At 45.0% G+C, this 72,089-nt stretch overlaps 1 protein-coding gene across 3 annotated transcripts; it reads right to left on the bottom strand.

The window, feature by feature from the left end:
* Positions 1 to 22,938: 22,938 nt before the first annotated feature.
* On the bottom strand, positions 22,939 to 55,483 carry LOC106577454 (uncharacterized). 3 transcript variants are annotated; one of them, XM_082965055.1, is made up of 9 exons: positions 55,362 to 55,483; positions 52,788 to 52,897; positions 49,173 to 49,257; positions 44,566 to 44,761; positions 44,206 to 44,274; positions 43,069 to 44,099; positions 42,032 to 42,855; positions 39,669 to 39,845; positions 22,939 to 23,880 (listed from the first exon to the last, which is right to left on the bottom strand). In XM_082965055.1, the coding sequence occupies exons 1-9, from the start codon at positions 55,463 to 55,465 to the stop codon at positions 23,630 to 23,632; spliced, it is 2,847 nt and encodes a 948-aa protein (XP_082821181.1). In that variant the 5' UTR covers positions 55,466 to 55,483; the 3' UTR covers positions 22,939 to 23,629. The 3 variants fall into 3 exon arrangements, with proteins under 3 accessions (XP_082821181.1, XP_082821182.1, XP_014010920.3); XM_082965056.1 differs by lacking the exon at positions 44,206 to 44,274; XM_014155445.3 differs by lacking the exon at positions 52,788 to 52,897.
* Between the last annotated feature and the right edge of the window lie 16,606 nt (positions 55,484 to 72,089).

The following is a 72,089-nucleotide window of genomic DNA, read 5'->3' as shown; positions in this document are numbered from 1 at the left end:
CGAATGGGGTTGGAGTCGAGGGAAAATGTTAATGCAAAAAAAAAAAATGAACTCACAAAAGCTCTGACGAAGGCTTTGAGGCCGATACGTAAAGCTTATTAAAGAGCAGAGATACTAGAAAAATCAGTGTGCAGGTTTCTTCTTTTTTCTCAGCTTTTCATTAGAATTAATTGAATTAAAAACATAATTCCACTTTGACATACTTTGACATCTTGTGCATCTGCAAAAAAAAGATAGCTCAGATGTGCGAGTGCCTTGAATACCCCTTTGAGCATGGTGAAGTTATTAATTACACTTTGGATTGTGTATCATTACACCCAGTCACTACAAAGCTACAGGCGTCTTTCCAAACTCAGTTGCTGGAGAGGAAGGAAATCGCTCAGGGATTTCACCATCAGCCCAATGGTGACTTTAAAACAGAGTTTAATGGCTGTGATAGGAGAAAATCAAGGATGGATCAACAACGTTGTAGTTACTCCATAATACTAACCTAATTGAGAGTGAAAAGAAGGAAGCCTGTACAGAATAAAATATTCCTGTTTGCAACAAGGCACTAAAGTAATACTGCAAAAAAATTGGAAAAGCAATTCACCTTTTGTCCTGAATACAAAGTGTTATGTTTTGATGTGTTGGGTTCTTAGAATATCAAATATACTTATTCATGTCACCGAGGGAGAGAGGGTAATGTATAACATTTACATTATGTTAGGATATGTTATTGTTAGCCATCAGGGATCCTATGGGAGGGATCCACTGGGAGGAGAAGAGACACAGTCTGGTACGAGTCACCATGACAGCCGTGAGTTGGGGAGGAGTGAGCACTTTGGTGCAAAGGTCAGGTCAGATGAAGTGAGGAAGAACAGATATCACTAAGGTTCTGTCTAGCAACAGAGATGCATTGGCTGTTCCGATGTGTAGGAGGAGACTCGGACCAGGAGAAAGGGTTAAATATCAGTGCTTGTGTGAACAATGTATGTGTCTAATGCAGCTGTATTGATCCTCTGGGAAGAATAAACTTGGTTTAAGCTTTCCTAGTGTCCGTCAAGTTTTTACTCTGAGAATTAGATCCTAACAGGGATAAATCCAATACATAGTGGTGGCTGCATCATGTTATTGGTATGCTTGTAATTGTTAAAGACTTGTGGGTTTTTCAGGATAAAAAAATAACTTACTGGGGCTAAGCAAAAGCTAAATCCATTTAGAAAACCTGGTTCAGTCTGCTTTCCATCAGACATTGGGAAATGAATGAACCTTTCAGCAGGACAATAACCTAAAACACAAGGCCAAATATACACTGGAGTTGCTTACCAAGACAACATAGAATGTTCTTGAGTGGCCTAGTTACAGTTTTGACTTAAATTAGCTTGAAAATCTATGGCAAGACCTGAAAAGGGCTGTCTACCAATGATCAAAAACCAACTTGACAGAGCTTGGAAGAATTAAATAAATAATGTGAAAATATTGTACAATCCAGGTATGTCAGAGACTTACCCAGAAAGACTCACAGCTGTAATCACTGCCAAATGTGATTCTAACATGTACTGTGTGAATACCTATGTACATTTCCAATACATTTGCAAAAATTTCAAAAAACATGTTTTCACTTTGCCATTATGGGGTATTGTGACTAGATAGGTGAGATTTAAAATGTAATAAATTTTGAATTCAGGCTGTGTAACAACAAAATGTGGAATAAGTCAAGGGGTATGAATACTTTCTGAAGGCACTGTAAATAAAAATGAGTCTTGCAAATGTTCATGTGCACAATAAACATTGTACCTACTCAGAGGGTAAAAAATGGTAAATCAAAATGTATCGTATTTTAAATTTAACAAGGCAAGTCAGTTAAAAACAAATTCTTACTTACAATGCCAGTCTACCGGGGATTGACTGTCTTGTTCAGGGGCAGAACGACAGATTTTTACCTTGTCAGCTCGGGGATTCGATCAAGCAACCTTTCGGTTACTGGCCCAACGCTCTAACCACTAGGCTACCTGCTGCCCCATATCAGACATGAAACAGAGATGTCTGTGTTGAAAAAAATGGTACGGGATGGAACACTAGCAATTATTATTTTTGTACTTTTTACCCCTTTTTTCGTTATATCCAATTGGTAGTTAGAGTCTTGTCCATCGGGGTATTCCTCAACTGCAGTGTACGATATACAATTTTCTAGCTCTAAGTCTCTACTTTTATCCAAAGTAAAAAATATAATTAAACATTTTGCTACATAAGACTGAATCGAGGTGGTTGTTCACATTTGAGAGAATTAAGCTTTTTGTGCATATGGAACACTTCTGGGATCTTTTCTTTCAGCTCATGAAACGAGCACTTAACATGTTGCATTTTATATTTTTGTTCAGTATATTTGTTTATGAATTAAAGTCAGTCAGTCCATGATATAGCCTAGCTGATATAGTCTGTTTACTAATTTGCCCTGATGCTTAATTAGCCTACTTGGTTGAATTCTGACTCATTTCCCGATACCATCATGTATTCTTGTAGGCTGACTGTATTAGCCTAGTTTACATTTGGTTTGCTATGTATTGCTAATTGTTCTTGTGGTAGTGTGATATGATAGTGTGATACATTCATCCTGTTGGTTTCAGACGTCCAAAAAGCCCCATAAGGGAGTGGATGTTCCACTTGCTGGCATTTTCCACCACAGGGGTTTGGCTTGTCAATGCAGGCAACTGGCCAGCTCCGAGGCAGAAGAGGTGGTATGAGCTCTTTCAGAAGGTATGTATTATGACGAGATAATGGAAAAACATGCATAGGCCTATGACATGTGAAGGTTGTGTTCATCTAGAAACCAAGCCTGTATTACTAGAAATACCTGTCATTAAATGTAGGCCTTTACTGCTAATGAACAGCAACTTTATTATAATATTTAGTCATCAAATTGTCATTGCATATTGTAACAAAGGGAGCATACAAAGTGACATCTGTGCTGCATTAGAAGTTTAAAACGGTGATAGAAAGTGCAGTGCATAATATATGTTCATTTGGATGGGGGGGATTTAAAGCTTATCAGTCTAATCGGGAGTAGGTCCTATAGCCTACAATAGAACATCACACATTCAAGTGTTTGAACCTGTAACATGGCTGCAGGAACTTCTAACGTGGCTGCATGGGATTCGTCGGATATGAAGTTGGGTGATTTCGTGGCATCCAATGGCAGTATAGGCGGTAAGGTAACACAAGGAGCCGCTTGTAGATTTTGAGCACCTCTGACACGCAAAAACTATCTCTATTGATGGTGTCAACCAACACTAATCTGATTGAATCGAGCCCTAGAATGTTCATAATTATATCAGGTAATATGCAGTACACAAGAAACTGCAACAGATGACTGATCATTTAAGATACTAATTGCATAAAACAAGGTAACGGGAGTATAATACAGTAATAAACCAATCTCATTAGAACAACACTTCTATATGTTATGATTATACTACCATAATCATTCCATTAACTCAGGTGATCTTAAATTAACCAATGTGAAATGACACTTTTGGAGACTATAGTGGTTGTTTAGAAATGTTATTTCTGGCTGAGGCAGGATTCGAACTGGGGACGTGTTCCCCTTCATCAAACACAGGAAAAAACAATTATTATATTTATTTTTTTTAAACATTTTATTCATTTAGCAGACGCTCTTATCCAGAGTGACTTACAGTAGTGAATGCATACATTTCATACATTTTTTTTTTCTCCGTACTGGTCCCCCGTGCGAATCGAACCCACAACCCTGGCGTTGCAAACACCATGCTCTACCAACTGAGCCACACAGCTAATCATAATAAATAACGAAGAACCATAAATGTTTCCTGTTTCCTTATTCTTTCTATATTTTTCCCTCCCTTTTCTTCTCCCCCCATTCTATCCTTATTAACATCCTATTGTTCCCCAGCTTTGGCATCTCCTAAGCCATGGATTGTGGGTTTGAGTCTCATCTGTGGTGGCTGAAATCAGAGTGGCGCAGTGGAAGTGTGCTGGGCCCATAACCCAGAGGTCGATGGATCGAAATCCACCTCTTCTATCCAGTTGTCTTTTATATGCGAGGTGAAAACAGGGACGAAAAAATACACTTTTCATGGGCAGGTCTCAGCCCCTTCAATGCTGAATTTCCCACAAGTTTCCCTGCTTCTGTCAGTTCATATAGTCTGACCCTATTTCGCAGAGGCCTAATGGCCTCCTAAGCCATGGATTGTCGGTTTGAGTCATAGACATTAAAACCAGTAGATAGTGGTAGCACTGACGTCATCCACATATTCCTATGGAAAACTTCTGATGGTGACAGAAGTATTTGAATTTGAAGCACGCCATATTGTAGAAAGGCAAAACATTTTATTTTTTATAAATCGGTAAGGACCATGGTGAAAGTGGCAGTAAATACAAAAGGATCATGGTCAATGTAGTCATTTTCATCCTGCCTGAGAGTCAACGATGGAGCCTCCTCTTAGCCTGCTGGCCCGTGATTGGTCTGTGTCAGCACGTGGTCCTGTGTGACGACAAATGTAGCAGTCAGAATGGATCACTATTTAATTAAATATCTTGATTTGTAGCGTAATTTTAAATAATTCACAATGGGGATCAAACTTTTGAGAGACAACATTTGAGACACCAAAATGTCTGTCAAAAACATTTGGGTTTGGCCATTCTGGCTATCGTAAATTACATAGGCTTTCTATGGCAGACCAGGGCTTCAAGCACCGCTAGGTTGCTACGCAGTAGCCGACCAGCAGAGCTCCTGACTTCATGCTCCAGACCGGACACTGTGGGTCTGGGTTGAGTCCCATCTGGGGTGGTTGAAAGCAGATTGTCCCAGCGGAAGTGTACTGGGCCCATAACCCAGCGGTTGATGGATCAAAACCATCTTATGCTGAGAAAGTTTTGCTTCAGCTAGTCCATATAAACATCCATTGAAGAATTTTGACATTATGTGACAACCTTCACTGCTATATGCCTCCTTCCTCAGGAGAAAACAACAGAAGCAGAGAGGTGGAAGTGGAAGCATGCTGGGCCCATTACCCAGAGGTTGATAGATCGAAGCTATCCAGTTGTCCTTTAGCTATGAAGTAACAAACAGGGATGAAAAAAATACACATTTTTGGGGCAGGTCTCAGCCCCTTCAATGCTGAATTTTCCACAATTTTCCCAGCTTCTGTCAGTTCATATAGTCTGACCCTACTTCAAGGAGCCCCAGTGGCCTAATGATTAATGCACTGGCCTCTTAAGCCATGGATTGTGGGTTTGAGTCCCATCTGGAGTGGCTGAAAGCAGTGGCGGAAGAGTGCTGGGTCCATAACCCAGAGGTCGCATTTCGACATTACGCACCCACCATCCCTGCCTCCTTCCTGGAAGGAAGACATGAGACGTGAACCATAGTGGATGTGCTCATAACCCAGAGGTTGATGGATCGAAATCATCCTCTGCTATCTAGTTGGTTTTTAGCTATGAAGTGCAAACAGGAATGAAAAAAAAGTATAGTTTCATGGGCAGGTCTCTGCCCATGAAGTATCCCTTGTTCTGTCAGTTCATATATGTCCCTATTTCACACAGCCCCAGTGGCTTAATGGATTGTGGGTTTGAGTCCCAGCGTGCTAGCCCATAACCCATAGGTTGATAGTTGAAATCCTTCCTCTGCTAAGAAAGTTTTGCTTCAGCTAGTCCAAATAAACATCAATTGAAGCAATTCCACATTACGCACCAAACTTCATTGTATATTTATGTAATCGCCACAGGAGTAGCCTAGGTATCACACCCACTTGGGAGAGGCTTGTGTCGTGGAGGCTGTGTAAGAGAGGAGGCTTTCAACCAGATAGGTGTGTGGTTGAGAAGCTTTCAGCAATGACACCAGAGCGATTGATATCCGTTTGCTTTCTCCGGTATCGCCAAGTAACTTGTTGACTATATCAAAACATTACCAGAGTATTTGGAATGATAAGGAAAAAAACTTGCAAACCAAACAAATAGAAGCGCACGAGACACACGGTGGAAAGTCATGCAGGTTCACCAACATATACAGTTAAAGTCGGAAGTTTACATACACCTTAGCCAAATACATTTAAACTCAGTTTTCACAATTCCTGACATTTAATCTTAGTAAAACTTCCCTGTCTTAGGTCAGTTAGGACCACCACTTTATTTTAAGATTGTGAAATGTCAGAATAATAGTAGAGAGAATTATTTATTTCAGCTTTTATTTCTTTCATCATATTCCCAGTGGGTCAGACGTTTACATACACTCAATTAGTATTTGGTAGCATTGCCTTTAAATTGTTTCGGGTAGCCTTCCACAATCTTCCCACAATAAGTTGGGTGAATTTTGGTCCATTCCTCCTGACAGAGAGCTGGTAAAACTGAGTCAAGTTTGCTCGCACACGCCTTTTCAGTTCTGCCCACACATTTTCTATAGGATTGAGGTCAGGGCTTTGTGATGGCCACTCCAATACCTTGACTTTGTTGTCCTTAAGCCATTTTGCCACAACTTTGGAAGTACGCTTGGGGTCATTGTCCATTTGACAGCACCCCCACAACATGATGCTGCCACCCCCATGCTTCACGATTGGGATGGTGTTTTTCGGCTTGCAAGCCTCCTCCTTTTTCCTCCAAACATAACGATGGTCATTATGGCCAAACAGTTCTATTTTGTTTCATCAGACCAGAGGACATTTCTCCAAAAAGTACAATCTTTGTCACCATGTGCAGTTGCAAACCGTAGTCTGGCTTTTTCATGGCGGTTTTGGAGCAGTGGCTTCTTCCTTGCTGAGCTGCCTTTCAGGTAATGTCGATATAGGACTCGTTTTACTGTGGATATAGATACTTTTGTACCTATTTCCACCAGCATCTTCACAAGGTCCTTTGCTGTTGTTCTGGGATTGATTTGCACTTTTCGCACCAAAATACGTTCATCTCTAGGGGACAGAACGCATCTCCTTCCTGAGCGGTATGACGGCTGCGTGGTCCCATGGTGTTTATACTTGCGTACGATTGTTTGTACAGATAAACGTGGTACCTTCAGGCACTTGGAAATTGCACCCAAGGATGAACCAGACTTGTGGAGGTCTACAATTCTTTTTTTGAGGTCTTGGCTGATTTCTTTTGATTTTCCCATGATGTCAAGCAAAGAGGCACTGAGTTTGAAGGTAGGCCTTGAAATACATCCACAGGTACACCACCAATTGACTCAAATGATGTCAATTAGCCTATCAGAAGCTTCTAAAGCCATGACATCATTTCTGCAATTTTCCAAGCTGTTTAAAGGCACAGTCAACTTATATATTGTACTTCTATATGTAAACCTCTGACCCACTGGAATAGTGTTACAGTGAGTTAGTTATAAGTGAAATAATCTGTCTGTAAACAATAGTTGGAAAGATGAATTGTGTCATGCACAAAGTAGATGTCTTAACCGACTTGCCAAAACTACAGTTTGTTAAAAACTTTGTGGAGTGGTTGAAAAACGAGTTTTAATGACTCCAACTAACTGTATGTAAACTTCCGACTTCAACTGTACAGTGGGATCAGAAATGATTATTGATACCCTTGATATAGATCAGCAAAAAGGACACTAAAAAAATAATTCAAATGCTGAAAAAAAATTGGAGACTATTTTATACTAATACAATTGCTAAGAGAAAGGGATTTTCTTAAACAAGTAATAATTTAAAAAAAATCTCAAAAAGGTAGGGGTCACAATTATTGTCACCCGTTTTCAATACCTCACCTTGCGAGGATAACAGCACTGTGCCTTTTTTGAGATATTTTATGAGTTGGGGTACGCATTGGGCAGGATCTTAGACCATTCCTCCACAGAATCCTTCCAGATCCTTGATATTCTTTGCGCTTATGGACTGCCCTGATCCAATTCAAACCACAGGTTTTCAATGAGGTGTTGAAGGTACCGAACTGTCTGCCACTAGCACAGTCAGTGTAGTCAGCTCAGCTATCCCCATTCAGACCGTGTCTGTGCCTCGATATTAGCGATCTCACTGGACTAAAGACCTCCTCCATTCCCGTCATTATTGAAAGAGATTGTGATATCTCATATCTCCAAGGCAGTCCAAGGCAGTCATAGTCAATGAACCAATCACTGATCATAAACTCGATGTGATTGGACTGACTGAAACATGGATCATGAATCAAGCCTGATGAATTTACTGTGTTAAATGAGGGCTCTACTCCTTGATACACTAGTGACCATATCCCCCGCACATCCTGCAAATGTTGCTAACCTCTATGAAAGTATTTTTTTTACATTTTATAAAAACTTTGTCTTTTAAGCTTCTATGCAGCCTACTCAATCACTTTTTATAGCTACTGTTTACAGGCCTCCTGGGCCGTGTACAGCGTTTCTCACTGAGTTCCCTGAATTCCCATCGAACCTTGTAGTCATGGCAGATAATATTTTGGTGACTTCAGTATTCACACGGAGAAGTCTATAGAATATCCCATTCCTCTCAAAATGTTTAGAAAAATCTGTTGCTGACTTCCTGAAGACAAATAATATATATGAAACGCTTCAGTATGGTTTTAGACCCCATCATAGCACTGAGACTGCACCTGTGGCATCAGACCAAGGCTCTGCATCTGTCCTTGTGCTGCATTTGGCACCATCGATCACCACATTCTTTTGGAGAGATTGAAACCCAAATTGGTTTACATGGAAAATATCTTGCCTTGTTTAGATCTTATCTGTCAGGAAGATATCAGTTCGTCTCTGTGGATAGTTTGTCCTCTGACAAATCAATTGTAAGTTCCAGTGTTCCTCAAGGTTCCGTTATAGGACCACTATTGTTTTCACTATATATTCTACCTCTCGGTGATGTCATTCGGAAACACAATGTCAACTTTCTCTGCTATGCGGACGACACACAGCTGCATATTTCGATGAAACACGGTGAAGTCCCAAAATTGCCTACCCTAGAAGTCTGTGTTTCAGACATAAGGAGGTGGATGGTGGCAAATGATTTACTTTTAAACTCTGACAAAACAGAGATGGTAGTTCTAGGTCTCAAGAACCAAAGTGATCTGCTGTTGGATCAGACAATTAATCTTGATGGTTGTACAGTCGACTGACATATAAAAATGTGAAGGACCTCGGCGTTACTCTTGACCCAGATCTCTTTTGACAAAAATATAAAGAAAATTTCAAGGACTGCTTTTTTACATCTGGCTTCCATACACTGGCTTCCTGTTAAGGCTAGGGCTGATTTCAAGGTTTTACTGCTAACCTACAAAGCATTACATGGCCTTGCTCCTACCTACCTCTCCGATTTGGTCCTGCCATACATACCTACACATACGGTACGGTCACAAGATGCAGGCCTCATTTTCCAGCAAACAGCTGGAGGCAAGGCTTTCTCCTATAGAGCTCCATTTTTATGGAATGGTCTGCCTATTCATGTGAGAGACGCAGACTCGGTCTCGACCTTTAAGCCTGTACTGAAGACTCATCTCTTCAGTAGGTCCTATGATTGAGTGTAGTCTGGCCCAGGGGTGCGAAGGTGAACGGCAAGGCACTGGAGCACCGAACCGCCCTTGTTGTCTCTGCCTGGCCAGCTCCCCTCTCCACTGGGATTCTCTACCTGTGAGTTAATAATTCTAGATTACCGGGAATGAGTCACTAGCTTACTAGTGCTCTTCAATGCCCTCCCTAGGAGGGGTATGTCACTTGAGTGGGTTGAGTCACAGACGTGATCTTCCTGTCCGGTTCTGCGCCCACCTCGGGCTCATGCGATGGAGATCTTGGTGGGCTACACTCAGCCTTGTCTTAGGGTAGTAAGTTGGTGGTCTGTGGATATCCCTCTAGTGGTGTGGGCACTGTGCTTTGGCAAAGTGGGTGGGGTTATATCCTGCCTGGTTGGTCCTGTCCGGGGGTATCCTCGGATGGATCCAAATGTTATTATGGATCCTGTATGCTATTAAGCCCCTAAATAAGATCTGGTGCAACCAATTACCTTCAGAAGTCACATAATTAGTTAAGTCTGCCTGTGTGCAATCTTAGTGTCACATGATCTCAGTATATATACACCAGTTATGAAAGGCCCAAGAGTCTGCAACACCACTAAGCAAAGAGCACCAAGCAAGCATAACCATGAAGACCAAGAAGCTCTCCAAACAGGTCAGGGACAAAGTTGTGGAGAAGTACATATCAGGGTTGGGTTATAAAAAAAATATCAGAAACTTTGAACATCCCACAGTGCACCATTAAATCCATTATTAAAAAATGGAAAGAATATGGCACCACAACAAACCTGCCAAGAGAGGGCCTCCCATCAAACTCACAGACAAGGCAAGGAGGGCATTAATCGGAGGCAACAAAGAAACCAAAGATAACCCTGAAGGAGCTGTAAACCTCCACAGCGGAGATTGGAGTGTCTGTCCATGGACCACTTTAAGCCATACACTCCACAGAGCTGGGTTTTACGGAAGAGTGGCCAGAAAAAAGCCATTGCTTCAAGAAAAAATAAGCAAACACATTTGGTGTTCGCCAAAAGGCATGTGGGAGACTCTCCAAACATATGGAAGAAGGTACTCTGGTCAGATGAGACTAAAATTGAGCTTTTTGGCCATCAAGGAAAACGCTATGTCTGGCGTAATAAACATAACACCTCTCATCACCCCGAGAATATCATCCCCACAGTGAAGCATGGTGGTGGCAGCATCATGCTGTGGGGATGTTTTTCATCGGCAAAGACTGGGAAACACGTTCAGAATTGAAGGAATGATGGATGGTGCTAAATACAGGGAAATTCTTGAGGGAAACCTGTTTCAGTCTTCTAGAGATTTGAGACTGGGACAGAGGTTCACATTCCAGCAGGACAATAACTCTAAGCATATTGCTAAAGCAACACTCAAGTGGTTTAAGGGAAAACATTTAAATGTCATGGAATGGCCTAGTCAAAGCCCAGACCTCAATCCAATTGAGAATCTGTGGTATGACTTAAAGATTGCTGTATACCAGTAGAACCCATCCAACTTGAAGGAGCTGGAGCAGTTTAGCCTTGAAGAATGGGAAAAAATCCCAGTGGCTAGATGTGCCAAGCTTATAGAGACATACCCCAAGAGACTTGCAGCTGTAATTGCTGCCAAAGGTGGCTTTACAAAGTAATAGTTATGCACGCTCAAGTAGTTTTGTCTTATTTCTTGTTTGTTTCACAATAAAACACATTTTGCATCTTCAAAGCGGTTGGTGTGTTGTGTAAATCAAATGATACAAACCCCCTTAAAAAAAAAAAAATGTTTTATTCTAGGTTGTAAGGCAACAAAATAAAATGCCAAGGGGGTGAATACTTTTTCAAACCACTAATCTCCAACCCTCAGAGCCTGGTTCCTCTCGAGGTTTCTTCCTAGGTTCCTGCCTTTCTAGGTAGTTTTTCCTAGTTACAGTGCTTCTACATCTGCATTGCTTGCTTCTGCGGTTTTAGGCTGGGTTTCTGTATAGCACTTTGTGACATCTGATGTAAAAAGGGCATTATTAATACATTTGATTGATTGTTCAAGCCTTTGGCACACAGTTCGGACACTCATCGGCATAACACAAGACATGCAACCAGAGGTCTTTTCACAGTCCCCAGAAGAGGCTGGGATACACACAGCATTAAATAGAGAATTGAACTCTGCCACCCCAAGACACTCAAGCTAGCAATAAAACCAGATTAGGAGAGACATTTTTATGCATTTTGTATTATATTATGTGATACATGGCTGGGATATGACTGTAATATGTGATTGTCTCACCTAGCTATCTTAAGATGAATGCACTAGCTTTGAGTCACTCCTAATGGGAGCGTCTTCTGAAAGGCTAAATTGTAATGTAAATGTAGTGCTATGTATGTACAGTTATGCATTTTATTTGTTGTGATGTTTCCTGTTTGGACCGCAGGACGAGTAGCTGTTGCCTCGGCAGCAGCTAATTGGGGATCCTAATACATACTAAATGGATTAGTATTTAGCCCGATAACAAAGATCTACCACCATATTTTACAGTAGTGTTAGGTTCTAAATTAACCTAATGTTCACGGACGATTAGTAAAGCTTAAACCAAGTTTATTCACCCATTAGGTCAATACAGCTGCATAAGACAAAAGACATTCACACAGGCACCTGATATTTAACCCTTTCACCTATGCTGAGTCTCCTCCTACACATCTGAACAGCCAATGCATCTCTGTTGCTAAACATAACCTTAGGGATATCGGTTCTTCCTCACTTCATCTGACCTGACCTTTGCACCAAAGTGCTCACTCCTTCCCAGACTGTCTCTTTTCCTCCCATAGGATCCCCGATGGGTAACAATAATATATCCAAACAGAATGTAAGCGTTATACAGTCCCCCCTCTCTCCCTCGGTGACATGAATAAGTATATTTCATACTTTCAGAACACAACAGTAGGTATGGGGTTATTTTCATACTGTATTACCTGTTCAACCCAGGTAAGACCTTGCTCATTTACTAAAGGCAGAAACCCAACCTAAGATGTTTAATACATTCTTAATATGATAAACACCTTGTGTGACTATGTATTCAAATAATGTATTTGTGACTTAAAGTATTAGAGCTAAGTTTTGTTTTCTTGAAACAGTTTGGAATGTTGTTCTAACACTTATTCTTATTCATTAGACTATTCTGAAATGATTATATTTTGCATTACTGTAGCTAATATAGTGCATTCGGAAAGTATTCAGACCCCTTGACTTTTTCCACATTATTACGTTACAGCCTTAAATAAAAAAAATCTTCAATCTACACACAATACCCCATAATCAAAGCGAAAACAGGTTAAGAAATGTTTGCAAATGTCTAAAAAAATATACCTTTTACAGACCCTTTGCAATGAGACTCGAAATTGAGTTGAGGAGCATCCTGTTTCCAATGATCATCCTTGAAATGTTTCTACAACTTGATTGGAGTCCACCTGTGGTAAAGAGCAGGCCGCCTGGCAAAACTGAGCAATCGGGGGAGAAGGGCCTTGGTCAGGGAGGTGACCGAGAACCTGATGGTCACTGACAGAGCTCCAGAGTTCCTCTGTGGAGATGGGAGAACCTTCCAGAATGACAACCATCTCTGCAGCACTCCACCAATCAGGGCTTTATGGTAGAGTGGCCAGATGGAAGCCACTCCTCAGTAAAAGGCACATGACAGCCCGCTTGGAGTCTGCCAAAAGGCACCTAAAGGACTCAGACCATGAGAAACAAGATTCTCTGGTCTGATGAAACCAAGATTGAACTCTTCAGCCTGAATGCCAAGTGTCACGTCTGGAACAAACCTGGCACCATCCCTACGGTGAAGCATGGTGATGGCAGCATCATGCTGTGGGGATGTTTTTCAGCGGCAGGAACTGGGAGACTAGTCAGGATTGAGGGAAAGATTAACAGAGCAATCCTTGATGAAAACGTGCTCCAGAGCGCTCAGGACCTCAGATTGGGGCGAAGGTTCACCTTCCAACAGGACAACAACCCTAAGCACACAACCAAGAAAACGCAGGAGTGGCTTCGGTACAAGTCTCTGAATGTCCTTGAGTGGCACAGCCAGAGGCCGGACTTGAAACCGATTGAACATCTCTGGAGAGTCCTGAAAATAGCTGTGAAGCGACGGCCCCCATTAAAATGACAAAGCTTGAGATTATCTGCAGAGAAGAATGGGAGAAACTCCCCAAATACAGGTGTGCCAAGCTTGTAGAGTCATACCCAAGAAGACTCGGCACTGTTATTGCTGCCAAAGATGCTTCAACAAAGTACTGTGTAAAGGGTCTTATGAAAACTTATGTAAATGTGATAAGTATATATATTTTTTAATAAATGTGCAAAACTTCTAAAAACCTGTTTTGCTTTGTCATTATGGGGTATTGTGTGTAGATTGATGCAGAGAATAAACAATTTAATCAATTGTAGAATAAGGCTGAAACTTAAAGTGGAAAAAGTCAAGGGGTCTGAATCCTTTACGAATGCACTGTATGTTTTGTGTTGCATCTGTTACCGTAGCGCAAAATCTCACTTTGCAATTGTGGTTAAGAAAACACTTCAAAATGTGATACACTTTAATAAGTAGTATTTACATTATGTACACCAAAGCACAATAAGACCTTAATAACCCCTACTATGTTAGTACGCATTTACATTTGTTACTAATAAGACCATATGATAGTTGAATAAAATCTAAATCAAATGAAAAACATGATAAACAATTTGAACAATGAGTGCCATGTTTCATACTAGTTTGACTAAGACCGGGGTACAAAGGTTCATGTGAACAAGTTCACTGGTGCATCACGGTCCAATACTTTGTTCAATACAGTTGACCATGAAAGCAATGGTTGGGGTACACGCCAGTCAGTTATCGATACCAAACATAAAAACTTTACAGTTCATAGGTGTCCCAGTCCATATGACATGTAGGCTAATTCTAGGGTGGTTCTTATGGGTTAAAACCATAATGTTTCTTCTTCCATCTTTGTAAAGACAACCTAACATTCACGTTTCGTCTTCAGCTTTCAGTGGAGGTGGATGTTAGACTTCCAAACATTCTCCAATCCTGAACTCACTCACTTTCTCAGTTCTTTCTCCGTCATGTCCCATCACATTGAAATTGGGTCTTTAAAACTCGGATACTCTTCCGCACTTCTAGGACCAATGATTCCCAATCCAGGGCCCGTATCCATAAAGCGTCAGAGTAGAAAATTGGCCTTAAGTGTCGAAAATAGAGACATTTTACTCCTACTCTTATGGGGTCGTTCCATATAATCTCAATCACTTTCTGACTGCATCCCTTTTGATTGGAATGAAACCCTCCATACAAGCTTGCCCATTGTAGAAGTGGTCAGAAAGTGATTTTTGGGACCTGAATGACAAAACATTCTGGAGATAGAGGTGTTCAAAGTTGACCCATTTTGCATACCCGACCATGAAAACATCCATGTCATCACTGAAAATGATAAATGGTTGAATTTGAAAGCTTATAAAAAGGGTTGTCAAACAAATTATTTGTATCAACATATTTTTCGAGAAATTATGTATGTTTTTACCTTTAGGTTAAAGGTAAACAAATACCTTTGTATTAAGGTATTTTTCCAGAAATTATTAGTTTGACACTTTCTGACCACTAATACCATGGGCAAGCATGTATGGAAGGCTGTATACATCTTTCAGGTAGTAACTTGATAAATGCAATTTCAATTTCAATTGTGTATCAGCTAAATGGCAGTGAACTATTCTATGAATCCTGGTTATGATTGAAATTACACCCACCCTGTATTCATAAGAATGATGTGTCTCAAACAATTTAGCGCACAACAAACACTCAGACTATGTAACATAGGAGGGTCTAAGCAACAACATGTGAAAATGAAAAAAATGAGTTTACACATTTTTAGATAATTGACATTAAAGGATAAGTTTACCCAAAATACAGAAACTCCCAAGTGATTCCATACATTCAAACTAGTTCAGTAGAGTTTGCTCTCTCCCCAGCTCTCTCGGCGGAGAAGTGAAGACAGCGTTACATATTAGTTATACAAAGTAAACAGCAATCTACAAATATGTATGACGACGAAATAATCGCTAGTGATGAAGAAAACAACGGGGGGGGGGGGGGGGTCAATGGTGTCGTCTAACAGTATTTATTTGAGCCCGAGTATTCGGACAAAGAATTAAGGCAAATTGAACTTCAGATGGCCACCTCCGCTCTAGCCACTGAAGCCGTAGCAGTAGCTGGACCACAACCCCAACCCATCCAGAGAATCAAAACAGACTGGTGGTGCAGTTGTGGCAATTGCGCGCCAATGCCGTGAATGAGAAATGTTTGTGCTGCCGAGAATGAGAATATGTGTCTACAATTCGTACAGTAATGGAGTAACGTAATGAGGAACAGTTAGATTGCTTTTGCGACCTGATGGGTTCTGACTTCTAAACTTGAAAATACTAAATATTCTTATTCATATCACAGAGGGAGAGAGGGGAATGTAGAACATTTACATTCTGTCAGAATATGTAATTGTTGGACATCAGGGATCCTATGGGGAGGAGTGAGGAATTTGGGGCCGAGGTCAGGTCATATATATATTTTTTTTTTCACCTTTATTTAACCAGGTAGGCTAGTTGAGAAGTTCTCAATTGCAACTGCGACCTGGCCAAGATAAAGCATAGCAATTCGACACATTCAACAACACAGAGTTACACATGGAATAAACAAAACATACAGTCAATAATACAGTACAACAAAAGAAAACAAAAAGTCTATATACAGTGAGCGCAAATGAGGTAGGATAATGGAGTTAAGGCAATAAATAGGCCATGGTGGTGAAGTAATTACAAAACAGAAATTAAACACTGGAATGGCAGATGTGCAGAAGATGAATGTGCAAGTAGGGATACTGGGGTGCAAAGGAGCAAGATAAATAAATAAATACAGTATGGGGATGAGGTAGGTAGATAGATGGGCTGTTTACAGATGGGCTATGTACAGGTGCAGTGATCTGTGAGCTGCTCTGACAGCTGGTGCTTAAAGCTATTGAGGGAGATATGAGTCTCCAGCTTCAGAGATTTTTGCAGTTCGTTCCAGTCATTGGCAGCAGAGAACTGGAAGGAAAGGCGACCAAAGGAAGAATTGGCTTTGGGGGTGACCAGTGAGATATACCTGCTGGAGCGCGTGCTACGAGTGGGTGCTGCTATGGTGACCAGTGAGTTGAGATAAGGCGGGGCTTTACCTAGCAGAGACTTGTAGATAACCTGTAGCCAGTGGGTTTGGCGACGAGTATGAAGCGAGGGCCAACCAACGAGAGCGTACCGGTCGCAATGGATGGCACTGTGATAGACTGCATCCAATTTGTTGAGTAGAGTGTTTGAGGCTATTTTATAGATGACATAACCAAAGTCGAGGATCGGTAGGATGGTCAGTTTTACGAGGGTGTGTTTGGCAGCATGAGTGAAGGATGCTTTTGTTGCGATATAGGAAGCCGATTCTAGATTTAATTTTGGATTGGAGATGCTTAATGTGAGTCTGGAAGGAGAGTTTACAGTCTAACCAGACACCTAGGTATTTGTAGTTGTCCACGTATTCCAAGTCAGAGCCGTCCAGAGTAGTGATGCTGGACGGGCGAGCAGGTGCGGGCAGTGATCGATTGAACAGCATGCATTTAGTTTTACTTGCGTTTAAGAGCAGTTGGAGGCCACGGAAGGAGAGTTGTATGGCATTGAAGCTCGTCTGGAGGTTAGTTAACACAGTGTCCAAAGAGGGGCCAGAAGTATACAGAATGGTGTCGTCTGCGTAGAGGTGGATCAGAGAATCACCAGCAGCAAGAGCAACATCATTGATGTATACAGAGAAGAGAGTCGGCCCGAGAATTGAACCCTGTGGCACCCCCATAGAGACTGCCAGAAGTCCGGACAACAGGCCCTCCGATTTGACACACTGAACTCTATCACAGAAGTAGTTGGTAAACCAGGCAGGGCAATCATTTGAGAAACCAAGGCTGTCGAGTTTGCCAATAAGAATGTGGTGATTGACAGAGTCGAAAGCCTTCGCCAGGTCGATGAATGCGGCTGCACAGTAATGTCTCTTATCGATGGCGGTTATGATGTCGTTTAGGACCTTGAGCGTGGCTGAGGTGCACCCATGACCAGCCCTGAAACCAGATTGCATAGCGGAGAAGGTACGGTGGGATTCGAAATGGTCGGTAATCTGTTTGTTAACTTGGCTTTCGAAGACCTTAGAAAGACAGGGTAGAATAGATATAGGTCTGTAGCAGTTTGGGTCTAGTGTCACGTTCGGAACAGAGAGTAAAAGGAGCAGGTTTCTAGGCACGATAGCATCGATTCAAGGCATAGTGTACAGACAAAGGTAAGGTAGGATGTGAGTACATTGGAGGTAAACCTATGCATTGAGTAATGATGAGAGAGATATAGTCTCTAGAGACGTTTAAACCAGGTGATGTCATTGCATATGTAGGAGGTGGAACAACATGGTTGGTTAAGGCATATTGAGCAGGGCTAGAGGCTCTACAGAGAAATAAGACAGTAATCACTAACCAGGACAGTAATGGACGAGGCATATTGATATTAGAGAGAGGCATGCGTAGCCAAGTGAACATATGGGCCCAGTGAGTGATTGGGCTGACTGGGGACACGGCGATTCAGACAGTTAGCAGGCCGATGCGAACAAGCTAACAGTTAGCAGACCGGGGCTGGCGAGCTAGCAGACCGGGGCTGGCGAGCTAGCAGACCGGGGCTGGCGAGCTAGCAGACCGGGGCTGGCGAGCTAGCAGACCGGGGCTGGCGAGCTAGCAGTTAGCAGACCGTGGCAAACGAGCTAGCAGTTAGCAGACCGTGGCAAACGAGCTAGCAGTTAGCAGACCGTGGCAAACGAGCTAGCAGTTAGCAGACCGTGGCAAACGAGCTAGCAGTTAGCAGACCGGGGCAAACGAGCTAGCAGTTAGCAGACCGGGGCAAACGAGCTAGCAGTTAGCAGACCGGGGCTAGCAAGTTAGCCTTTGGGGAACGTCGCGATGGGGGTAAGTCTGTTTTTTTTGCCTCTTCGTGCGGTGACATTGATAGACCAGTCTTGGAATTAGTAGGGTTCCAAGTAGCTCTAGGTAGCTAGCAGGCCACGGTTAGTAGAATGGGCCTTCAGCGGACGTCGCGCCTAAGGGGCCTGTTGGAATCCTCGGGCAGATTATGTCGGTATTCCAGTCATAGAGGATCGGCAGGGTTCCGTGCCCCATACCGGCAGTAGAAGGGGTCCGGAAATTGTAGCCCAGGTGTGGGCTTCGGTGGTAGCACAGGAGCCCTGGCCCGGGCTAGCTTCAGGCTAATTGGTGCTTGCTCCGGGATGGAAACGCTAGCCAGGAGTAGTCACCCGGGATTGCGGTTAGCTAGTTGCGAAGATCCAAATTAGTTCAGAGTTTGTGGTAGAAATCCGGGGATATGGGAGAAAAAAAAAAAGATTTTTTTTTATATATATATATATATATATATATATATATATATATATATATATATATATATATATCCGTTATGCTCTGGTTTGAGTCACGTTGTTCGAACTGGCGAGAGCTTTCCGAGCTAAAGGTTAGCTGATCACCGCTAGCAATGGTTTGCTGACTGATGGCTGGTAGGTAGTTAGCTGGTTAGCTTCAGTTGAGGGATTCCAGATTCGAAGTAAATAGAAATACTTTAGAAAAAAAAACATCCATGCCACATTGGGTGAGGCGGGTTGCAGGAGAGTATTTCGAACTTGAGGTTTAGGAAAATATTTTTAAAAGATACGCGAATAAAAAGATGTAAAAATATATATACAAGGGACACGACAGGACAAAGATGTCTGACTGCTACGCCATCTTGGAAGAAAGATGAAGTGAGGAAGAACAGATATCACCAAGGTTCTGTCTAGCAACAGAGATGTATTGGCTGTTCAGATGTGTAGGAGGATACTCAACATAGCAGAAAGAGTTAAATAACAGTACTTGTGTGAATAGGTTGTTTTATGCAGCTGTTTGACCAAGTGGGTGAATAAACTTGGTTTGAGCTTTACTAAGCATCCGCGAGTTTTACTCGGTTCATTTAGAACCTAACAGACCACAGGGCTTTTGCTGCCCACATACACTCTGGTGTCCTGGAAAGTTTCTCAATTTTGGGTAAGCTTCTCCTTTAACGATAAAAATACGAACATAAAAATATACAGTGCCTTCGAAAAGTATTCAGACCCCTTGACTTTTTCCACATTTTGTTACGTTACAGCCTTAATAAAAAATGTATTAAATAAAATAAATTCCTCAATGTGTACACAATACCCCATAATGACAACCAGAAGGAAGCCACTTGTCAGTAAAATGCACATGACAGCATGCTTAGAGTTTGCCAAAAGGCACCTAAAGACTCTCAGACCATGAGAAACAAGATTCTCTGTTCTGATGAAACCAAGACCAAACTCTTTGGCCTGAATGCCAAGCGTCATGTCTGGAGGAAACCTGGCACCATTCCTACGGTGAAGCATGGTGGTGGCAGCATCATGCTGATGGGATGTTTTTCAGCGCCAGGGACTTGGAGACTAGTCAGGATAGAGGGAAAGATGAGCAGAGCAAAGTACAGAGAGATCGCTCTGGAGCAGGTTTTCATCAACGCTCAAAACCACCTTCCAACAGGACAACGACCCTAAGCACACAGCCAAGACAACGCAGTAGTGGCTTCGGGACAAGTCTCTGAATGTCCTTGAGTGGCCCCGACACTCCCCATTCAACATGACAGGCTTGTAGAGTCATACCCAAGAAGACACAACGCTGTAATCGCTGCCAAAGGTGCTTCAACAAAGTACTGCGTAAAGGGTCTGAAAACGTATGTAAATGTGATAAGTATATATATTTATTTTTATATAAACGTGCAAAGTTTCTAAAAACCTGTTTTGCTTTGTCATTATGGGGTATTGTGCGTAGATTGATGAGGGGGAAAAAACTATTTAATCCTTTTTAGAATAAGGCTGTAACTTAACAAAATGTGTAAAAAGTTGAGGGGTCTGAATACTTTCCCGAATGCACTGTATATATACAGTACCAGTCAAAAGTTGGGACACACATACTCATTGAGAGAATACCAAGAGTGTGCAAAGCTGTCATCAAGGCAACTTTGAAGAATATCAAATATACTGCTCAAAAAAATAAAGGGAACACTTAAACAACACATCCTAGATCTGAATGAAAGAAATAATCTTATTAAATACTTTTTTCTTTACATAGTTGAATGTGTTGACAACAAAATCACACAAAAATAATCAATGGAAATCCAATTTATCAACCCATGGAGGTCTGGATTTGGAGTCACACTCAAAATTAAAGTGGAAAACCACACTACAGGCTGATCCAACTTTGATGTAATGTCCTTAAAGCAAGTCAAAATGAGGCTCAGTAGTGTGTGTGGCCTCCACGTGCCTGTATGACCTCCCTACAACGCCTGGGCATGCTCCTGATGAGGTGGCGGATGGTCTCCTGAGGGATCTCCTCCGAGACCTGGACTAAAGCATCCGCCAACTCCTGGACAGTCTGTGGTGCAACGTGGCGTTGGTGGATGGAGCGAGACATGATGTCCCAGATGTGCTCAATTGGATTCAGGTCTGGGGAACGGGCAGGCCAGTCCGTAGCATCAATACCTTCCTCTTGCAGGAACTGCTGACACACTCCAGCCACATGAGGTCTAGCATTGTCTTGCATTAGGAGGAACCCAGGGCCAACCGCACCAGCATATGGTCTCACAAGGGGTCTGAGGATCTCATCTCGGTACCTAATGGCAGTCAGGCTACCTCTGGCGAGCACATGGAGGGCTGTGCGGCCCCCCAAAGAAATGCCACCCCACACCATGACTGACCCACCACCAAACTGGTCATGCTGGAGGATGTTGCAGGCAGCAGAACGTTCTCCACGGCGTCTCCAGACTCTGTCACGTCTGTCACGTGCTCAGTGTGAAGCTGCTTTCATCTGTGAAGAGCACAGGGCACCAGTGGCGAATTTGCCAATCTTGGTGTTCTCTGGCAAATGCCAAACGTCCTGCACGGTGTTGGGCTGTAAGCACAACCCCCACCTGTGGACGTCGGGCCCTCATACCACCCTCATGGAGTCTGTTTCTGACCATTTGAGCAGACACATGCACATTTGTGGCCTGCTGGAGGTCATTTTGCAGGGCTCTGGCAGTGCTTCTCCTGCTCCTCCTTGCACAAAGGCGGAGGTAGCGGTCCTGCTGCTGGGTTGTTGCCCTCTTACGGCCTCCTCCACGTCTCCTGATGTACTGGCCTGTCTCCTGGTAGCGCCTCCATGCTCTGGACACTACGCTGACAGACACAGCAAACCTTCTTGCCACAGCTCGCATTGATGTGCCATCCTGGATGAGCTGCACTACCTGAGCCACTTATGTGGGTTGTAGACTCCGTCTCATGCTACCACTAGAGTGAAAGCACTGCCAGCATTCAAAAGTGACCAAAACATCAGCCAGGAAGCATAGGAACTGAGAAGTGGTCTGTGGTCCCCACCTGCAGAACCACTCCTTTATTGGGGGTGTCTTGCTAATTGCCTATAATTTCCACCTGTTGTCTATTCCATTTGCACAACAGCATGTGAAATGTATTGTCAGTCAGTGTTGCTTCCTAAGTGAACAGTTTGATTTCACAGAAGTGTGATTGACTTGGAGTTACATTGTGTTGTTTAAGTGTTCCCTTTATTTTTTTGAGCAGTGTATATTTTGATTTGATTAACACTTTCTTGGTTACTACATGATTCCAAATATGTTATTTCATAGTTTTGATGTCTTCACCTTTATTCTACAATGTAGAAAATAGTAAAAATAAATAAAAACCCTTGAATGAGCAGGTGTCCAAACCTTTGACTGGTACTGTGTGTGTGTACATATATATATGTATATTGGAAAAAATTATCAAATAGTTTGGCAACCCTGTTTGAAAGCTTTCAAATTATATCAAACTCAACAGTTAGATTTTTCAGTCATAAAGACATGGATGTCTTACGGTAGGGGGGGAAATGCAAAATGGGTCAACTTTGCGCAACTCTATCTCCTGAATGTTTTGGCATTCAGGTTCAAAAAATCACTTTCAGACAACTTCTACCATTGACAAACATGTTTGGAAGGTTTCGTTCAAATCTAAAGGGGTGCAGAAAGTGAATTCATATGGAACGACCGTACGGGTAAAAATAAAAGCTTTGCATGAAGCCTCTTTAGTAATGAGTCGCACCTAAAATCGACATGGGGGGGTCATAATACTCTACAGACGTTTGTGAGAAGACCGACTTTCGGAATGTCTCATGGCCTGACATACACCGCTTTAGCTCTGCCACCTTTCACTGCAAATGTAGAAGGGCGACATCGTAGGATGCGGTGGATTGAGACACAGCCTATGCCAAAAACTGCTCCTTACCATAAAAAAAACAATAGACGGAATTTGATGGGTATTTTTTTATTATGCTAATTGGATTTGAAGAACCACCAGAATTGGTAAAAAAATATATATATTTCGCATGCCAACATATTAGGCAAGAATTAAGAGAAGGCTGATCGTGTCAGGCAAAAATTATGTCAAACACTACACTATTGCAACATACAGTCACGTCTGAAGCGTGCTATAGAGTTCACAGCTGGCAACGCCTCATAACAATTAATCATTTGCAACAATGTCAAAAAGCGCCATCACTATCTTTCCTTTGCAGTACCTCAAACTGTCGTGATAACAAGATAAGACATTGAGTTTGTCGGAGCAGTGACTTAACATCCTAAAACCTACTCTGAGCTAGGAGTTTTCTTACAACAGGTTTTAACAGGATTTCTCGGGCCTTTTCTGAGATGCTTTGTGGATATGGCCCCGGGTTACAGGAGACATTTCAACTAATCTCAATTAATTATCGTTTTGACTCTTGATGAAGTCAACACTGCATTACAGATAAGGACTAATATTTTACTCCTAGTCCCAGGTACGAGTCTTTAAAATGAATTCAGAGGTCAGGTTAATTCAGTAGAAAACCAGTAGACTGCACTTACTTCGCCAGGACCAGAATCAGGTCACTCCAGATCGTAGCAGTTGGTTCTCGACCTCTCCCATCTCTCACTTCCTTTCTCTCTCTCTCCCCATCCCTATCTAACAGAGTGCCCCTTGTCCTGCACTCTCCTTCCGGCCTTGTTTCTTCAGTAGCTGGATGCGGTTGTGGCAGTAAAACTTGATGGCCCTCCAGTCGCGCTGGTTGCTGACCAGAAGAGGACAGAGGTGCAAGCAGCGCTCGCAGTCTGCCTTGGCTGGCACACGCAGCTCCATGATGTTCCTCTTCAGGTGCGTCTCCACGGCGACTCGCTCCGCCTCCGACCAGGGCCGCTTCAGCACCCCACGCTTCCCTGGGAACACAGGACAGACTCATATGTATCAATTACCCAATTCCAAATCCATCCCCACAGAGCACCAAACCCCTAATCTATACAGTGCCTTCAGCAAGTATACACACCCCTTTACTTTTTCCACATTTTGTTGTGTTACAGCCTGAATGTAAAATTGATTAGTTAGATTTTTTGTCACTGGCCTAAACACAACACCACATATGTCAAAGCAGATTTAATTATTATTAAAAAAATAATAATAATACGTTTACAAATTAATTACAAATGAAAAGCTTAAATGACTTGCGTTAATAAGTATTCAACCACTTTGTTATGGCAAGCCTAAATAAGTTCAGGAGTACAAATGTGTCTAACAAGTCACATAATAAGTTGCATGGACTCACTCTGTGTGCAGTAAAGAAATCTAATCTTATCGGTCGCATACACATTTAGCAGATGTTCCCTGTGGCTCAGTTCGTAGAGCATGGTGTTTGCAACGTCAGGGTTGTGGGTTCGATTCCCACGGGGGCCAGTACAAAAAATAAATTTAAAAAAGAAAAAAATGCATGAAATGAAATGTATGAAATGTATGCATTCACTACTGTAAGTCGCTCTGGATAAGAGCGTCTGCTAAATGACTAAAATGTAAAATGTAAAAATCGAAATGTTATTGCAGGTGTAGCGATATGATTGTGTTCCTATCTCCAACAGTGCAGGAATATCTAACAATATACACAAAAAAAATTATAAAATCTATTCTAATAATACATTCTATATACAGTTGAAGTCTGAAGATACATACACCTTAGCGAAATAATTTTAAACTCAGTTCACAATTCCTGACATTAATCCTTGTAAAACGGTCATTAAGACACTAACAGCTTACAGACGACAGGCAATTAAGGTCACAGTTATGAAAACTTAGGACATTAAAGAGGCCTTTCTACTGACTCTGAACGTTCCTTAGGCATGCTGCAAGGAGGCATGAGGACTGCAGATGTGGCCAGGGCAATAAATTGCAATGTTCGTACTGTGAGACGCCTAAGACAGAGCTACAGGGAGACAGGACGGACAGCTGATCGTCCTCGCAGTGGCAGACCACGTGTAACAACACCTGCACAGGATCGGTATATCCGAACATCACACCTGCGGGACAAGTACAGAAAGGCAACAACAACTGCCCGCAATAGGCTGAGAGAGGCTGGACTGAGGGCTTGTGGGCCTGTTGTAAGGCAAGTCCTCACCAAACATCACCGGCAATGGGCACAAACCCACCAAACGCTGGACCAGACAGGACTGGCAAAAAGTGCTCTTCACTGACGAGTCAAGGTTTTGTCTCACCAGGGGTGATGGTCGGATTCGCGTTTATCTTCGAAGGAATGAAGGTTACACCAAGGCCTGTACTCTGGAGAGGGATCGATTTGGAGGTGGAGGGTCCATCATGGTCTGGGGCGGTGTGTCACAGCATCATCGGACTGAGCTTGTTGTCATTGCAGGCAATCAACACTGTGTGTTACAGGGAAGACATCCTCCTCCCTCATGTGGTACCCTTCCTGCAGGCTCATCCTGACATGACCCTCCAGCATGACAATGCCACCAGCCTTACTGCCACCAGCCACACTGCTAGTTCTGTGCGTGATTTCCTGCAAGACAGGAATGTCAGTGTTCTGCCATGGCCAGAAAAGAGCCCGGATCTCAATCCCATTGAGCACGTCTGGGACCTGTTGAGCACGTCTGGGACCTGTTGGATCGGAGGATGAGGGCTAGGGCCATTCCCCCCAGAAATGTCAGGGAGCTTGCAGGTGCCTTGGTGGAAGAGTGGGGTAACATATCACAGCAAGAACTGGAAAATCTGAAGCAGTCCATGAGGAGGAGATGCACTGCAGTACTTAATGCAGCTGGTGGCCACACCAGATACTGACTGTTATTTTAGATTTTGACCCCCCCCCCCTTTGCTCAGGGACACATTATTCAATTTCTGTTAGTCACGTGTCTGTGGATCTTGTTCAGTTTGTCTCAGTTGTTAAATCTGATCTTCATACAAATATTTACACATGTTAAGTTTGCTGAAAATAAACAGTTGACAATGAGAGGTTACGTTTTTTTGCTGATATATAATATACACACACATTCTGTTTTTGGGAAAGTATTCAGACCCCTCCACTTTTTTCACATTATGAAGCGTTAGACTTATTCTAAAATGTAATTGTTCGTTTTTGTCCCCTCAATCTAGTCACAATACACCATAATGACAATGCAAAAATGTTTTGTTAATATATTTATTATAAAAAAATGAAATATTACATAAGTATTCAGACCCTTTACTCAGTACTTTGTTGAAGCACCTTTGGCAGCGATTATAGCATCGAGTCTTCTTGGGTATGACGCTACAGCTTGGCACATCTGTATTTGGGGAGTTTCTCCCATCCTTCACTGCAGATCCTCTTAAGCTCTGTCATGTTGGATGGGGAGCGTTGCTGCACAGCTATTTTCAGGTCTCTGCCGAGATGTTAGATCAGGTTCAAGTCTATGCTCTGTCTGGGCCAGTCAAGGCCATTCAGAGACTTGTCCCGAAGCCAGGGGTCGTAGTCCTGTTGGAAGGTGAAGCTGCACCCCAGTTTGGTGGTCCTGAGCGCTCTGGAGCAGGTTTAAAATCAAGGATCGCTCTGTACTTTCCTCCGTTCATCTTTGCCTCGATCCTGACAGGTCTCCCAGTCCCTGCCACTGAAAAACATCCCCACAGCATGATGCTGCGATGATACCACCATTCTTCATTGTAGGGATAGTGCCAGGTTTCCTCCAGACTTGACGCTTGGCATTCAGGCCTAAGAGTTCAATTTTGGTTTGATCAGACCAGAGAATCTTGTTTCTCATGGTCTGAGAGTCTTTAGGTGCCTTTTATGCTGCAATAGTTTGTGTCGGGGGCTAGGGTCAGTCTGTTATATCTGGAGTATTTTTTCTGTCTTATCCGGTGTCCTGTGTGAATTTAAGTATGCTCTCTCTTTCTCTCGGAGGACCTGAGCCCTAGGACCATGCCTCAGGACTACCTGGCATGATGACTCCTTGCTGTCCCCAGTCCACCTGGCCATGCTGCTGCTCCAGTTTCAACTGTTCTGCCTGCGGCTATGGAACTCTGACCTGTTCACCGTACATGCTACCTGTCCCAGACCTGCTGTTTTCAACTCTCTAGAGACAGCAGGAGCGGTAGAGATACTCTCAATGATCGGCTATGAAAAGCCAACTGACATTTACTCGAGGTGCTGACTTGTTGCACCCTCGACAACTACTGTGATTATTATTTGACCATGCTGGTCATTTATGAACATTTGAGCATCTTGGCCATGTTCTCTTATAATAATCTCCACCCAGCACAGCCAGAAGAGGACTGGCCACCCCTCATAGCCTGGTTCCTCTCTAGGTTTCTTCCTAGGTTTTGGCCTTTCTAGGGAGTTTTTCCTAGCCCCCGTGCTTCTACACCTGCATTGCTTGTTGTTTGGGGTTTTAGGCTGGGTTTCTATACAGCACTGAGATATCAGCTGATGTAAGGGCTACATAAATACATTTGATTTTTGGCAAACTACAAGCGGGCTGTCATGTGCCTTTTACTGAGGAGTGGCTTCCATCCAGTGGAGTGCTGCAGAGATGGTTGTCCTTCTGGAAGGTTCTCCCATCTCCACAGAGGAACTCTAGAGCTCTGTCAGAGTGACCATCAGGTTCTTGGTCACCTACCTGACCAAAGCCCTTCTCCGCCAATTGCTCAGTTTGGCTGGGCGGCCAGCTTTAGGAAGTCTTTGTGATTCCAAACTTTTTCCATTTAAGAATGATGGAGGCCATTGTGTTCTTGGGGACCTTAAATACTGCAGAAATTATTTGGTACCCTTCCCCAGATACGTGCTTCGACACAATCCTGTCTCAGAGCTCTACGGACAATTCCTTCGACCTCATGGCTTGGTTTTTGCGCTAAACATACACTGTCAACTGTGGGACCTTATATAGACAGGTGTGTGGCTTTCCAAATCATGTCCAATCAATTGAATTTACCACAGGTGGACTCCAAAGAAGTTGTAAAAACATCAAGGATGATCAATGTAAACAGGATGCACCTGAGCTCAATATTGAGTCTCATAGTCAAGGGTCTGAATATTTATGTAAATACATTTCTAAAAACCTGTTTTCGCTTTGCCATTATGAGGTAGTGTGTGTAGATTGCTGAAGAATGTTTTATTTAATACATTTCAGAATAAGGCTGTAACGTAACAAAATTAGGGAAAAGTCAAGGGGTCTGAATACAATATGGACAGTATATGGATATAATATGTAGTATATCTGAAGAATAGTGTATGTACAGCAATAGTTAAATAGGGTAGGCTTTGACTAGAATACAGTATATACACATATGGAACGGGTAAAACAGTATGCAAACATTAAAATGACCAGTGTTCCATGACTATGTACATAGGGCAGCTGCCTCTAAAGTGCATGGTAGAGTAACCGGGTGGTAGCCCGCTAGTGACCGTGACTAAACTTCAGGGCAGGGTACTGGGCGGAGGCTGGCTAGTGGTGACTATTTAACAGTCTGATGGCCTTGATGTAGAAGCTAGTTTTTCAGTCTTTCGGTCCCAGTTTTGATGCACCTATACTGACCTCGCCTTCTAGATGGTAGCGGGGTGAACAGGCCGTGGCTCAGGTGGTTGTCCTTGATGATCTTCTTTGCCTTCCTATGACACCGGGTGCTGTAGATGTCCTGGAGGGCAGTGCATCCCTGGTGATGCATTGGGAAGACCGCACCACCCACTGGAGAGCCCAGCGGTTGCGGACAGTGCAGTTGCCATACCACGCGGTGATAAAGCCCGACAGAAAGCTCTCAACGGTGCATCTGTAAAAGTTTGTGAGGGTCTTAGGGGCCAAGCTGAATTTCTTCAGCCTGCTGAGGTTGAAGAGGCGCTGTTGCGCCGCCATCACCACAGTATCTGTGTGGGTGGAGCATTTGTCAGTGATGTGTACGCCGAGGAGCTTGAAGCTTTTCACCTTCTCCACTGTGGCCCGTCGATGTGGATGGGGGCGTGCTCCATCTGTTGAAGTCCACGATCAACTCCTTCATTTTGTTGGCATTGAGAGACGTTATTTTCCTGTCACCACTTCGCCAGGGCCCTCACCTCCTCCCTGTAGGATTTCTCGTAGTCGTTTGTAATCAGGACTACCACTGCTGTGTTGTCTGCAAACTTGATGATCGAGTTGGAGACAACCGTGGCCATGTAGTTATGGGTGAACGGAGTAGACGGGGCTGAGCATGTGGGGCCCCAGTGTTGAGGATCAGCGAAGTGGAGATGTTGTTTCCTACCTTCACAACCTGGGGGCAGCCCGTCAGGAACTCCAGGACTCAGTTGCACAGAGAGTTGTTCAGAACCATAACCTTAATAATGAGCTTGGAGGGTACTATGGTGTTGAAGGCTGAGCTGTAGTCAAAGAACAGCATTCTTATAGGTATTCCTCTTGTCCAGATGGGATAGGGCAGTGTGCAGTGCGATGGTGACATCGGTGGATCTATTGGGGTGGTATGCAAATTGCAGTGGGTCTAGGGCCGGGTAAGGTGGAGGTGATATGATCTGAGCTTCTCAAAGCACATAATGATGACAGAGGTGAGTGCTACAGGGCGATAGTAATTTTGTTCAGTTACCTTCACTTTCTTGGAACAGGAACAATGGTGGACATCTTGAAGCAAGTGTGGATAACAGAGAGGCAGTGGTAGAAAACGTACTCAATTGTCCTAATTGAGTAAAAGTAAAGATACCTTAATAGAAATTGACTCAAGTAAAAGTCAACCAGTAAAATACTACTTGACTAAAAGTATTTGGTTTTAAATACACTTAAGTATCAACAGTACCGTAATTTCCGGACTATTAAGCGCATCCATATAAGCCGCACCCACTGAATTAAAAAATAAATATTATTTTGAACATAAATAAGCCGCACGTCTATAAGCCGCAGGTGCCTATCGGTACATTGAAACAAATGAACTTTAACGAAACACGGCTTGTAACAAAAATAAATAGGCTTTAACGAAACACGGCTTGTAACAAAAAATAAAAAATTAGCAGTAAGCTTTAGTTGTCTTTTTGCAGAGTCAATTCCTCACGCTGCTATTTCCAACGTCTTATCATCGACTCATTAAGACCAAGCTCCCGTGCAGCAGCTCTATTTCCTTTTCCAACAGCCAGATCAATCGCCTTCAACTTGAAAGCTGCATCATATGCATTTCTCCGTGTCTTTGCCATGACAAAATAACTTTGCCGTGACAAAATAACTACCGTAATGATGGGAAGTTTGAGAGCGCTCGATTTAATCTAAACAGTAAACAAAAAAGTTGTTTGACCTTAACCCGTTCGGCAATTTCATTGGTCTAATGAAAGCTTCATGCCGCCAAAAAACTGAGCATGTCACAGAATGTGTTTTTTTTGGAGAAAAAAAATTGAAAGCGGGAAAAATCCATATATTAGCCGCGTCATTGTTTAAGCCGCGAGGTTCAAAGCCTGGGAAAAAAGTTGCGGCTTATAGTCCGGAATTTACGGTAAATGGAATTGCTAAAATGTACTTAAGTATCAAAAGTATAAAACATTACACATTCCTTATATTAAGCAAATCAGATGGCAGAATTTTCTTGTTTTTCTATTGACGGATAGCCAGGGGCACACTCCAAAACAGACATTTACAAACTAAGCATTTGTGTTTAGTGAGTCAGCCAGATCAGAGGCAGTAGGGATGACCAGGGATGTTCTCTTGATAAGTGTGTGAATTAGACAATTTTCCTGTCAAAATGTAACGAGTACTTTTGGGTGTCAGGGAAAATGTATGGAGTGAAATGTACATTATTTTCTTTAGGAATGTAGTTAAGTAAAAGTTGGCAAAAATATAAATAGTAAAGTAAAGTACAGATACCCCAAAAAACAACTTAAGTAGTACTTTACTCCACTGCAGACAGGGATAGGGAGAGATTGAATATGTCCGTAAACACTCCTGCCAACTGGTCTGCGCATGCACTGAGGACGCGGCTAGGGAATCTGTCTGGTCTGGCAGCCTTGCGAGGGTTAACACGCTTAAATGTCCTACTCACGTCGGCCACGGAGAACGAGAGCTAATAGCCCACGTCAGCAGCACTTTGTTTTCCTCGAAGCGGGCGAATAAGGTGTTTAGCTTGTCCGGGAGCAAGACATCTGTGTCCGCAACGTGACGGATTTTTCCTTTATAATCTGTAATTGTCTGAAGTCCCTGCCACATACTCACGACTAAGCCGTTGAATTGCGACTCCACTTTGTCTCTGTACTGATGTTATACCAGTTTCATTGCCTATCGAAGGGCATAACTGGACTGTTGGTACTCAACCATATTCCCAGTCACCTTGCCGTAGTTAAATGCAGTGGTTTGAGCTTTCAGTTGTGTGCAAATGCTGCCATCTATCCACGGTTTTTGGTTTGGATAGGTTTTCATAGTCACAGTGGGCACAACATCCCCTATACACTTCCTGATGAACTCAGTCACGGTGTCAGTGTATACGTCAATGTTATTCTCAGAGGCATCCCAGTCCACGTGATCAAAACAATCTTGAAGCATGGATTCCAATTTGTCAGACCACCGTTGAACAGTCCTTACTACGGGTACTTCCTGTTTGAGGTTCTGCCTAATAGTGTTTAACATGATTTTTGAATGACTACCTCATCTCTGTACCCCACACATACAGATAATTGTAAGGTACCTCAGTCAAACATTGAATTCAACCACAAAGACCTGGGAGGTTTTCCAATGCCTTGCAAAGAAGGGCACCTATTGGTAGATGGGTCAAAATAAAAAAAGCAGACATTGAATACCCCTTTGAGCTTGGTGAAGTTAACTACACTTTGGATGGAGTATCAATACACACAGTCACTACAAAGATACAGGCGTCCTTCATAACTCAGTTGCCAGAGAGGAAGGAAAATGCTCAGGGATTTCACCATGAGGCCAAGGGTGACTTTAAAACAGTTAGTGTTTAATGGCTGTGATGGGAGAAAAACTGAGGACGGATCAACAACAGTGTAGTTACTCTACAATACTAACATAATTGACAGAATGAAAAGGAAGCCTGTACAGAATAAAAATATTCCAAAACATGCATCCTGTTTACAACAAGGCACTAAAGTAATATTGCAAAGAATGTGTCAAAACAATTTACTTTTTGTACTGAATACAAAGGGGTATGTTTGGGGCAAATCCAACACACCACATTACTGAGTACCACTCTCCATATTTTCAAATATAGTGTTGGCTGCATCATGTTATGGGTATGCTTGTACTCATTAAGGACTTGAGAGTTCTTAAAAAAAAATAAAAAAAAATACATGGAATTGAGCTAAGCACAGGCAAAATCCTAGAGGAAAAGCTGGTTCAGTCTGCTTTCCACCAGAAAGTAGGAGATTAAAATAATCTAAAACAAGGCAAAATCAACAATGAAATGTCAATAAATATAACAAAATGTCTAAAAACATGTTTTCACTCATGGGGTATTGTGTATTACCGACGAGCAGCATTGTTGAAACTAAATACACTACAAGGAACGTCTTGATTAGTGTTATGTTAGCTAGCTAGCTACAAAGTTGCTTTGTATCATGACAAGGTGTAGTACTGAAACTACCGAGGTTACCTAGCCAGCTACACGTTCAAAGTCAACAACGCAGCCACTGCTAGCTAGCCTACTCCACCAGCCAGCAGTACTGTATCATCTTAGTCAATAACATTTTTGCAACGTAAGCTTAACTTCCTGAACATTCGAGACGTGTAGTCCACTTGTCACTCCAATCTCATTTGCATTAGCGTAGCCTCTTCTGTAGCTTGTCTACTATGTGTCTGCCTATCCCTGTTCTCTCTCCTCTGCACAGGCCATACAAACGCTCCACACCGCGTGGCCGCTGCCACTCTAACCTGGTGGTCCCAGCGCGCACGACCCACGTGGAGTTCCAGGTCTCCGGCAGCCTCTGGAACTGCCGGTCTGCGGCCAACAAGGCTGAGTTCATCTCAGCCTATGCTACCCTCCAGTCCCTAGACTTCCTGGCGCTGACGGAAACATGGATCACCACAGATAACACTGCTACTCCTACTGCTCTCTCCTCGTCTGACTACGTGTTCTCGCATACCCCTAGAGCATCGAGCCAGCGGGGTGGTGGCACTGGAATCCTCATCTCTCCCAGGTGGACATTCTCTCTTTCTCCCCTGACCCATCTGTCTGTCTCCTCATTTGGGTTCCATGCTGTCGCAGTTGCCGGCCCTTTCAAGCTTGACATCCTTATCATTTATCGCCCTCCAGGTTCCCTTGGAGAGTTCATCAATGGGCTTGACGCCTTGATGGGTTCCTTTCCTGAGGATGGCTCACCTCTCGCAGTTCTGGGTGGCTTTGACCTCCCCACGTCTACCTTCGACTCATTCCTCTCTGCCTCCTTCTTTCCACTCCTCTCCTCTTTCGACCTCACCCTCTCGCCTTCCCCCCCTGCTCACAAGGCGGGCAATACGCTTGACCTCATCTTTACTAGATGCTGTTCTTCCACTGGTCTCGTTGCAGCTCCCCTCCAGGTCTCCGACCACTACCTTGTATCCTTTTCCCTCTCGCTCTCATCCAACACTTCTCACTCTCCCCCTACTCGGATGGTATTGCGCCGTCCCAGCCTTCGCTCTCTCTCTCCTGCTACTCTCTCCTCTTCCATCCTATCATCTCTTCCCTCTGCTCAAACCTTCTCCAACCTATCTCCTGGTTCTGCCTCCTCAACCCTCCTCTCCTCCCTCTCTGCATCCTTTGATCTCCTCTGTCCCCTGTCCTCCGGGCCGGCTCGGTCCTCCCCTCCTGCTCCGTGGCTCGGCGACTCACTGCGAGCTCACGGAGCAGGGCTCCGGGCAGCCGAGCGGAAATGGAGGAGAACTCGCCTCCCTGCGGACCTGGCATCCTTTCACTCCCTCCTCTCTACATTTTCCTCTTCTGTCTCCGCTGCTGGGGCCACTTTCTACCACTCTAAACTCCAAGCATCTGCCTCTGGCCCTAGGAGGCTCTTTGCTGCCTTCTCCTCCCTCCTGAGTCCTCCTCCCCCTCCCCCCCCCCCCTCCTCCCTCTCTGCGGATGACTTCGTCAACCATTTTGAAAGGAAGGTTGACGACATCCGATCCTCGTTTGCTAGGTCGGACGACACTGCTGGTCCTGCTCACACTGCCCTGCCCTGTGCTTTGGCCTCTTTCTCCCCTCTCTCTCCGGATGGAATCTCGCGTCTTGTGACGGCCGGCCGCCCGGCAGCCTGCCCACTTGACCCTATCCCCTCCTCTCTTCTCCAGACCATTTCCGGAGACCTTCTCCCCTACCTCACCTCGCTCATCAACGCATCCTTGACCGCTGGCTGCGTCCCTTCCGTCTTCAGGAGAGCGAGAGTTGCACCCCTTCTGAAAAAACCTACACTCGACCCCTCCGATGTCAACAACTGCAGGCCAGTGTCCCTTCTTTCCTTTCTCTCCAGAACTCTTGAACGCGCCGTGCTTGGCCAGCTCTCTTGCTATCTCTCTCAGAATGGCCTTCTTGATCCTAATCAGTCGGGTTTCAAGACTGGGCATTCAACTGGGACTGCTCTTCTCTGTGTCACGGAGGCTCTCCGCACTGCTAAAGCTAGCTCTCTCTCCTCTGCTCTCATCCTTCTGGACCTATCTGCTGCCTTTGATGCCGTGAACCATCAGATCCTCCTCTCCACCCTCTCCGAGCTGGGCATCTCTGGCACCGCGCACGCTTGGATTGCGTCCTACCTGACAGGTCGCTCCTACCAGGTGGCGTGGCGAGAATCTGTCTCCGCACCACGTGCTCTCACCACTGGTGTCCCCCAGGGCTCTGTTCTTGGCCCACTCCTGTTCTCGCTATACACCGGGTCGCTTGGCTCTGTCATGTCCTCACATGGTCTCTCATATCATTGCTATGCAGATGACACACGGTTGGTCTTCTCCTTTCCCCCTTCTGACGGCCAGGTGGCGAATCGCATCTCTGCATGTCTGGCGGACATGTCAGTGTGGATGACGGATCACCACCTCAAGCTGAACCTCGGCAAGACGGAGCTGCTCTTCCTCCCGGGGAAGGACTGCCCGTTCCATGATCTCGCCATCACGGTTGACAACTCCATTGTGTCCTCCTCCCAGAGTGCTAAGAGCCTTGGCGTGATCCTGGACAACACCCTGTCGTTCTCCACCAACATCAAGGCGGTGGCCCGATCCTGTGGGTTCATGCTCTGCAACATTCGCGGAGTACGACCCTGCCTCACACAGGAAGCGGCGCAGGTCCTAATCCAGGCACTTGTCATCTCCCGTCTGGATTACTGCAACTCGCTGTTGGCTGGGCTCCCTGCCTGTGCCATTAAACCCCTACAACTCATCCAGAGCGCCGCAGCCCGTCTGGTGTTCAACCTTCCCAAGTTCTCTCGCGTCGCCCCGCTCCTCCGCTCTCTCCACTGGCTTCCAGTCGAGGCTCGCATCCGCTACAGGACCATGGTGCTTGCCTGCGGAGCTGTTAGGGGAACGGCTCCTCCGTACCTTCAGGCTCTGATCAGGCCCTACACCCAAACAAGGGCACTCCGTTCATCCACCTCTGGCCTGCTCGCCTCCCTACCTCTGAGGAAGCACAGTTCCCGCTCAGCCCAGTCAAAACTGTTCGCTGCTCTGGCACCCCAATGGTGGAACAAGCTCCCTCACGACGCCAGGACAGCGGAGTCAATCACCACCTTCCGGAGACACCTGAAACCCCACCTCTTCAAGGAATACCTGGGTTAGGATAAGGTAATCCTTCTAACCCCCCCCCTTAAAAGATTTAGATGCACTATTGTAAAGTGGTTGTTCCACTGGATATTATAGGTGAATGCACCAATTTGTAAGTCGCTCTGGATAAGAGCGTCTGCTAAATGACTAAAATGTAAAATGTAAATGTGTATCGATGGGGGAGATTTTGAATTCAGGCTGTAACAACAAAAATGTGGAATACGTCAAGGGGTATGAATAGTGTATATATATATATTTTTTTTTTGGGGGGGGGGGGAGAAGGCCCATATCCACAAAGCATATCTGAAAAGGTCCTGGGAATCCTGTTAAAAAAGGGTTTGAAGACAACAAAAAACTCCCAGCTTAGAGTAGGTTTTAGGATGATAAGACATTTCCCAGACAAACCCTGGAGTGCCAGGAGCAAATGAAAAGGTGCAGCTCAGCTGGTAATCACAACAGTTCGAGGCACCTCAAAGGAAAGAAAGTTATGACGCTCATTGACATTGTAGCAAATGATGGGGAATAACCAATCGCAATGAGGCATTGCCAGTTGTGAACTCTGTAGCACACTACAGACAATTCTAGTGAATGTGACTGTACATCTTAATGTTGTAATGGTAAAATATTTCATATACAGTAATATCGCCTGACGAACAATTTTCTTAAATCACATAATACAGTGCCTTCGGAAAGTATTCAGACCCCTTGACTTTTACCACAATTTGTTACGTTACAGCCTTATTCTAAAACAGATTAAAAAAAATTAAAAAATCCTCAATCCACACACAATGACAAAGAAAAAAGTTTGGGTAAATATTGCTAATTTATATATATTTTTTAAATGACACCTTATTTACATAAGTATTCAGACCCTTTGCTATGAGACTCAATATTGAGCTCAGGTGCATCCTGTTGATGGTGACTATTGATCATCCTTGAGACATTTCTACAACTTGATTGGAGTCCACCTGTGGTAAATTCAATTGATTGGACATGATTTGGAAGGGCACACACCTCTCTATATAAGCTCCCACAGTTGACAGTGCATGTCAGAGCAAAAACCAAGCCATGATGTCGAAGGAATTGTCCGTAGAGCTCCGAGACAGGATTGTGTCGAGGCACAGATCTGGGAAAGGGTACCAAAACATTTCTGCAGCATTGAAGGTCCCCAAGAACACAGTGGCCTCCATCATTCCAAAATGGAAGTTTGGAAACACCATGACTCCTCCAAGAGCTGGTCTCACCAGCCAAACTGAGCAATCGGGGGAGAAGGACTTTGGCCAGGGAGGTCACCAAGAATCTGCTGGTCACTCTGACAAAGCTCCAGAGTTCCTCTTTGGAGATGGGAGAACCTTCCAGAAGGACAACCATCTCTGCAGCACTCCACCAATGAGGCCTTTATGGTAGAGTGGCCAGACGGAAGCCACTCCTCAGTAAAAGGCACATGACAGCCAGCTTGGAGTCTGCCAAAAGGTACCTAAAGGACTCTCAGACCATGAGAAACAAGATTCCCTGGTCTGATGAAACCAAGATTGGACTCTTTGGCCGGAATGCCAAGTGTCACATCTGAAGGAAACCTGGCACCATCCCTACGGTGAAGCATGGTGGTGGCAGCATCATGTGGTGGGGATGTTTTTCAGCGGCAGGGACTGGGAGACTAGTCAGGATAGAGGGAAAGGTGAACAGAGCAAAGTACAGAGAGATCCTTGATGAAAACCTGCTCCAGAGCGCTCAGGACCTCAGACTGGGGCGAAGGCTCACCTTCCAACAGGACAAATGACCCTAAGCACACAGCCAAGACAAAGCAGGAGTGGCTTCAGGACAATTCTATGAATGTCCCAGCCAGAGCCCGGACTTGATCGAAACATCTCTGAAGAGACCTGAAAATAGCTGTGCAATGACGCTCCCCATCCAACCTGACAGAGCTTGAGAGGATCTGCAGAGAGGAATGAGAGAAACTCCCCAAATACAGGTGTGCCAAGCTTGTAAAGTCACACCCAAGAAGACTCAATGCTGTAATCGCTGCCAAAGGTGCTTCAACAAAGTATTGAGTAAAGGGTCTGAATAGTTACGTAAATGTGTTTTCAGTTTTTTTTAATAAATTAGCCAAATTTGCTAAAAAATACATTTCTTTGTCATTATGGGGTATTGTGTTTAGATTGATGAGGGGGGGAACTATTTAATACATTTTAGAATAAAGGCTGTAAAGTAACAAAATGTGGAAAAAGTCAAGGGGTCTGAATACTTTCCGAATGCACTGTATGTTGGCATGCATGAAACAATTTATGGTCGTTAAAAGCTGAATTCTGACAATATTACTGTTATATCAACCCACTAGTGACTCCCATTTAACAACTAAATCGCTTTGGCACAGTCGGCCTCAAGTCACTTGACGATAATGTTGCAAACAACGCTGCATACAATGTTTGAAAGGTCTCTCATTTTCATCAAACACAAACAAAGTTAACATAAGTTCTTGATGCCTTCAAATGCCCAACTTACAGACATGCCCGATCTCTGCATTTTTTTAACAATGTGATATTGCTCTCCAATAATACAATGTAGGTAATTCAATAAACCAATAGAAAAACATCTTTATTTGTTAGCTCATTTGTTATAAGTATTTAGGCATATCATGTGAATTAAGCCTTGTGAAATTATTGTGAAAGGCACAAGAGACACTGCTGCATGTTATATGATATGAATTATATGATCAATCCATAAATTATCGAAACATTTTTTTAACAACTCCATAGAAATCGCTTGTGGCGCAGGAACCACTGATTCCCTGCATTTTTCTATTATCAAGACAGCTGCTGGTAACTCTTAACTGGTTAGGGAAGCTCATGAGGTGTCCTAAATATCTGTCAAATGTGTGTGACTTCTGACTAAAGAGGTTCATGCACAGCTTTTATGATGAAAAATATTCAACAATATCTTTTTCCTGACAAACTATTGACGATAACGAGACGCCCTGGGGGAAAAAAACGATAACTATTACAAATTACTTTTCATTTTAGTGTACAAAAATGTGACCAGATGAGAATTCCATGTGACATTTAATTTGACATGCAGCTCCTTCTCAATTGTTTTGTCCAACCATAAGCATGCATGCAAAATATTTTATGCAATCCTCTAATTGGCAGAATTTACATCTTTCAGTTGCGTGGTCTGATTGAGCTGATCTGCCCGGCTCTCCCACACAGCTCCCAGGCGGTCACTTCAGTCATTCATCAATCTTTTGAACTGATGCAAAGCCAGGACACTTCACTTGTAACTAACCTCAATTATGTTTACTCTCTCACTTTCATGTGGGCTATTTTTGCTTTGAACACAATGTGCTCTATTATTCATTAATCTGTGTTGCCACTCTCGCACCACGGTCCTCAAATGAGTTGCAGTTAACTTTTTCCAATTGGAAAAACATATGAAAAACAATATTAGGAGTGAAGTAATACTCGGAAAGCTCCCCTTTTCAAGGAAACCACTGTTATTTCCCCCCTTCGTGGTTATGATGGGAAGAAAATCAGAGCTGTAAATTGTTTAACCTGTAGCCAAGGCTTTATAGCCTATATGCTTAATTATGTCTGGCATTACCATCTGCCACAATATCAATGTTGCCAGCTAAGGTATAAGAGGGAATAGTAGGCCTAGTTGGACAAGGCACATGATGGAAGTTAGAGGTTGCCTAAACATTCATTATTTACACTATTATGTGACCAAAACGGCTGTGACTAAAACAAGACAAAAATTGTCCAGAGTTTTAGTCGACTGAAAACAAAAACTAACGAAGGATGAAATGACTAAAATGTGACTAAGATTTCTAGATTTAAAAAGATCAATAGGTGTTAGGAAGTAATCGAGTCGCTTGTCGAATCCCTTGTTGATCAAACTTGTCTGACGCTAGCACACACTGGCTCACAAAAATAGGCTATTGTTCAAAACAATTCACCAAAATATGCATTAATACATAAAGCATTGGGTAGGCCGAAAAATACAACGGTACATACCGGACTTGGGCTGGATGCTTCTCCTTTTGTGGGCACCAGGGAGTGGAGGGTTGACAGAGAGAGGGGGTCCTTTTTTCTTGTGGGGGGGTCGACCTGGTCGCTTCTTCACCACCTCCACCTTCTCTGCCTCCCCGTCCGAGTCACCTGAGAAGGAGTCTGCAGAGTTACCCGACATCACTGTTGGATAAGGATAGAAGAGGGAGAGGGCACATATGTCAACAGGAATATAACATACAACATGCTTTGTTCATTCACCAACACCTGCTTTACAAAAAAGAAAAAAATAATTGTCCTCTCACTGTCAACTGCATTCATTTTCAGCAAACTTAACAACTGTAAATATTTGTATAAACATAGCAAGAGTCAACAACTGAGACATAAACTGAACAAGTTCCACAGACAAGTGACTAACAGAAATTGAATAATGTGTCCCTGAAAAAACGGAGGGTCCAAATCAAAAGTAACAGTCAGTATCTGGTGTGGCCACTAGCTGCATTAAGTACTGCAGTGCATCTCTTCCTCATGGACTGCACCAGATTTGCCAGTTCTTGCTGTGAGATGTTACCCCACTCTTCCACCAAGCCACCTGCAAGCTCCCGGACATTTCTGGGGGGAATGGCCCTAGCCCTCACCCTCCAATCCAACAGGTCCCAGACTTGCTCAATGGGATTGAGATCCGAGCTCTTTGCTGGCCATGGCAGAACACTGACATTCCTGTCTTGCGGGAAATCACGCAAAGAACGAGCAGTGTGGCTGGTGGTATTGCCATGCTAGAGGGTCATATCAGGATGAGCCTGCAGGAAGGGTACCACATGAGGGAGGCGGATGTCTTCCCTGTAACGCACAGCGTTGAGATTGCCTGTAATGACAACAAGCTCCGTCCGATGATGCTGTGACACACCGCCCCAGACCATGATCGACCCTCCACCTCCAAATCGATCCTGCTCCAGGGTACAGCCCTCAGTGTAACGCTCATTGCTTCGACAATAAACGTGAATCCGACCATCACCCCTGGTGAGACAAAACCTTGACTCGTCAGTGAAGAGCACTTTTGCCAGTCCTGTCTGGTCCAGCGACGGTGGGTTTGTGCCCATAAGCGACATTGTTGCCGGTGATGTCTGGTGAGGACCTGCCTTACAACAGGCCCACAAGCCCTCAGTCCAGCCTCTCAGCCTATTGCGGACAGTCTGGGCACTGATGGAGGGATTGTGCGTTCCTGGTGTAACTTGGGCAGTTGTTGTTGCCATCCTGTGCCTGTCCCGCAGGTGTGATCTTCGGATGTACCGATCTGTGCAGGTGTTGTTGTTACACGTGGTCTGCCACTGTGAGGAAGATCAACTGTCCGTCCTGTCTCCCTGTAGCGCCGTCTTAGGCGTCTCACAGTACGGACATTGCAATTTATTGCCCTGGCCACATCTGCAGTCCTCATGCCTCCTTGCAGCATGCCTAGGGCACGTTCATAGAGATGAGCAGGGACCCTGGGCATCTTTCTTTTGGTGTTTTTCCAGAGTCAGAAAGGCCTCTTTAGTGTCCTAAGTTTTCATAACTGTGACCTTAATTGCCTACTGTCTGTAAGCTGTTAGTGTCTTAACGACCGTTCCACAGGTGCATGTTCATTAATTGTTTATGGGTCATTGAACAAGCATTGGAAACAGTGTTTAAACCCTTTACAATGAAGATCTGTGAAGTTATTTGGATTTTTACGAATTATCTTTGAAAGACAGGGTCCTGAAAAAGGGACATTTCTTTTTTTGCTGAGTTTACAATGTAAAGAACTTGGAGACTCAGGGAAACGTTTTCTTCTGGAATTTACACACTTGTAATGAGCAAACAGCAACATATCACATAGTCCGTTAACAATGTCTGATGAGGACAGATTGTTGTACTGCAGGCAATGGAATCGCAAGGTGCAGTATTCAGAGCTCCCATCTATTTAAAATGTTATGATTAGTTTGCTCACAGCTGTGTCATAGCGAGAGAAGAGTCACCCTTGTGTCACCTCCCTCAGTGTAAAGCCTCCCTTATTACTGCTTTATTAACAACTTACACAAGTAAACATACCCCTAGTGAGCATGACAAGCATACTCATATTAAACAAAGCTATCAATTACTCTACTGCTGATCCATCTCAGAACCTCGTTTCCTCCTCTCCTCCATCATCACAATGAGAGAAAATTGGGGAAATTAATAGTTCACACCTAAATGCAATTCAACTTTTCTCTTGTATTCCCTCCTGAAGGTAACTGGTGCAAACCCTTCATGAACAGAAACGTTCTTTTTTTAGGGATGGCGTTCTGTCATGAATTCGAAGTGAGTGCTAGTTTCGTCATAACAGAGCCAAGTTCCCGGCAGTGTCTCCTTACCATCAAGCTCCAGACAAATGTGCTGCAGGCTCATACCCCTGAACAGCATGCCCTGCCGCTCCCCATAAAGCACCACCCTGCCCACATGTCCCATCAACGCAGGGTCTCGGCCTATCGTGGTGCAGCTCTGGGTTACGTGGTACTCCCGCTGCAGGAAGTCTTCCAGGCGCTTGCCAGCCGCCCCGCCCGGCAGGCCCTGCCCCTCACCTTCCTCCAGGAGCAGTAACTGGGTAAGGATGGCCACCTGCCGGCGCACTCGCGTTTGGGTCAGAACTCCGGGGTTCTTGGCGCCGCTGGCACGTGCCAGGTTGCGCAGCAGGTCGGTGCCCCGGAGCGGGGTGGCGGGCGAATGGAAGGGCCGGGAGAAGACGTAGGGGCTGTGGGGGTCCACGCCCACATTGGCAGAGGTCTGAAGGAGCAGCTCCATGCAGGGCTCGCAGTGCGGGGGCAGGATGAGGGGCTGGATACGCCCCCGCTTACCCAGCACACCTGCCCGGGGGAGGTGGCAAAGTACCTGGCGCTCGAAGGGGGAGAGGATGGCCTCTAGGCCAGTGGGGGGGTCGTTGGCCAAGTTAGCCTGGGTCGGGCTCGGTGTGGTGGTGCGATTGTGGTAGTCCTGGGTGGTGAGCTTGGCCACTTCGCACTCACGATGCCGGTTGTAGAGGATAAGTAGCGCCAGGCTGGAGTGGCAAAGTAGGCGCCAGGCCTCGGCCGAACTGGGGGAGCGAGATAGGGACAAGAAGGAAGAGTGCTGCTGCCGGCGGAGGAAGAGCACCAGGCAGGAGAGGGAGGATAGGAGAGGGGGCATGTGATGTCTGTGAGAGCTAGAAAAAGGAGAGAGGCAGAGAGAGAGGGAGAGAGAAAGTAAAAACAATAACATGTCAAAAAGTAATATTTTTACTTTATCACAATAATGATAGATTTGCAGAATATGCTGTCATTTCTCAAGCAGTTTTGATTCAGAACTTCATATTTCACATTTCATTTAGGCCCGACTTTCTTTCCAATGCAGCAGAACCATATTATCCATCACATACCTAGCCATCTTGGCACTCTTATTCTCAGGACTCTCCCCTTCCCCAGCTCCACACAGCTCCAGTTCCTCACCCGGCTCTTCTTCCTCCGGCTCGGGGGTAGAACGTGGAGGGATCGCTTCCTCCTTGCTCCTGAAGCACCCCTCTGTTTTCTGCTGCTCCTCCTTTGCTCTCTTCGGCCTGTGGCCCCTCCTGGCTGGTGTGGGCAGACTTTTAACCGGTGCCACTGCAGGGGCGAAGCATTGCTTTGGCGTCTGCACCGATAAGTTGGAGCCTTTCTTGGCCACGGCCGACTGTGCAGACAGTGAGAGCGAAAAGGAGACCGCCGCCGAGGAACTTCGAGTGGCCGGCGCATCCCTCTCTCTCTCCCTGGAGAAATGAGGGGGAGGGGCGGGAGCGGAGGATGAGGAGGGCTGGGGGGAGGCGAAGGTGTGGCCATGAGAGGAGGTGGTGGAGGAGGAGTGAGGATGGGAGGAGGTAGAGGAGGAGTGTGTGTGGCGTGTGGCTAGATCCATGGCCGCCCTGACCTTTGGCTGGTTGGCATGGTGTTTCTCCAGGTGGCGCGCCAGCGAACGGTAGTGGCGGCCGCAGTAGGAACAGTGCTGCCGTCGGCTGACCGTAGCCCCGCTGGAGCTGCCAATGTTTATGTTGATGTTGTTGTTGATATTGGTGGTGGGGGGCACTAGGGTCATGGCGGGCTGAGACTGGTTCTGGGCAGGGGAGGCGGCCAGTCGGGAGGACGACAACAAGCAGGGGTGGCCGGGTCCCGCTCTGGGGTTAGCGGCGCTGTTCTTCTTGGTGGTGACCGTGACAGCTATCTTGCGCTTCTTTCGGCGACGGAGCATACGGCCCCTCAGCTCCTCCATCTCTTCTTCTTCATAGTCATCATCATCGTCGTCGTCTTCCTCCTCATCTTCTTCTCGGTCCGAGTCGCTGGGCTCAGAGTGGGTGAGCGGGGAGGAGGAAGGGGAGAGGGACCAGGAGGGGGTGAGGTAGTCAGAGAGAGACAGAGGGTGGGGGCCGGGCTCTTCCTCCTGTTTGGAGACAAACCCCAAAACAAGACAAAAGAGACTTTGTAAATACCCTCTGTAAACAATAGATTAAATGAACTTGAGGTAGGGTCACGACCGTTTTGATTACCTTCTTAATGTTATTGTCTGGGTTAAAGCTGCAGTCAAACCCTCGCGAAGACACAGAGCTATGGAATCCCTAGAATATTCATAACACAACCAACAGGCTTCAATATGGATTCAGAGCATTATTATCTGAGTGCCACAACAATTACACTGGGCATTGCAATGTTTTTTCTTAGAACAAGGAGACAACATGAATACAACTAGTAATGCCTACAGATGAACAACGTCAATTTTGATGTGTATAAGGTTGCTGTTAGTCAGACGCCATGACCTCTAACAACACTCATTCCCCAAGTATATTTAAGAATGGCTGAAATGGGTTTGCGATGAGGAAAGCTGGTGATGTTATCAGCAAGTCAATCACCATGGCGTTCTCTCCCCAGTCCGTCAGGCTGTAGTCCACCGTGATCTCCTCCCCTTTGGTGATGTCGTGGATCGCTATAACGACCAGTCGCACCTGGCTTCCACAGTGCACTTCTCGGATTCTGCAGTTGGGCGGGGGGTGGAAGAGCACTGGCCCCCGGACCCCACTCGCCCCCTCCTCACCCAGCTCCGACACGCTGTACAGAGAAACACAGTAACGTTACATTGGATTGGTCGTCACCAAGCCTGGTCCTGGAGAGATACACGGTGTGCCGCCTTTTGCTCTACTCCAGCACTGACACACCGGATTTTACTGATCAAGGTCTTGGTGAGGTGTGGGCTATTCTACGGTAACGGATTTGCGCTTTGACTCAGTTTTTTTACTTAAAAAATGTATGCCAAACAAAAAATATTGATTTCAAAAGTTGAACAAACCATATAATGCTATGCAAAAGGACAAATTGTGACAATTTCCACTGAACATTTTTCTAAAACGAATTTAGTGGAAGAATTGTGCAGGTGCAAACTTTAATAATGGAATTAATGTAAAATCTCCTTCAGGTTTATGCGACCACATTTCCAAAAACTCCTAAATATCTGCTCCGAATTAAAATATGTAAGCTATTTTTTGGATCTCCATTAGCTGCTGCCAAGCCATCACACCAATACATATCCACAGCACAAAATGTACCATACCACCATACAACAATATTAAAACGTACAGTGTGTGGGCTAGCGTGTGTGTATCCTGTGCTGTACTCAGTACTGTATTGTACTGCTAGCCGAAAATCTCATTCCAAAATCATGGGCATTAATATGGAGTCGGTCCCCCCTTTGATGCTATAACAGCCTCCGCTGTTCTGGGAAGGCTTGCCACTAGATGTTGGAACATTTCTGCGGGGACTTGCTTCCATTCAACCACAAGAGCATTAGTGAGGTCAGGCACTAATGTTGGGCAAATAGGCCTGGCTCGCAGTCAGCGTTCCAATTCATCTATAGGTGGTTGAAGGGGTTGAGGCCAGTCAAGATCTTCCACACTGATCACGACAAAGCATTTCTGTACTGACCTTGCTATGTGCACGAGGGCAGTGTCATGCTGAAACAGGAAAGGGACTTCCCCAAACTGTTGCCACGAAGTTGGAAGCACAGAATCATGTAGAATGTCATTGTATGCTGTGGTGTTAAGATTTTCATTCATTGGAACGAAGGGACCTAGCCCGAACAATAGACAAATAGCTCCAGACCATTATTTCTCCTCCACCAAACTTTACATATGGCACTATACATTCGGACAAGTAGCGTTCTCCTGGCATCAGCCAAACCCAGAGTTGTTTGTCGGACTGCTGGATGGTGAAGCATGATTCATCACTCCAGAGAATGTATTTCCACCCTTTCCAGAGTCCAACGGCGGCGAGCTTTACACCACTCCAGCCGATGCTTGGCATTGTGCATGATCTTAGGCTTGTGTAAGGATGCTCGGCCATGGAAAAAACTATTTCATTAAGCTTTTGTGGTGACGTTGCTTCCAGAGGCAGTGTGGAACTCGGTAGTGAGTTTTGCAACCGAGAACAAAAATGTTTACGCACTACGTGCTTCAGCACTCGCCGGTCTCGTTCTATGAGATTGTGTGGCCTACCACCTTGCAGCTGAGGACATTGTTGCTCCGAGCCATTTCCACTTCACAATAACAGCACTTACAGTTGACTGCGGCAGCTCTGGCAGGGCAGAAATTTTACGAACTGACTTGTTGGAAAGGTGGCATCCATTGACGGTGACACATTGAAAGTCACTGAGCTCTTCAGTATGGCCATTCTACTGCGAATGTGTGTCTATGGAGATTGCATGGCTGTGTGCTCTATTTTATAATCTTTCAATAAGCAAAAATATTGGATATATTATTGAAGCTGGTGTACAAAACCGAAAGTAAAAGATGCAAAAATGTAACTTAACACGATGCCTAGAAATAGCGCGCATAGAAAATATCTACAGCATCTCAGACCTGCATTCAATGAGAACAACAAATCTATAACTCACATTTATATGTGAATTTGGTTGGGTCGGCAAAAAATACATTTTGCAGCGTTAATCCCTTTTAATGCAGAAAAAGTAAAGGAGTGTGAATAATTTCTGAAGGCACTGTAATAAATCCAATGTGAAATTTGATAACTATAGTATCTATAACTAGCACTGAAAAACTTAACCCATTATTCTATCTAAAAATCTCTCCCTAATTTCTGAATCATGCTTGTAATGTCTGTAGGCTACAGTAGCCTATGCTTCGGAGGTGGGATGAGCAGGTAGCCTACAGAAAGATTTTCAGCTGGCAGGCAGACACTGGAATACGTTTGAGTGACATATTGAGGGCTTTGCATAGGTGCCTTGTAATGTTTTTTGTGGAACTGAAGAAAAAAAAAAAGAGTCCCGGAACGTAAAATAACGATATTAACCAGTTCCCATGCTTTTAAAATAACAGTACACTTTCGTTCCCGGTTCTGTTCCTAAAACCCAACCCCTGGTTATGTGTAACCCAAGTATGCCTACTAGGCTAGGTGTACTGTGTAGCCTAGGCCTACTTATGTATGTGTTTATGTTTGTACATTTTTTTACCATTTATTTATACTGAACAAAATTATAAGACGCAACATGTAGTGTTGTTCCCATGTTTCATGAAGCCGAAAAAAAGTCCCCGAAACGTTCAATACACACAAAAAGCTTCTCTCAGGAAGCGGCGCAGGTCCTAATCCAGGCACTTGTCATCTCCTGTCTGGATTACTGCAACTCGCTGTTGGCGGGGCTCCCTGCCTGTGCCATTAAACCCCTACAACTCATCCAGAACGCCGCAGCCCATCTGGTGTTCAACCTTCCCAAGTTCTCTCACGTCACCCCGCTCCTCCGCACACTCCACTGGCTTCCAGTTGAAGCTCGCATCTGCTACAAGACCATGGTGCTTGCTTACGGAGCTGTGAGGGGAACGGCACCTCCGTACCTTCAGGCTCTGATCAGTCCCTACACCCAAAGAAGGGCACTGCGTTCATCCACCTCTGGCCTGCTCGCCTCCCTACCTCTAAGGAAGCACAGTTCCCGCTCAGCCCAGTCAAAACTGTTCGCTGCTCTGGCACCCCAATGGTGGAACAAGCTCCCTCACGACGCCAGGACAGCGGAGTCAATCACCACCTTCCGGAGACACCTGAAACCCCACCTCTTTAAGGAATACCTGGGATAGGATTAAGTAATCCTTCTAACCCTTTAATGTTAATTTCTCTACCATTAGCCGAAGTAGAGAACTTTGGCAGTACCTCCAACCGGCCTCACAACGTGTAACCACACCAGCCCAGGACCTCCAATTCCGTCTTCTTCACCAGCGGGATCGTCTGAGGCCAGCCACCGGACAGCTGACGAAACTGTGGGTTTGCACAATCGAAGGATTTCTGCATAAACTGTCAGAAACCGTCTCAGGGAAGTTCTTCTGCGTGCTCGTCGTCCTCACCAGGATCTTGATCTGACTGCAGTACAGGGTCGTTAACCGACTTCAGTGGGCAAATGCTCACCTTCGATGGCCACTGGCACGCTGAAGTGTGCTCTTCACAGATGAATGCCGGTTTCAACTGTACTGGGTAGATTGTGTCGTGTGGGCGAGCAATTTGCTGATGTCAACGTTGTGAACACAGTGCCCCATTGTGGCGGTGAGGTTATAGTATGTGCAGGCATAAGCTACGGGCAATTAATACAATTGCACTTTATTGATGGCAATTGAATGTGGGGGCTTTCGATACAGTGACAAGATCCTGAGATCCTGATCCCATTGTCACGCCATTCACCCACCGCCATCACCTGATGTTTCAGCATGATAATGCACGGCTCCTGTCGAATGGATTTGTACACAATTCCTGGAAGCTGAAAATGTCCCAGTTCTTCCATGGCCTGCATACTCACCAGACATGTCACCCATTGAGCATGTGTGGTATGCTCTGGATTGACATGTAAAACAGTGTGTTGCAGTTCACGCCAATATTCAGCAACTACGCACAGCCATTGAAGGAGTGGGACAAAATTCCACAATAAACAGCCTGGTCAACAGTGTCCGAAGGAGATGTGTCGCGCTGCATGAGGCAAATGGTGACCACACCAGAAACTGACCGGTTTTCTGATCCACTTTTTTTTTTGTGACCAACAGATGCATATCTGTATTCCCAGTCATGTGAAATTCATAGATTATGGCCTAATAAATGTATTTCAATTGACTAATTTCCTTACACGAAATGTAAACTCAGTAAAATCTTTGAAATTGTTGCATGTTGCCTTTATATTTTCAGGACCAAAATGAGGTTTTCAAACTGTGTCATACTCACGATTTTAAATGCATTATCCACGTGTGGTTGTTTGAGTTTTTTTTAAATCGTCAAATAAATCAAAACAAAAAATGCAACTACAAAAAAAATGGAATTGCATCAACATTTCATTGAGCAATTTCTAGATAAGATCAGAAACATTGAATTTATTTCTCATCAAGCTTGATATCCTCTACCTCTCATTATGAGACTTTAGCTGTCTGTTTCAGAAGAACACATTTTTTAAAGTGTAATTGAGTAATCCTATTGTCTCTCTCACCAGAGCTGGGAGGGGTCAGCAAGGTAGTAAGGGCTTCCGGGTGGAGGCAGTCTGTCCTCCGCTCCCTCTGGGTACTCCCCACCACCTAGGAGAGTTACACACAGGTAATAACAACAGCACACATTTAACCCAATGTATACAGTGCCTTGCGAAAGTATTCCCCCCCTGGCATTTATACTATTTTGTTACCTTACAACCTGGAATTAAAATGGATTTTGGGGGGGTTTGTATCATTTGATTTACACAAAATGCCTACCACTTAGAAGATGCTAAATATTTTTTTATTGCGAAACAAACAAGAAATAAGACAAAAAAACAGAAAACTTCAGTGTGCGTAACTATTCACCCCCCCCCCAAAAGTCAATACTTTGCAGAGGCACCTTTTGCAGCAATTACAGCTGCAAGTCTCTTGGGGTATGTCTCTATAAGCTTGGCACATCTAGCCACTGGGATTGTTGCCCATTATTCAAGGAAAAACTGCTCCAGCTCCTTCAAGCTGGATGGGTTCTGCTGCTGTACAGCAATCTTTAAATCATACCACAGATCCTCAATTGGATTGAGGTCTGGGCTTTGCCTAAGCCATTCCAAGACATTCAAATATTTTCCCTTAAACAACGCGAGTGTTGCTTTAGCAGTATGCTTAGGGTCATTGTCCTGCTGGTAGGTGAACCTCTGTCTCAGTCTCAAATCTCTAGAAGACTGAAACAGGTTTCCCTCAAGAATTTCCCTGTATTTAGCACCATCCATCATTCCTTCAATTCTGACCAGTTTCCCAGTTCTTGCCGATGAAAAACATCTCCACAGCATGATGCTGCTACCGCCATGCTTCACTGTGGGCACAGTGTTCCCAGGGTGATGAGTGGTGTTGGGTTTCCACCAGACATAGTGTTTTCCTTTTTGGTGTATGGTCCTATGGACACATACACCAATCTCCGCTGTGGAGCTTTGCAGCTCCTTCAGGATTATCTTTGGTCTATTTATTGCCTCTCTGATTAATGCCCTCCTTGCCTGGCACGTGAGTTTTGGTGGGTGGCCCTCTCTTGGCAGGTTGTGGTGCCATATTATTTCCATTTTTTAATAATGGATTTTATGGTGCTCCATGGGATGTTCAACATTTAGGATATTTTTTTATAACCCAACCCTGATCTGTACTACTCCACAACTTTTTCCCTGACTTGATTGGAAAGCTTCTTGGTCTTCATGGTGCCGCTTGCTTGGTGGTGTTACAGATTCTGGGGCCTTTCAGAACAGGTGTATCATCTGACAGATCATGTCACACTTAAAGTCCACCTGTGTGCAATCTAACTAATTATGTGACTTCTGAAGGTAATAGGTTACACCAGATCTTATTTAGGGGCTTCATAGCTAAGGGGATGAATACATATGCACGCACCACTTTTCCGTTTTTTATTTTAGAGAAGTAATTTTTTTCATTTCACTTCACCAATATCTCCATAATATGTATGTAATACTATAATATTATATGTCTATTACATGCCCATAATATGTAATATAATATGTCCATTACATGAAATCCAAATAAAAATCAATTTAAATTACAGGTTGTAATGCAACAAAATAGGAAAAAACGCCAAGGGGGTTGAATACTTTTGCAAGGCACTGTACTTGCACATACATTTTTGCTCACCCATCTACACACAACACCCCATAATGACAAAGTGAAAACATGTTTAGACATTTTTGCACATTCATTGAAAATGAAATAAAGAAATATGTAATTTACCTAAGCATTGACATGCAGAGTCAGTACTTTGTAAAAGCACCTTTGGCAGTGATTACAGCAGCGTGTCTTTCTGGTTAAGTCTCAAATATTATTTTTTATTTATTTAAATGTAACCTTTATTTAACTAGGCAAGTCAGTTAAGAAGAATTTGTTCTTTACAATGACGGCCTACCCTGGCCAAACCTGGACGGCGCTGGGCCAATTGTGCACCGCCCTACGGGACTCCCAATCACGGCCGGATGTGATACAGTCTGGATTCGAACTAGGGACTGTAGTGACGTCTCTTGCACTGAGATGCACTGCTTTACACCGCTGTGCCACTCGGGAGCCCCCTCTAAGGGTGTTCCATACCTGGATTTTGCAACATTTGGCCATTGATCTTTTCAAAATTCTTTAAGCTCTGTCAAATTGGTTGTTGATAATTGCTAGACAACCATTGTTCAGGTCTTGCCATAGATTTACGAGTAGATTTAAGTCAAAACTAACTTGGCCACTCAGGAACATTCACTGCCTTTATTGGTAAGCAACTCCAGTGTAGATTTAGCCTTATGTTTAAGGTTATTGTCTTGCTGAAAGGAACCAGGTTTTCCTCTAGGATTTTGTCTGTGCTGAGCTCCATTCCGTTTGTTTCTATCCTGAAAAACTCCCCAGTCCTAGTGATGCATCCACCACTATGCTTGAAAATATGGGGAGCGGTACTCAGTAATGTGTTGTATTGGATTTGCCCCAAACAAAACACTTCGTAATCAGGACAAAAAGTTAAATTGCTTTGACACATTTTTTTTTGCAGTATTACAGTAGAGCCTTGTTGTAAACAGGATGCATGTTTTGGAATATTTTTATTCTGTACAGGCTTCCTTCTATTCACTCTGTCAATTAGGTTAGTATTGCGGAGTAACTACAAAGTTGATGCATCCTCAGTTTTTCTCCCATCACAGCCATGAAACACTAACTGTTTTAAAGCCACCAATGGCCTGATGGTGAAATCCCTGAGTGGTTTCCTTCCTCTCCGGAAACTGTGTTAGGAAGGACGCCTGTATCTTTGTAGTGATTGGGTGTATTGATACCATCCAAAGTGTAATTAATAACTTCACCATGCTAATTAATAACTTCACCATGCTCAAAGGGATATTCAATGTCTGCTTTCTTTTAACCATCTATCAATAGGTGCCCTTCTTTGCAAAGCATTGGAAAACCTCCCAGGTCTTTTTGGTTGAATCTGTGTTTGAAATTCACTGCAACACTAAGGGACCTTACAGATAATTATGTGTGGGGTACAGAGATGAGGTAGTCATTCAAAAATCATGTTAAACACTATTGTTGCAACTTGTGACTTGTTAAGCAAATTTCTAATCCTGAACTTATTTAGGCTTGTCATAACATAGGGGTTGAATACTTACTGACTCAAGATATTCCAGCTTCACATTTGTTTTATGAGTTTGTAAAAACTTCAAAAACATAATTCCAGTTTGACATTATGGGGTACTGTGTGTAGGCCAGTAACAAAGTCATACTGTAATACAACATTTAGAAAAAGTCTAGGGGTGCGAATACTTTCTCATGGCACATGATAGGGTGTCTGTCTGTGCGTGTGTCTGTGCGTGTGTCTGTGCGTGCGTGCGTCGGTCTTCCCTGTGGCTCAGTTGGTAGAGCATGGTGTTTGCAACGCCAGCATGGTGTGTGCAACGCCAGGGTTGTGGGTTCGATTCCCACGGGGGGCCAGTACAAAAAATATAAAAATATAAAAAAATAAAGAAATAAAGAATTTCTTTTTAAAAATGCATGAAATGAAATGTATGCATTCACTACTGTAAGTCGCTCTGGATAAGAGCGTCTGCTAAATGACTAAAATGTAATGTAAATGTGTTTACCAGGACTGTAGCTGTGTTCAGACAGACTTTCCTCCTCTTCATCCTCGGTCACGTAGGCCCGGTCACACACCTTCACAGGTGTACCCTTCCTTTTTCTCTCACACACCCGACTACAAAACACACGCAGGGTTCCTTTAGCCCTTGTCCATGACTCTCAGTTCCATTACACATAAGAGTCATAGGACAAAGGAGTCTTCTGTACGTGGGAGTTTTGTTAAGTGCCCAAACGCTCAGTCTGAATATTAACATGCATCGCTTGCGGTACAGGTTTTGGGAGCATAAGGACCTTATCTTTCATATCAGCGAGAAATAATAAATAAAAGGTTGCATTGATCACACCTTTATAGGGTTACCGTTCCCATATCGCCATTACAGCGAGTGTTTATGGCAGACAGATGGAAGACAGAGGGACCACCTGTGCTAATTATCTACGTAGCATGCACCGAACACCTGTGTGTAACTGAAAAAGGTCCCCAGAAACGTGTCGTCACTGAAAAATACTGTCGGACGCAACTGTGATAAAGCCGGTTAAAACAGTGTACAGTAAGTGTATATTTTGCATTTGTGAAATTACTTTTGATGTGATATAAAATGGGCTTTGTTTCTAGAACTGTATCGCAATTTAGAATCCATTCACGTTTAGCTTGAGTATTTGGCTGCCAGAGAAAGTCTACCTCTGAAGATATCGTATAAGGTCCTTGGACCTTAAGGAGTAACTTAAGAGTACATCTTGGGCTAGGGTTCCCTTCAGATTAAGAACATTTCAGCTTAAAAATGTACTGCATAGAGCAGACAGATTTATGTTGTGCATGACAATAATTACATTTCTAGATAGAGGTAGCGTTCTCCTGGCATCCGCCAAACCCAGATTCGTCCGTCGGACTGCCAGATGGTGAAGCGGGATTCATCACTCCAGAGAATGCATTTCCACTGCTCCAGCGTCCAATGGCTGCGAGCTTTACACCACTCCAGCCGACACATGGCATTGCGCATGGTGATCTTAGGCTTGTGTGCGGCTTCTCGGGCATGGAAAACCATTTAATGAAACTCCCAACGAAAAGTTATTGTGCTGATGTTGCTTCCAGAAGCAGTTTGGAACTCGGTAGTAAGTGTTGCAACCGAGGACAGATGATTTTTATGTGCTACATGCTTCAGCGGTCCCGTACTGTGAGCTTGTGCGGCCTACCACTTCACCGCTGAGCCGTTGTTGCTCCTAGACATTTCTACTTCACAATAACAGTACTTAGAGTTGACCGGGGCAGCTCTAGCAGGACAGATATTGTATTAACTGTCTTGTTGGAAAGGTGGAATCCTATGACGGTGCCACATTGAAAGTAACTGAGCTCCTCAGTACCAGCCATTCTACTGCCAATGTTTGTCTATGGAGATTGCATGGCTGTGTGCTCGATTTAATACACCTGTCAGCAACAGGTGTGGCTGAAATAGCCGAATCCACTAATTTGAAGGGGTGTTCACATACTTTTGGCCATGTAAAGTAACTTGCATTTACATCTGCCACATTATGAATAGGCAATTTCTTGCTATCAAACAACCCCAATAAAGGTCTACAGCCACTCGTAGTAAGGCATTGTCTACTACCATATTGAATAATTTAATCACAATGTTATTCTAATATTGTTTCTAAAGTTAAATTCAAACAGCAACAAAATAGATATGGCATTAACAATTGGGGTGACAAGACAGATGTTAAAATTATATTGGTACTATCAACAAATTGAATCAAATCCATAAATAATCTAAATTATCTGATAAAGACACTTTATAGCTTTATAAAATAAACATTTGACAAACCCTAATAGCAGACCTATATAAAATGCGCCCCACTCCACACACCTGAGATACCTTTGCATCCCTCATTCGCTCTCTCTAATACAGTAGACCACAAGTCAGTCAGATCATCAACACAGTGAAAATGATGCCTACATTTATTTAACTGGGGCTTTTCCCCCCAACATCAGTTTAAGTAAAGATGATCTAGCTAGCTACCAAAACATCTGGTATACAGGTGTGGTTCTAATGAAATATTCACAAATAATGAATCATATATGAATAATGTATCTCGCTAGTTAGCAAACGTTAGTTATCATAATCAAGTAAGGCATATCCTAAATGCAATTAAATCTAGATAGCTAGTCAGTTAGCGAAGACTACTGTTCTGCCGATATAACTAACATAACGCGTTAGCTGGCCGGACAAGCTAAAATGGCTAGCTGGCTGTCTGGCTGGCTATTGAAATAACAGACAACGCATTACAGCTGGCTAGCTTCCAAACGAAAGAGAAAACTCATACGGCTTAATCAGCGTTAAGAGAAGTGGGTGACCGTAATTGTGGATGCTTGCACATACTAAACTAGTTAGCGATCCCGAAGCGAAAAAGCACTTCTGCTGTGTTTCATTTTTGTCAGCAGAATCATCACGCGGATGGAAGCCTGGAACTAAACAAACACACGCTCAGGCAGGGCTTGCGTTCTACTTCACTTTCGAACAAAGTAACGTTAGCAAGTGATCAGATACACAACAAAAATGTATTTCCCAATAAGCTATTTATCTCACCCCCGGGGCGGCGGCGGTGGCGGCGGCGGCTTGCTCCCATCCCCGTCACTGTCGAGGGTCGGTGGCTCCCGGTAGTCAAAAGGCGACTGTACGTTCTCCGCCATTAGGACTGCTGTGGTAGATTGCCCAACGCGCATGTGCGAGTATGCAGAGGTTTATATATGGCAAAATGGGGGTAGAATAGCACAATTACAATGGGTAGGCCTGTACTTTTTTTTCCAATTTCTTTAATAAAAGGTATGCCTATGGCATACTGTCTTGAATTGACAGACAAATCTATGGATATAGCAGCCCATAGCCTAATTTCGTCTGTCAAACTTAAATAGGAAGAAATAGGCTCCAACACAAGCCCACTTGTTGTTAGTAAAGTCTAATGAAAATGAAGACTGTTGAAATGAATTATGCCTACTTTCAGCACCATGAACTGGTTACTATAGGACGTCAATAAATTCCCAATAATTCAATTATTGATTTGTTATACTGATGTAAAGCCTTGTCAATTCGTAATCACATCCCTTCTTTTTGTTAGGTTAATATTTAAGAAAATAAAATGGATTCGATAATGCTACAGAAAAAGCTGTAAAATACCCAGAAAAGACGTGAATCCGATACATATGAGGATATGTTTCATTTCTTTGGTTGAGCAACAACCTTCTATAGCGGAGGCGACAAAACATAGGCTTTGCTTGGGAAGTAATCTAATTCTGTCACTATCAATTGATTGAGCTTTCACTTTGATTCATAAACTTAGATTTCCAGGTCATATTTACATTTGGGCTTTGTAGTCAGACCACAACAACCGACGAGTTCCACATTGCTGGGGGCTAGCTGAGAACAAGGAAGAACGCCAGCAGCTTTAAGTCTCAACCCTTCCTCTTCACTGATTTGTGCATGACATAGAGCCTGAGTCCAACATTCCATTCAACGTTAACTGGCCACTAACTATTACTGGGGCACTAACTAGTACTGGTGCATAAATACATTGACCCAGAGTGTGAGCAGTTCCTCAAGCTCCTGAGCGGTTTCTCAGGCAGGGCAGGCCCCAAGTCGACAAGCAAGATTGGCACGGATAAAGCTTAGGCCAATTGTTACTCTCCTTTCACAGAAGGAGTACCTCGTATGGGGGAAGTGCCAAACGGTGCTCGTGTTTCATCTGGGAGCACTGTCATTGTTGAGCCCACCTCCGCATGCTCAGCCCTTAAGGACATTCTGTTAGGGAAAGTTCTAACGCCCATGTGGGGAGATCGCTGGGTCCCAAAGAAAGTCCTGAACGCATCACTGAACCCGGTCACACTAAGCCGAAACGCCAAGCTAGTGGATGTCGCCCCTTGCCTAGCAGTGGAGAACCTGCCCGTCACTCAGGGGCTGCAATGCTGACCCTACACAGCTGTTGAAGGACTATGGTTAGAGCGATGTGAATATCGAGACGTGAAGTATCTGCTGATTGGAAAGCTAAGCTGGCCGAGATCTTAGTGAAGTACCAAGATGTCTTCTTGAAGGACATGCTGGAATGAGGAGAGGCGAGGGACTTTGTGCACCGCATCCACCTTTCCGACGACAGCCGCGTCCCTCAGCCGCAGTAAAGCTAACTACCCTGCACACAGACTGGAGTTCCTTGCCCTCAAGTGGTCTGTGTCTGACAAGTTTAGTCATTGGCTAAAGGTCACAAGTTCAGTGTGGACTGAAGCTTGATGCATGTGAGCAAGCTTGATGCATGTGAGCAGCGCTAGGTCTCCAAGTTTGCACCATACTGCTTCGAGATCATTCAGGTTCCCTTTGAACGTGCTGGTTGTGGCCGAAGCTCTGAGCAAGGACCCGTTCGTGAAGCTACTGAGTCATTGACTCGTCTGAGACATATTTGGAGCTGCTTAGGAACGTGTGTGTTGTGGAAGATGGATGTGTGTAGGATGCATTCTGCTTGATGTGTCAGCCGCAAGTCCTAGATAACTCCTCCCTGCGTGTGTCAGCGGATGTGTCCTTGTCTGAGGATGATGTGTCAGCTTTCCTCTCCTCTCATGAAGATTGGGAGTCTGCTTCTTGTCAGAAAGCTGCTTTGTTTGTGGACCACATGAGCACGTTAGCCCCAGATGGCCAAGAAACACTCCCCACCTTGTCCATAGAAGAGCTCAAGTCCCACCAACAACATGATGCCGCCATCTCCAGAGTGATCCACTATGTTGAGAGGAACTGCAGATCATCCAAACGTGAGCGTCACAATGAGAACCAGCTTGCTCTAAAGATTCTGAAGCAATGGGAGAAACTCACACTGCTGAATGATATCCTGTACAGTTTCTAAAGATCTGCTGACAAGGAGCAACGTCCTGCCTGAGACTCAGAGGAAGGAGGCTTTGTCTGGTATTGATGACCTGTTTGGTCACCAGGGTCAGCCACGCACCCTCTCCCTCGCCCGTCAGAGGTTTTTCTGGCACGACATGTAGAAAGACATCCGCAACTATACTGAACAAAAATATAAACACAACAAGTCTAGGTCCTATGCTTCATGAGCTGAAATAAAAGATAAATAAAAGATAGTGAGCATTTCTCCTTTACCAAGATAATCCATCCACCTGACAGGTGTGGCATATCAAGAAGCTGATTAAACAGCATGATCATTACACAGGTACACCTTGTGCTGGGGACAATAAAATGCCACTCTAACGTGCAGTTTTGTCACACAACATAATACCACAGATGTCTCAAGTTTTGAGGGAGCGTGCAGTTGGCATGGTGACTGCAGGAATGTCCACCAGAGCTGTTGCTAGAGAATGGAATGTTCATTTAGCTACCATAAGCCGCCTCCAACGTCATTTTAGAGAATTTGACAGTACGTCCAACCGGCCTCACAACTGCAGACCAGGTGTAACCACGCCAGTACAGAACCCCCTCATTCGGCTTGTTCACCTGCAGGATAGTCTGAGACCAGCCCACTCGGACAGCTGATAAAACTGAGGAGTATTTCTGTCTGTTATAAAGCCCTTTTGTGGGGAAAAAATAATTCTGATTGGCTGGGCCTGGCTCCCCAGTGGGTGGAGCTGGCTCCCAAGTGACTCCACCCATCGCTGCACCCCTGCCCAGTCATTTGAAATCCATAGATTACTGACTAATTCATTTATTTCAATTGACTGATTTCCTTATATGAACTGTAACTCAGGAAAATCGTAGACATTTTTGCATGTTGCGTTTATATTTTTGTTCAGTATACACTACCGTTCAAAAGTTTGGGGTCACTTAGAAATGTGAGGCTGAAAACTGAGTCTCAGGACAACAGTTTTCAGCTGTGCTTACATAATCGCAAAAGGGTTTTCTAATGATCAATTAGCCTTTTAATATGATAAACTTGGATTAGCTAACACAATGTGCCATTGGAACACAGGAGTGACGGTTGCTGATAATAGGGCTCTGTACGCCTAAGTAGATATAAAAAAAATGTCTACACTGTATTTCTGATCAACTTGATGTTATTTTAATGGACAAAAAAATTGCTTTTCTTTAAAAAAAATGACATTTCTAAGTGACCTCAAACTTTTGAACGGTAGTGTCGGTCAAAACCTGTCAAAGGTGTGTCCTAAGCAAGACCCCAGAGGTCGCAGCAAGAGCCCCACTGGAGAGCATCAAGACCGCTGCCCCACTGGAGAGCATCAAGACCACTGCCCCACTGGAACTTGTATGCATCGACTTCTGGTCTGCTGAAGACAACAGGAACAATTCTTTGAATTTCCTAGTGATTAATGATTACTTCACCAAGTTGGCACCAAAGAAGCTTTGGTACAACTTCTTCTGTGTCCACTCGGATCAGGGAGCGAAATTCCAAAGTGAACTCATCGCCGAACTCCTGGAGTTGGCCAGTGTCGAGAAGTGTTGAACCTCCCCCTATGGGGAACGATTCAACAGGACACTCGGAAACATGCTGAGATCCTTGACCCCAAAGTCAAAACAGAAGTGGCCCCAGATGATCCAGAACATGATCTTTGTGTACAGTTGTACTGCTCACTGGCTTCAAACCCTTCTACTTGATGTTTGGTAGAGTACTTAGGCTGCCTGTTGACCTGTTGTTCAAGAACGTCTTCCATGACCAGACTGTCTATGGCTACGAAGTCTATCTGAAGTCTCTGTTGAGCGACCTCCAGTCTGCCATGCTCCAAGCTCAGAAGAACTCTGCAGTGGAACAGAGACACCAGTCTGACCTGTACAACAAGTAAGTTAGGGGCCAGTCTCGTTCCATTGGTGACCAAGTTCTAGGAAGGAATGCAGAGGAAAACACAAGCTCGCTGACAAGTGGGGATCAGATGTGTACACTGTCATGGCTTCAAAGCCTGCACTCAACATCTACAAGATCTGGGGTCGTGCTGGAAATGAGAGGGTGGTGCACAGAAACCTTCTGCTCCCAGTAAACCTCCTCCCCTTGGATGACACACAGGATGTGTCTGATCCCAGCTTCCAGAGTGACAACAGTATGATGAGTGACACCAATGTGACGGATGTGCCTGAGACTGAAGCTTCTGGATTGGAGTTCAACAGTGCAGCAGCTGAACCTTCCATGGAGGATGCTAGATGAATGTGCTGAGGATAGCACTACTTCCTGGATCCAAGAACAGTCTTGGGCTGAAGACACTGATGAAGACACTGGCAGCCTCAACCCACAAATGAACATTCATTCAGATGAGCTTCCAGTGGCTGGTGCCCCTATATCCCCCTCCCTTATCCATGCCACTAAATGCCCCCACCCCAGAAAAACTCAAAAAGGGCCCCAATGCAGGCAATCCCCCCACTTCTAGGTTTGGGAGGGTTATCAAGCCAGTGTGTAGACTGATAGAGTCTATGGTACAACAAATTGTAGACACTAAATTACATTGATAGGACAGAGTCCCCCGTTATTCATAAGGAAATCAACTTAGATGTTGATAAGTTTTAGTTCACAACAGTAGCAGAAGTAATGGTCTATGTCCGTGTGATGTAAAAGGCACCTCATTTTTCCATAGGGCGCTCTGATATCTGATCAATCTCTATTCTCTCTTAACCAGTGGTGAAAAAAGTACCCAAATGTCATACTTCAGTAAAAGTAAAGATACCTTAATTAACAGAAAATGACTCATGTAAAAGTGAAAGTCACCCAGTAAAATACTACTTGAGTAAAAGTTAAAAAGTATTTGGTGTTAAATATACTTACGTATCAAAAGTAAATGTAGTTGCTAAAATATACTTACATATCAAAAGAAAAAGTGTAAATAATTTCAAATTCTTTATATAAATTGTATTTTTATGTATTTTATTTAACCTTTATTTAACTAGGCAAGTCAGTTAAGAACAAATTCTTATTTACAATGACGGCCTACCAAAAAGCAAAAGGCATCCTGCAGGGACGGGGGCTGGGATTAAACATAAAAATTAATTAAATAAAAATATATGACAAAACACATCACAACAAGAGAGACAACACTGCACTACATAAAGAGAGTCCTAAGATAACAACATAGCATGGCAACAACATATGACAACACAACATGGTAGCAACATAACATGACAACAACATGGTAGCAACACAACATGGCAGCAGTACAACATGGAAGCAGCACAAAACAGGCTATAAACGTTATTGGGCACAGACAACAGCACAAAGGGCAAGAAGGTAGAGACAACAATACATCACGCAAAGCAGCCACAACTGTCAGTAAGAGTGTTCATGATTGAGTCTTTGAATGAAGAGATTGAGATAAAACTGTCCAGTTTGAGTGTTTGTTGCAGCTTGTTCCAGTCGCAAGCTGCAGCGAACTGAAAAGACGAGCGACCAAGGGATGTGTGTGCTTTGGGGACCTTTAACAGAATGTGACTGCCAGAACGGGTGTTGTATGAGAGCTGCAGTAGATATCTCAGATAGGGGGGAGGGGGGAGTGAGGCCTAAGAGGGTTTTATAAATAAGCATGCAACCAGTGGGTCTTGCGACGGGTATACAGAGATGACCAGTTTACAGAGGAGTATAGATTGCAGTGATGTGTTCTATAAGGAGCAATGGTGGCAAATCTGATGGCCAAATGGTAAAGAACATCTAGCCGCTCGAGAGCACCCTTACCTGACAATCTATAAATTACGTCTTCGTAATCTGAATCAGGTTTAGTTTGGCAGCTGGGGTGAAAGAGAAGCGATTACGATAGAGGAAACAAGTCTAGATTTAACTTTAGCCTGCAGATTTGATATGTGCTGAGAGAAGGACAGTGTACCGTCTAGCCATACTCCCAAGTTGTATGAGGTGACTACCTCAAGCTCCAAACCCTCAGAGGTAGTTATCACATCTGTGGGGAGAGGGGCAGTCCTTCTTACCAAACCACATGACCTTTGTTTTGGAGGTGTTCAGAACAAGGTTAAGGGCAGAGAAAGCTTGTTGGACACTAAGAAAACTTTGTTGTAGAGTGTTTAACACAAAATCCGGGGATGGGCCAGCTGATTATAAGACTGTATCATCTGCATATAAATGGATGAGAGAGCTTCCTATGTTGTTGATGTAAATTGAGAAGTGCGTGGGGCCTAAGATCGAGCCTTGGGGTACACCCTTAATGACAGGTAGTGGCTGAGACAGCAGATGTTCTGACTTTATACACTGCACTCTTTGAGAGAGGTAGTTAGCAAACCAGGCCAAAGACCTCTCAGAGACACCAATGCTCCTTAGCCAGCTCACAAGAATTGAATGGTCTACCGTGTCAAAAGCCTTGGTCAAGTCAATAAAAATAGCAGCACAACATTGCTTAGAATCAAGGGCAATGGTGACATCATTGAGGACCTTTAAAATTGCAGTGACACATCCATAACCTGAGCGGAAACCAGATTGCATTTTCCAACACTTTGATAGATGGGGCAAAATAGAAATAGGCCTATTGTCACGCTCGTCGTTAGAAATGGCAGACCAAAACGCAGCAGGTATGTGTATACTCATCTTCTTTAATTACGGAAAAGAAGGAAAAAAAACAAACAAACACGTATACAAAAATAACAAAACGATGAACGACAAAATAACAGTCTTGAAGGCAACACAGCAATCCAAGAACAATCTCCCACAAATACAAGACAAACACACCCAACTAATATAGGACTTCCAATCAAAGGCAACACCAAACAGCTGCCTTCAATTGGAAGTCCACCCAAATTAACTCAACATAGAAACACACTCACTAGACTACACATAGAAATACATAAACATAGACCATAACTCAAAACCCGGAAATAATAAATCAAACACCCTCCTAACTGACACACCACCCTGAACCACATAAAACAAATACCCTCTGCCACGTCCTGACCAAACTACCATAACAATTAACCCTTATACTGGCCAGGACGTGACACCTATAACAGTTAGGATCAGTTTGATCTCCCCCTTTAAATAAAGGATGAACTGTGGCTGCCTTCCAAGCAATGGGAACCTCCCCAGAGAGGAGAGACAGGTTAAAAAGGTCAGAGATAGGCTTGGCGATGATAGGGGCAGCAACAGAAATGGTCTAAACCATCTGACCAAGATGTTTTTTGGGGGTTAAGTTTAAGGAGCTCCTTTAGCACCTCGGACTCAGTGACCGCCTGCAGGGTGAAACTTTGTAGCAGGGAAGGGAAAAAGAGGGAGGAAAGCAGCAGTTTAGCGGAATGCCAGTGAGCCCCCATAATGCTTTGCTCTTTAAAGTACTGTACTTTAATATAGAATTACAGTAGCTTACTGTGAAAGTTGTGGTGTAAATTTACAGCAATTTGTTAGTGTAATCGACCCCCCAAAAAATGAAGGCAGTAATACATAATATAATAACATTTTTAAACATTCTAATACATTTTACAACAGATTTCACAATATGTTAAATGTGTGCCCTCCGGCCATTACTCTACTACAACACACAATCCAGGTATAAGTGTGTGTATAGTGTGTATGTTGTGTGTGTTTGTATGTGTGTGTGACTCGTCACAGTCCTCGCTATTCCATAAGGTGTATTTTTATCTGTTTTTTAAATCTGATTTTATTGCTTGCATAAGTTACTTGATGTGGAATAGAGTTCCATGTACCCATAGCTCTATGTAGTACTGTGCGCCTCCCATTGTCTGTTCTGGACTTGGACACTGTGAAGAGACCTCTGGTGGCATGTCTTGTGGGGTATGCATGGGTATCTGTGCTGTGTGCTAGTTGTCTAAACAGTCAGCTCGGTGCATTCAACATGTTAATACTTCTTACAAAAACAAGTAGTGATGAAGTCAATCTCTCCTCTACTTTGAGCCACGAGAGATTGACATGTATATGATCAATGTATGCTCTATGTGTACATTTAAGGGCCAGCCATGCTGTCCTGTTCTGGGCCAGTTGTAATTTTTTCAAGTCCCTCTTTGTGGCACCTGACCACACGACTGGGCAGTAGTCCAGGTATGAAAAACTAGGGCCTGTAGGACCTGCCTTGTTGATTTTGTTGTTAACCTGTTGGGGATAGGGGGCAGTATTGACACGGCTGGATAAAAAACGTACCCGATTTAATCTGGTTACTACTCCTGCCCAGTAACTAGAATATGCATATAATTATTGGCTTTGGATAGAAAACACACTAAAGTTTCTAAAACTGTTGTCACGGGCTGGCTCGAGGAACAACAGGAGAGGTAGAGTCAGGCGCAGGAGACAGAGAGAGTTCGTGACCACACTTCTTTATTGGAAGCACTGTACGTGGTCGACAAAGTATAGGGGCGCAGCCCTGAAAGATTCTGCGGTGGTGTACACAAACAAAATAAACCACTGGCAGAAGGAAAAACTCAGTACACGTTCTTTTCGAACACAAAAAACCCGGACAAGCAACACAATCACGTACAACCACATACATCCTACGCTAACCTAAATAACCCCCCCTTACTAATGACTAACCCAAAACAGGTGCGTGCCTACCTAGACCTAACCAAACGAAAGTGAAACAAAAAGGGATCGATGGTAGCTAGTAGGCCGGCGACGACGACCGCCGAGCTCCTCCCGGCCGAGGAGGGGCGCCACCATCCATCACTGTCGTGACAGTACTCCCCCCCTGACGCGCGGCTCCCGCAGCGCGCCGACGCCGGCCTCGAGGACGCCCCGGAGGGCGAGGCGCACGGCGATCCGGATGGAGGCTGTGGAACTCCCGGATGAGCGCTGGGTCCAGTATGTCCTCCACCGGTACCCAGCACCTCTCCTCCGGGCCGTACCCCTCCCAGTCCACGAGGTACTGCAGGCCCCTCGCCCGGCGTCTGGAGTCCAAGATGGACCGGACTGTGTACGCCGGGGGCCCCCCGATGTCCAGGGGGGGTGGAGGGACCTCCCGTACCTCATTTTCCTGCAGCGGACCAGCTACCACCGGCCTGAGGAGAGACACATGAAACGAGGGGTTAATGCGATAATAAGAAGAAAGTTGTAATCTGTAACACACCTCGTTTATTCTCCTCAGGACTTTAAATGGTGCCACAAACCGCAGACCCAGCTTCCGGCAGGGCAGGCGGAGGGGCAGGTTCCGGGTCGAGAGCCAGACTCTCTCCCCTGGGGTGAACACGGGGGCCTCGCTGCGGTGCCGGTCAGCGCTCGCTTTTTGTCGCTCCCTGGTTCGTTCCAGGGATTCCTGCACAGCGTTCCAGGTCTCCCTTGAGCGCTGAACCCATTCCTCCACCGCAGGGGCCTCCGTATGGCTCTGATGCCATGGCCCCAGGACCGGCTGATAACCCAACACACATTGGAATGGTGATATGTTGGTGGAGGAGTGGCGCAAAGAGTTCTGAGCCATTTCGGCCCATGGCACGAACCTTGCCCACTCCCCTGGCCGGTCCTGGCAGTAGGACCGCAGGAACCTGCCCACCTCCTGGTTTACCCTTTCCACCTGCCCATTATTCGGACAGACTGACCGAAACCCCCAGTCGCTCCATAAACGCCCGCCACACTCGGGACGTGAACTGGGGGCCTCGATCTGAGACGATATCCTCGGGCACCCCGTAGTGCCGGAAGACGTGGGTGAATAAGGCTTCCGCGGTCTGCAGGGCCGTAGGAAGACCGGGTAACGGAAGCAGACGGCAGGACTTAGAAAACCGGTCCACAACGACCAGGATCGTAGTGTTGCCCTGAGACGGCGGGAGATCGGTCAAGAAATCCACCGGCAGGTGGGACCATGGTCGTTGTGGAACCGGGAGGGGTTGTAATTTCCCTCTAGGCAGGTGCCTGGGAGCCTTACTCTGAGCGCACACCGAACAGGAGGAGACATAGTGCCTCACGTCCCTCACCAAGGTGGGCCACCAGTATCTCCCACTAAGACCACGCACTGTCCGCTTAACCCCTGGGTGACCCGAGGAGGGAAGCGTGTGAGCCCACCGAATCAGCCGATCGCGAACATCGAGCGGAACGTACTTACGACCCACTGGACACTGCGGAGCAGTAGGCTCCGTCCGTAACGCCCGCTCGATGTCCGCGTCCACCTCCCAGACCACCGGTGCCACCAGGCAGGAGGCTGGAAGTATGGGCGTGGGATCGGTGGACCGTTCCTCGGCGTCATGGAGACGAGACAGTGCGTCGGCCTTAGTGTTCCGGGAACCTGGGATATACGAGATGTTAAACCGAAATCTCGTAAAGAACATCGCCCACCTGGCTTGACGCGGGTTCAGTCTCCTCGCCGCCCGGATGTACTCCAGATTGCGGTGGTCAGTCCAGATGAGAAAAGGGTGACGTGCCCCCTCAAGCCAATGTCTCCACACCTTCAGGGCTCTGACCACAGCCAACAGCTCCCTGTCCCCCACATCATAGTTACGCTCCGCCGGACTCAACTTCCTAGAGAAGAAGGCGCAGGGGCGGAGCTTTGGGGGGGCGCCCGAGCGCTGGGACAGCACGGCTCCTACCCCAGCCTCGGACGCGTCCACCTCCACTATGAAGGGCAAAGAGGGGTCCGGGTGCGCCAGCACCGGAGCGTCGGTTAACAAAACCTTCAGACGACTAAAGGCCCTGTCCGCCTCCGCGGACCACTGCAACCGCACCGGGCCCCCCTTCAACAGTGAGGTAATGGGAGCCGCCACCTGCCCAAAGCCCCGGATAAACCTCCGGTAGTAATTGGAAAATCCCAAAAACCGCTGCACCTCCTTCACCGTGGTGGGAGTCGGCCAATTACGCACGGCTGAGACGCGGTCACATTCCATCACTACCCCTGATGAGGAAATGCGATACCCCAAGAAAGAGACGGCTGGTTTGGAAAACTCACATTTCTCAGCCTTGACGTATAGGTCATGCTCCACCAGTCACCCAAGCACTTTACGCACCAGAGACACATGCTCGGCGCGTGTAGCGGAGTAGACCAGAATGTCATCGATGTACACCACTACACCCTGACCGAGCAGGTCCCGGAGAATCTCGTCCACAAAGGATTGAAAGACTGCGGGAGCATTCTTTAACCCATACGGCATGACGAGGTACTCATAATGGCCAGATGTGGTACTAAATGCCGTTTTCCACTCGTCCCCTCCTCGGATACGCACCAGATTATATGCGCTCCTGAGATCCAATTTCGTGAAGAAGCGCGCCCCGTGAAATGACTCCATCGCCGAGGCGATGAGAGGTAGTGGGTAACTGAAACCCACTGTGATGGCATTTAGACCTCGATAGTCAATGCACGGGCGCAGACCTCCCTCCTTCTTCTTCACGAAAAAGAAGCTCGAGGAGACGGGTGAGTGAGATGGCCGAATGTATCCCTGCCTCAAGGACTCAGTGACGTATGTCTCCATAGCCGCTGTTTCCTCCTGAGACAGGGGATAAACGTGACTACGAGGAAGGGCAGCGCCCACCTGGAGGTTTATCGCACAGTCTCCTCGTCGATGAGGTGGTAATTGGGTCGCCTTCGTTTTACTGAAGGCGATAGCCAAATCGGCATACTCTGAGGGAATGTGCACGGTGGAGACTTGGTCTGGACTCTCCACCGTAGTCGCACCGATGGAAACTCCTATGCACCTGCCCGAGCACTCATTTGACCACCCCTTAAGAGCCCTCTGTCCCCATGAAATCTTAGGGTTGTGAGTGGCTAGCCAGGGAATCCCTAGAACCACTGGAAATGCTGGGGAATCGATGAGGAAAAGACTAATCCGCTCCTCATGACCCCCCCGCATTACCATAACCAGAGGCACAGTGACCTCCCTGACCAGCCCTGACCCTAGTGGTCGACTGTCTAGGGCGTGCACGGGGAAGGGTTGGTCCAACTGGACCAGGGGAATCCCTAACTTAGCCGCGACCCCACGGTCCATAAAACTCCCTGCTGCGCCTGAATCGACTAGCGCCTTAAACCGGGAGTGAGGGGAGAAACCAGGAAAGGACACTGACACATACATGTGACGGACAGGGGGGTCTGGGTGAGGCTGGTGCTGACTCACCCGAGGTGTCAAAGGAGCGCTCTGCCTGCCTTCTGCACTCCTAGGGGAGTCTCCCCAGCACCGGTCCACAGTGTGCCCTCTGCGACCACATGAGGTGCAGGAGCGACCTCCCCCTCCAGTCTTCCTGGCTGCTGCCCCCCCTATCTCCATAGGCGTGGGAGCAGGAGGGCTGGAGGGTGGAATGAGCAGGGCCCGGGTCGGACGTCCGCGGGCGGCCAGCAGATTGTCCAGTCGGATGGACAGATCCACCAGTTGGTCCAGTGTGTGGGTCGTGTCCCGACAGGCTAATTCCCGGCGGACGTCCTCCCTCAAACTACAACGGTAGTGATCTATAAGGGCCCTCTCATTCCACCCTGCTCCCGCGGCCAGGGTCCGGAACTCGAGAGCGAAATCCTGCGTGCTCCTCGTCTCCTGCCTCAGGTGAAACAGCCGCTCACCCGCCGCTCTCCCCTCCGGGGGATGATCGAATACTGCCCGAAAGCGGCGGGTGAACTCTGGGTAGTTGTCCCTGGCTGAGTCCGGACTGTCACACACGGCGTTTGCCCATTCCAGGGCCTTACCCGTGAGGCAGGAGACGAGGACACTGATGCTCTCCTCCCCCGAGGGAGAGGGACGAACCGTCGCCAGGTATAACTCCAACTGGAGTAAGAAGCCCTTACACCCAGCGGCCGTTCCATCGTACTCCCTGGGGGGAGCGAGTTTCACCCCACTGGTACTGGGTGTTGTGGGTGCTGGTGGGGGCGCAGGCTAGTGGCCTGCTGCGTTCAGGGGGCCGAGAGCGCGTCGGTCCCAGCTCTCCAGGCGCGCCAACACCTGATCCATGGCGTTCCCCAGCCGGTGGAGCAGGGTGGAGTGTTGGTCTACGGTTTCCTCCATGGACATGGCTGGCGCTGAAGCTCCTGCTGACTCCATTAAGTTTGGGTACGTGATTTCTGTCACGGGCTGGCTCGAGGAACAACAGGAGAGGTAGAGTCAGGCGCAGGAGACAGAGAGAGTTCGTGACCACACTTCTTTATTGGAAGCACTGTACGTGGTCGACAAAGTATAGGGGCGCAGCCCTGAAAGATTCTGCGGTGGTGTACACAAACAAAATAAACCACTGGCAGAAGGAAAAACTCACTACACGTTCTTTTCGAACACAAAAAACCCGGACAAGCAACACAATCACATACAACCACATACATCCTACGCTAACCTAAATAACCCCCCCTTACTAATGACTAACCCAAAACAGGTGCGTGCCTACCTAGACCTAACCAAACGAAAGTGAAACAAAAAGGGATCGATGGTAGCTAGTAGGCCGGCGACGACGACCGCCGAGCTCCGCCCGGCCGAGGAGGGGCGCCACCATCCGTCACTGTCGTGACAACTGTTTGAATGGTGTCTGTGAGTATAACAGAACTCCTATGGCAGGCCAAAACCTGAGAAGATTTCAAGCAGGAAGTGGCCTGTCTGAGAAGTAGTGTTTCATCTTGGCTCTTTTTATTGAAGACTCAGGATCTGTGCAATAACGTGACACTTCCTACGTCTTCCATAGGGTCTCAGAGCCCGGGAAAACGTTGAACGATATCGAGGCAGGCTCTGGCTGAAACACTTTATCGCTTTTGGCAAGTGGCCACTCAGAGTACTATGGGCTTAGGCGCGTGCCCGCTTCGACCGAATGCTTTGTTTTCCTTTGTCTGTTTATCTAAACGCAGATTCCCGGTCGGAATATTATCGCTTTTTTATGAGAAAAATGCCATAAAAATTGATTTTAAACATCGGATGACATGCTTCGAAGTACGGTAATGGAATATTTAGAATTCTTTTGTCATGAATTGCGCCATGCTCGTCACCCTTATTTACCCTTTCGGATAGTGTCTAGAACGCACGAACAAAACGCCGGTGTTTGGATATAACGATGGATTATTTTGGACCAAACCAACATTTGTTATTGAAGTAGAAGTCCTGGGAGTGCATTCTGACGAAGACAACAAAGGTAAGAACATTTTTCTTATAGTAAATCTGACTTTGATGAGTGCTAAACCTGCTGGGTGTCTAAATAGCTAGCCCTGTGATGCCGGGCTATCTACTGAGAATATTGCAAAATGTGCTTTCACCGAAAAGCTATTTTAAAATCGGACATATCGAGTGCATAGAGGAGTTCTGTATCTATAATTCTTAAAATAATTGTTATGCTTTTTGTGAACGTTTATCGTGAGTAATTTAGTAAATTCACCGGCAGTGTTCGGTGGGAATGCTAGTCACATGCTAGTCACATGCTAATGTAAAAAGCTGGTTTTTGATATAAATATGAACTTGATTGAACAAAACATGCATGTATTGTATAACATAATGTCCTAGGGTTGTCATCTGATGAAGATCATCAAAGGTTAGTGCTGCATTTAGCTGTGGTTTGGGTTTATGTGACATTATATGCTAGCTTGAAAAATGGGTGTCTGATTATTTCTGGCTGGGTACTCTGCTGACATAATCTAATGTTTTGCTTTCGTTGTAAAGCCTTTTTGAAATTGGACAATGTGGTTAGATTAACGAGAGTCTTGTCTTTAAAATGGTGGAAAATAGTCATATGTTTGAAAAATTGAAGTTTTTGCATTTTTGAGGTTTTTGAATAACGCGCCACGGGATTACACTGGCTGTTACGTAGGTGGGACGATTTGGTGCCACCTACCCTAGAGAGGTTAAGGTAGAGGCTTCATATTCAGGATTCTGTTTATGAATACACCAAAGACAACGTGTGTTGAGTAAGAGCTTCTTGTGACAACCGGAAGTTGTTAAAAACACCCTAGAGCTATTATCATATAACCTGCACATTGTGAAAATCACGCAACTCAACCCTGTGTCATTCAGTCAATTCTTAAGGTAAAGACTTCATATTCAGGATTCTGTTTATGCCTACCCCAAAGACAACGTGTGTCTATTCTTTTTGCAAAAAAAACTAAAACACACACACACAGCTTGGCCATATGGACATACTGTGGGTCTTAGAGGCTTATACTGCCTTCAATAGTTACTTTCGTTGAAACGATTCAAGAACCATCAGACCTAGAGCTCCGAAACTTTAGAAACCTTCTCTAGAGCTCAAGTTGATAGTGCACGGTGAATTATGTGTCTCTAGAAGGGTCTCAGACCGAGAAACCGCCTCGTGCATTTGCTATATGTTCAATTCATTTTGAATATCACGGACATGGCCACATGTAGAAATGTCCCAGAGTCGCAAGACTAGGTGCATTGAAACCGCCTCGGCCCATAGAGACGGACCCCAATGTCTCTGTCCGATAGCTCATTCAGGGACCCCGTAGTAACACCCTGAAGAAGTGGATTTTCAGCACCAATTAAGGCCATTGCTCGGGCACCGAATGACCTATCGAGCCGAAACTTGGGATTCGGGGTTGCCTCACATAGGTCTACACATTATGTCAGAGTTGGACCCGCAGCTAGAACGTAACTATGTGTTTTATGTTTTTTTATGGTTAAAATTGAAAGCGCTTTGAATTATGGGCCTTCTCTGACATATGTGATAGTTGGCTTCTATACGAGTTGGAAAAAGTGGATTTGGTGTCAGATGGTATCAGTTTGGTGTCAGAATGACATCTAATTGACTGATGGACGCTGACTGCTGGGTGACGAGCGATGGAGAGGAACCACAGTCACTGCACGGCCATCCCGAGTTCATCGGGCCAGTCAATTATGCATTTCTGCAGTATTTTTGAGCATGCCTAAATTCGTGATGCTAAATGCCCATTGAATCATATTGCAAACGTAACGCGCATTTGCAATATGATTCAACAGCAAAAAATATCACAAAAGTTGACATGATGAAATCAACACAACGAGCGATGGAGAGGAACCACAGTCACTGCACGGCCATCCCCAGTTCATCGGGACAGTCAATTATGCATTTCTGCTGTACTTTTGAGCATGCCTAAATTCGTGATGCTAAATGCCCATTGAATCATATTGCAAATGTAACTCGCATTTGCAATATGATTCAACAGCAAAAAATATCACCAAAGTTGACATGATGAAATCAACACTACAAGCGATGGAGAGGAACCACAGTCACTGCACGGCCATCCCGAGATCATCGGGCCAGTCAATTATGCATTCTGAGCATGTCAAATTCGTTAAAAATGTTAAAAGCAACAGAGTCCCACTTCTCCCTCATCATACATGACAAGTAGACCATCTGCGTTGATTCATGGCTTAACATAGGGCTATATATCATTTGGGCAGTATAAATGCCATTTGGACCATGGTTCACTGACTTTTGGGTTTGGAAACCGACTTCCTATGATCGTACATGGCAAACGGACAAACATCCTGATTTGGCACATTCAATACTTTCATACATGTATAATT

This window comes from Salmo salar, chromosome 18 (genome assembly GCF_965601325.2).
Source record: "Salmo salar chromosome 18, fSalSal1, whole genome shotgun sequence".
Classification (NCBI taxonomy): domain Eukaryota; kingdom Metazoa; phylum Chordata; class Actinopteri; order Salmoniformes; family Salmonidae; genus Salmo; species Salmo salar.
Note: the sequence above shows the minus strand (reverse complement) of the source record. Positions and strands in the feature narration are given on the sequence as shown.

Coding starts and splice junctions, on each gene's coding strand:
- LOC106577454 (XM_082965055.1), bottom strand. CDS start 55,465: ATGGCGGAGAACGTACAGTCGCCTTTTGACTACCGGGAGCCACCGACC. Junction 49,258..52,787: donor TGAACACAGCTACAGTCCTG/GTAAACACATTT, acceptor TAACTCTCCTAG/GTGGTGGGGAGTACCCAGAG. Junction 23,881..39,668: donor AAGCATCCAGCCCAAGTCCG/GTATGTACCGTT, acceptor CTGTGTTCCCAG/GGAAGCGTGGGGTGCTGAAG.